At 37.2% G+C, this 63,246-nt stretch overlaps 2 protein-coding genes and 1 non-coding gene across 6 annotated transcripts; 1 reads left to right on the top strand and 2 right to left on the bottom strand.

Annotated features, from left to right (window-relative positions):
- Positions 1–7,844: 7,844 nt before the first annotated feature.
- LOC122149115 lies at positions 7,845–7,960 on the top strand. Its single transcript, XR_006162863.1, has one exon. It is a non-coding gene; the product is annotated as a U5 spliceosomal RNA (small nuclear RNA).
- A 6,437-nt stretch (positions 7,961–14,397) lies between these two features.
- Positions 14,398–26,071, bottom strand: LOC109053950 (transcription initiation factor IIA subunit 1-like). 3 transcript variants are annotated; one of them, XM_042777498.1, is made up of 10 exons: positions 25,830–26,071; positions 23,973–24,074; positions 23,723–23,879; positions 23,569–23,633; positions 21,380–21,455; positions 20,925–21,040; positions 19,604–19,705; positions 19,227–19,499; positions 18,924–19,013; positions 14,398–16,233 (listed from the first exon to the last, which is right to left on the bottom strand). In XM_042777498.1, the coding sequence occupies exons 1-10, from the start codon at positions 25,857–25,859 to the stop codon at positions 16,126–16,128; spliced, it is 1,119 nt and encodes a 372-aa protein (XP_042633432.1). In that variant the 5' UTR covers positions 25,860–26,071; the 3' UTR covers positions 14,398–16,125. The 3 variants fall into 3 exon arrangements, with proteins under 3 accessions (XP_042633432.1, XP_042633433.1, XP_042633431.1); XM_042777499.1 differs by lacking the exon at positions 25,830–26,071 and adding an exon at positions 24,606–25,059; XM_042777497.1 differs by lacking the exon at positions 25,830–26,071 and adding an exon at positions 24,214–24,238.
- A 5,948-nt stretch (positions 26,072–32,019) lies between these two features.
- On the bottom strand, positions 32,020–62,011 carry LOC109053947 (forkhead box protein N3-like). 2 transcript variants are annotated; one of them, XM_042777495.1, is made up of 6 exons: positions 61,631–62,011; positions 46,516–47,066; positions 40,580–40,728; positions 38,254–38,312; positions 35,182–35,290; positions 32,020–34,397 (listed from the first exon to the last, which is right to left on the bottom strand). In XM_042777495.1, exons 2-6 carry the CDS (start codon positions 47,050–47,052, stop codon positions 33,905–33,907), a joined length of 1,347 nt encoding a protein of 448 aa, XP_042633429.1. In that variant the 5' UTR covers positions 47,053–47,066; positions 61,631–62,011; the 3' UTR covers positions 32,020–33,904. The 2 variants fall into 2 exon arrangements, with proteins under 2 accessions (XP_042633429.1, XP_042633430.1); XM_042777496.1 differs by lacking the exon at positions 61,631–62,011 and adding an exon at positions 61,211–61,343.
- Between the last annotated feature and the right edge of the window lie 1,235 nt (positions 62,012–63,246).

Here is a 63,246-nt window from a genome sequence, read left to right as displayed (position 1 = left end):
CATCTTGATGCCACTTACAGACAAAACAAGTCAAGGAACCAGAAAAAAAAGAGTCCCACTACATGCTGTTTTGAACACAAACACTCAAAGATCAGGTTGTGTGTGTCTGTCTAGGCTCTCCTAAGTACCTCAGGCATCTATGTACAGTGATGTCACAAGACTCCATCCCTGACGTAGCAGAAACAGAGGAGGGACAGAGTGTACAGCCACTGACTTTGACCGTCTGGACTGCCTCTGTCTGTGAGGCGAGACAGATGGAGAGAGAGAATGTTGCATTCGAGCTGACACAGGTGCAACAGAAACGTGATATGCACGTCTACAGCATGGAGCCTGTTCTATTATTGTTGTGGGGGAATCTTTGTGTCCTCCTGTATCAACCAACAGGGCAAATCATTATCGAATGAAACTATTCGTCATTTGAAGATCTCAGTCTGTTCCTCCCGGGGTTTTTCACCAACAAGCCTACATGTGAAAATCATGATTCATTTGATTGTGTAACTTTTATTGTGGTGGAGAAACACTTGCCTTTAGCTGTTCAGGCCTCCCACAGGTAAATCGACTCACCAAGTAGAGCCGTTGTTGTGTATGACTGGGGCACGATACTCCATACTGGTTGTGTGGGACTGGAAAAAGTAATAACAAATGAGTTGTACAGTGTGATATGTGCTCAGTGGTTTGAGTTGAATCAAATAATGTTCCACAACAATAAACAAACATGCTCTGATGCTTTAATATGGGTGGATTGTATTTCAGTTCTAGGAATACTCAAATTAACCGGAAAAAAAGCAATGTGATTTTAAGGTTTATAAATCAGATTTATTATAATTCAGACTCAATAGTATGTCCCACAATTGTGACATTATTTTGCATTGTGACTTTATTTGTTGTAATTGTGACTTTACTTGCACTTTAATTGTGATCTTTTAATTGCAACTTTATTTTCATCATTATAATTTTATGTCTAACAAATAAGACTTTATTTGTCATAACAAATAAAGTCCTGTCTGGTGTGCTGCTGAGTGGTTTGTGATTGTAGCTCCATGTAGTCTTTCTGTTGGAATTTCTATCTTACTATCACAGTTGTTTAAATTGCTAAAATGTAACTTAATTTTTACCATATTTCTGATATTATCAAACTAATTTGACATTGTTCGCTTTTTAATCTAAACCGCCAGCACAGCGTGTTAATGGTAAATGCAGGGAAACACGCATCCAAACTTTAATTGAGGAAAGCAAGAATGTGAGGACCTGTAATCTGGCTTTGGATGTGACTAACTTAGCGAATCCCACACATTGTTCAGTTCCGGTTGCAGAGCCCCCACAGCAGGGTGACTGGGGGACTGTGAGGCGGCATAGTTGCAGGACAAAACACCCCTCTTCCTTTTGAACAGAAACTTTGAACAGGTTCTCCCCACTCAGTGACGCACCCACTGAGAAACCTGTTGAAAGAACCCTAGTTATTGGCGATTCTATACGGAACGTGAAAATAGATTGTCCTATTTTCCACCCACAATTGTCCAAAGTTACCAGGAGCCAGAGCGCCTGACATCTTAGCAAATTTAAAAGTGCTGGCTAATGCTAAATGTAAACTCAGTAAGCACTAACGTTGGCACTAATGATGTTCAACTTTGCCAGTCGGAGATCTATAAAAATAACATTAAAGAGGTGTGTGAACTTGCAAGTACACTGTAGTATGTTCAGGTCCACTCCCTGCTTACCATGGCGATGAGATACATAGCAGACTGTCGTCACTCAATGGCTGAATGTCTAAGTGGTCCTTCTGACGTTTTACTGGCTACTGTATACAGGCCACCAGGGCACCATACAGACTTTAGCCCCTTTCACACATACAGACTTTACTGGTAAATAACCGGCATATTTCCGACGGTACATTTGTTCCAGAACTTTTACGGCTATTTATTTGTATTACTGTGTGAAGGGGCTTTTATCAAAGAATTAGCTGATTTTCTATCTGTGCTAGTGTTGGCTGCAGATAAAGTCTCAATTGTTGGCATCCATGTAGATAATGAAAAAGATTCATTGGGATGAGCATTTATAGACATTCTAAACACTATTGGGTTACACAACATTTGTCAGGACCTACTCATTGTCATTATCATACTTTAGATTTAATACTATCGCATGCAATTGATGTCGATGGCATTGAAATTCTGCAACAGAGCAATGATATCTCAGATCATTATCTGGTCTTGTGTATACTCCATATAGCTAAAGCTGCAAATTAAACTCCTTGTTACAAATATGGTAGAACCATCACTTCTACAACAAAAGACTGCTTTGTAAAATATCTTCCCGATTTGTCTCAATTCCTCAGCATATTCAATAGTTCAGAAAAAACTTGATGGTGTAACAGAAACTATTTACTCTCTCCTTTCTAGCACTTTAGATATGGTCGCTCCTTTACACTTAAAGAAGATTAAGGAAAACAGTCTGACACCATGGTATAACATGCACACTGGCACCCTAAAGAGAACAGCCCGGAAAATGGAGCACAGCTGGAAGAAAACAAAACTAAAGGTATTTCATATTGCATGGAGGGAAAGTACTTATACATACAGAAAAGCCTTAAATACTGCTAGATCTGCTTAATTTTAGTCTCTCTTAGAAGAAAACAAATACAAACGGAGGTATTTATTTTAATACAGTTGCAAAATTCACAAAAAATAAAGCATCAGCAGGCGAAGACATTTCCCAACAGCACACCCGTAGCCACCCAAGATCCAGTCTGTATCCAGATCAGATGGTAGATGAGCACCTAGAGATGACCTCTACAGCCCCGAATGTCAGCGGAGACCGTCAACTAGACAAACCCTAGAGACAGATCACCTGTGAAGCCACCAGATCACCTCAGCCATCAGCACAAGACCACAACAACCAGACGGTTCCTCTGCTCAATATGACATGTGTTACAGCCTGGAATTAAACCACGCCATGCTGGTTTTGTCTAGCCAGAGGAGAACAGGCCACCCGAGTCTCCCAAGGTATTTTTCTCCATTTCTGTCACCGATGAAGTTTTGGTTCCTTGCCACTCTTGCCTTTGGTTTGTTTAGTTGGGGACACAATTTACGGCAACATTGTTGACTTGACTGCACCAACACTATTGGAAGAGAACTGAACTGAGCTTGACGATGACCACTGAATCAACAATAAACTGACTTTAACTGATAAACTGATTTCTGTTGTCCTCTTGCATTATCAGCACACTTTTTTTTTCCTGTTTAACACTGTAAAGCTGCTTTGATGCAATCTGTATAGTATAAAGCACCATATAAATAAGGGTGACTTGACTTTTCTAGTAACTGTGACTTTATATCTTGCAGGGCTATATATCATATAACAATTATATATCACAATTTAGACCTCATTACTCAGAAGTGCAATTTTATGTCTCAATTTTGATAAAAAATAAAAATAAAAATGCAACTTAACTTCTTGCAATTGCAACTTATCTTATAATTGCAACTCAAAATTGCAATTTTATATCCAATTGGGACATTATTTGTCACAACAGACTTACAGTGTGACTATATATAGTATTACTATTTAGACTGTATTATTTACATTTGTCTTACAATTACAACTTCATTTTAAGCAAATGTGACTTTATTTGTCGTAATTGTGATTGTATTTCTTACAATTACAATATATTTTATCATAATTGACTATTTGTCATAATTTAACTATACCTAAAGGTTACAATATCTCACGATTAAAATTTGATTTCAAGTAAATGTGACTGTGATTTCATATCTCACAATGTGACTATATATTGCGGCTATTTTAATTGAAACTTTATCGGAATTGTGACTAAATATCTCACACTTTTGACTTTCAGTTCTCATAATTGCAATTTCATATCTCACATTGTGCATTTATTTCTAAAATTTTCTACTTTACTTGTCATTATTGTGATTTTTTTATCTCACAATTGGAACTTTATTTCTTATTTTAACTCTCACAATTATCTGTTGTATTTTTTTACTCTGATTGAAGAGTTCATTACACCAGCTTTTTAGCTGGTTTGTTCATCTGTTCTTCAATAGGCACATATATCTTTGATCTTAAAAGCCAAAAGTGATCGAAAGTCTCTCTCTTGCCCACACCTGAGACACTAAAACCAGCAAGCAGGCTTTCTGGAACCCGTTCAGGCATGAGGAAGCCTTAAGTGAGTCAGACAGATGTGAGGGGATAAAGAGTCGGGTGGTTTTAGTATATAGGGCGGTTGTCGGTGGCTTGATGGTGCCCTGAAAGGTAAACTGGTGTTCTGGGGTAAGTGCCAAAGTAAACCGGACGATTGAGCTCATTAGTGTATCTTTCATCCCTGGATCGTCTCCAGCGTGTCAGTTTGCAGACGACAGAGTGTCAGGTGAAGTTGAGGAGGGAGACTTTGTTACTATTTAATGGGTCTATCATCTATCAGAGGCTCTGATGCATGGCACAGACCGTGGAGAAACTGGGAGATTGAGAACAACATGCCATCAGAAAAAGTGAATGTAGTATATTTTGATTGAGAGCTATCTTTTATAAACACACACATATTCACAACACAAGTCTTGTTCTTTGTCAAGTCAAGTCATCTTTATTTATATAGCGCTTTAAACAAAAAAGATTGCGTCAAAGCAACTGAACAACATTAATTAGGAAAACAGTGTGTCAAAAATGCAAAATGACAGTTAAAGGCAGTTCATCATTGAATTCAGTGATGTCATCATGCAGCTCAGTTCAGTTTAAATGGTATCTGTGCAATAATTTGCAATCAAGTCAACGATATCGCTGTAAATGAAGTGTCCCCAACTAAGCAAGCCAGAGGCTCTTTGCTTCATTTTAAACTCAGATTTTTAAGGATTTCGTGGAATTCATGGTTAAGTCTGTTACATTGTTGAGATCTCTAGAGGCGATTTCTTAAGGGAATAATCTGAGAAGCAGGAGACTAAGCAAAAGTTTCCACGTGCTCTCTGTTTAATCTTATTGCTGTCTAGGAGAAGCAGTTGAGATATTAAAGAGATCTTAAGGGATTTCAAATCGCTGATATAGTTTGATTTTATGTGCCACCTGAGAAAGATAAAATCAAACATTTTCTGTCTTTGTGCTCTTTTCAGTTTGGTTTTAAGCAAAGTCAGCAAACTATGCTGTGTAGCTGTGCATTTGTGCAGCAGATCTCAATTACAGACAGATGCACTCGAACGCACAAACACAGGCGTCTGTGCATACAGTACATGTACATAAAATGGCCTTTCAACACCATATGCAGGTTATTCTGATATACAAATCCAGGTCTCTCAATCAGACACTAAACTGCAAAATCAGTGCAAATAATAAAACAGTTGTATATGTTTATTACTGTATATATGGTAAATCTATTTTGCTCCAAACGGAAAGTACCAAAGTCATGAATTTTTAAGTTTTTATTTCTATTTCTCATCTTTAATTTATTTAGTTACGATGACCTGTGCATATTTGTAGTGGTTATTAAACAACAATAAATACAGACCACATATATTACATTGATGAATAAAGGTTACAATTTAAAATATAGCTGCAAGCAGCAATTACGGGGCCAAGCACCAAGAAAACGGTTTTGTTAATCGAAACGAAATGCATAACATTTTGTCAGCATAGTCTGAAGATGATCTAACTCGATTTTGGTGAAAATTGGACCAACAGTTGAGGTGGAGTTAGAAAAACTAGGTTTTTAACATAAATCAAAATGGCGGACAGGGAGTTCAGATTTCCTAAAAAATTGGTATGTCTGTTGTCGGCACGACGCAAGGAATATTTTGAGACCAGATTTATTACAATAGCCTAATGCAATCAAATGTTGTTAGCATTTTTGGAAATTTCAAAATTAAAGGTTAATGAATGGTTTATTACTATTTGCCAATAGGTGGCGCTGTTACCTAATTGATGTGCTGTGGTCAGTGTGAGGTGACAATGGCACATACAAAGTTTGGTGTAAATATGCCAAACTTTTGCAGAGATACAGCACTCAGATGCAGTTTGGCATCTTTCCAGCAAATTCGTTCATGCACTAAACGAAAACCGTTTCGTGTATCAAACTTTTTGTCAGCTTGGTCTGAAGATGATCTGAGCCAAACTTTTTGCCAGCGTGGTCTGAAGATGATCTGGTTCAAATTTCGTGACAATCGGTTCAATGGCCTAGGAAGAGTTCGAAAAAGTAATTTTTACGAACAATTGAAAATAGCAAAAAAACTAAACCTTACAAATTTTGGTGTTCTTTCGACTAGGCATGAGCCAAGGAATCAGAGGAAAAAATAATTTTAATTTTGTGGTTTACGGTTCTAAAGTTATTAACATAAAATTTTTGAAAGTTTAGACAAGTGGTGGCGCTAGAGAGTTTGAGTTAGAGACTCCAAATTTGCTATGGTAACTTTTCTCACTGTCCTCTATCAGTGTGCCAAATTTCACAACTTTCCTGCAAGCAGTTCTGTGGGCTGCCATAGACTTGCGGCAGAAGAAAAAAAACACGCTAATGGATACAATAGGTGCCTAATCACCTTCGGTGCTTGGCCCCTAAATAATAATAAACTTCACTTTATATTTCTGCTCATCAGTTATATTAAACATTATGTGTGCGTATATGTGTGTGTGTGTGTACAGCACACACAAAAATAGTTTCACTCAGGAATTGCTAAATTTCACAAATAATTACAAAGAAACTGCAAGCAACACCTTAACATGACATTTTGAAGTAGAAAGAATGAAATATATTTTTACTTCAGTAATTTTTTTTTATTTAAAAAAAAAAAAAAAAAAAAAAAAAAACTTTACAGTGTATAGCCTAAACGTTAACAAAGCAACCTAGCTTTATACAAATTAAAACATGGTTAAGATTTGCATATTTGCTTTTGTATATGGGGGGGAAGGGATATTTTTGATAAAATGTGGTGATGATGACCTGTGCATATTTTATAAATTAGTTCAGAGGAGTATGACGCGATGTGAGGTCGCGTGAAAAGTATGACTGAACTGAAATGCTGAACTAATGTCGCTAACTAGACGTATTTTTATTTGTCATGTATTGCCAAGTCACCTTTTAGTGAACGTTAAAAGTGCAAAGCAAGACCATCACCGTTTGGTGTCGCCAACCAGTGACCAACTCAGTCCAGAAAGTCAATCCTTGAGACTGTTGTAAACGTGCTTAAATAAGAATTACAAAGAATTGGGAAACGAGGGCAACACACAACCTGGGGCAGAGATTAGTGCGGCGTGCAGCCGTGATAACCGATTCATAATGTTTCTCTCTCCACGCTCCCCTGAACGTGTGCCTGCGTTCAAACTTATATAAGTCTCCACGCTCCCCTGAACGTGTACAGTCTACGGTTCAAACCTGTTTATTTGCTCCGAGCGCTGCAGGATGTTGATCTGATCTGAGATTGTTCCAGAGTTTTGATAATTTAGCGATAATTACTATGATATCATTTCAAAAACAAACCCAGGTTAATTCCTTCTGAACATCGCGGTGCTGCAGGTCAAAGCCTGCAGTGACGGTCTACGGTCAGAGCTCACCGAGTGAGTCACGGAATGCGGAACCGGAGGGAAACGACATCATTCGTGACGTATCAGGAAGAGCACGATACGGTCTACCCACAATGCAACACGACACGTTATTTCATTCACATTCACTTTTTATTCATTATATTTGATTACACTGGATCGGTAGTAATATGGATGACACTCTTTAGTGATATTGCTAAGGTTTAGTTGAGTTGAGGATGTTTGATAATAATGACCGTGGGTTGCACCGTCGTCCTGAAGCGCGCTGTCATTGGTCTGCCAGCTCCTGGTTTGAGCACAACATCAGTACACTCATGTTTTTTCTCAGATCGTATAAATCTTTCGCCTTTTACTAAAGATTTCCGTGGGGAAGAACAATATGAGTATAAAATAATTTTTTGATGCCCTGCCGATTGGCGGGGCTTCCTTTACAAGTGAAAAAAAGACATAAATTTACAAATAATGTGTTTGATTTCATAGTTTGGGTATATAATTATGAAATCGAAGCATTATCCGTTTAAAAATTGTTAGTTAATTTAATTTCTATAGGTGGATGTTACCATGTTTGCCATGACTATTCACTATTGAAATTATTATGAAATACTGCAGATGTTTCTTTTTAATTTTTTTTTCTGTCTTCCAGTAAATTAAAACTTTCAAACAAAACATCTGTTTAGCTATCTTTGGGAAAACATTTTGTGGATATTATTTTGATTAAGAAAACCTATAAACTGCTTACTTGGGATTCAGTATCACTTTCCATTCTTTTAGTCTTTAATAACCAATTATCTGTCAGTTCCTTGATAAAATGGCAAGTTATCCTGCTGGAAGTTATATTATTTTAACAAGAAACAAACATTATTAACTACACACTCACAAAGTTACAAGCCATAAAACAGAATACAATCCAAAAATTGGTTTTGCTATGTTTTATTTTATTTGATTATCAATCTAGTTTCTGGTGGCTGGTTGCATAAACTGCTTAGAGCAGACTAGTCTTTTCTTCTAGAGACTCATAACTTCTCTCTTTTTTCTTTCTCTTTTTTTTAAAGAAGTAGTAGTGTTTTTTATTTATATTTTTAATGGTGTAGTAAAAGGGAAAGAAAATAATTGTTTCTTCTGTTGCTTATTATTTTGTCCACACAAAGTCAGTGGACTCAGGTCATGTTTAGTTTCAGTCATTTTTCAAAATATCTTCTATGTTCACAAAAGAAAGTAAATCAGGTTCTTTGTAAATTCTTTTATTCCTACATTCTAGTTTTATTCTTTTAACTTTTAGATTTCTTACCTTTGTTAATTTTTAATTTTTTTTGTGTTGGGTGTTGGATGTATTGTGCTTTGTGTTGTATGTATTGTTTTTTGTGACAAATTTTGTTTTGATTGATTTTTTTGGAATGTTATGAGGGTGAGTAAATGATTTGCACTTTTTGGTAAACTTTCTCCTTAAATGTATGTATGCATGGTCAGTTGTTACATATTGCTTCATCGTGTATAAAGTGGTGGAGTCTTTGTTGTAGCGGCAGTGTTGTCATTATACAAGGTTGTGGGTGTGTGCTTTTTTTCATCGCATGTGCACGTTACAGCATATCACCTTGCTCTCCCCTGTCTCAAATGTTTCAGACGAGCCTGGGATGCATGCATACATGCATGTGTGTAAATGTGTATTTTTAACAGTCTGACCACAGGGCCCCTGCCCATATCGTATTGGTAGGACTGTCTGATGTCAGTTTCTCCTCGTCTTGTCTCTCCTGGTCTGAAGTAACGAATCAGTTTCTGCATCAGTTTAGCTTTACTGAACCCTGCACCGTGTCATGGCCTCTAAGGCCATTAAACCCATAAGGTCACTGACCAGCATGTGAGCCAAGTCTGATCTTTCCGTTACACCGCAGATAGAGACGCATCTCCCAGTCCTTTTATTCCACTACCAGTATTGATGTCCTCTCAGAAGAAACAAGAGAGTGTTCAAGAACAGTCAGTGCACTTTAGATGAAATTCAGGACACGGTTTCTGGCCTGCAATACTGCCAGCAGTGCAATCTTCAATCTCTCATCAAACCGTACACTCCATCTCAGCTGTAGCATTCAACTGCTTCTGGTCACTTCATTCCCTCATCACTCTCACAAAGAGGTTTGTCCAAGGCAAGACTTTTTCCATCCTGTACATCAGCTGGATGCTGGTATAATCTGATCAGCCACAACATTAAAACCACTGACAGATGAAGTGAATAACACTTGCCAAGGTGTGGGATCTACTGGACAGTGAGTGAACAGTCAGTTGGAAGCTGGACAATAGGGCAAGAGAAAAGTAACTTTGGCAGAGGCCAAATAGTGATGGCTGGATGACTGGGTCAGAGCATCTCCAAAACGGCAAGTCTTGTGGTTAGTTCCTACCAAAATGGTGCATGAAAGCACAATCGGGTCATGAGCTCCTAAGGCTCATTGATGCATATGGAAAAAGAAAGTTAGTCCGTCTGGTCCAATCACACAGAAGAGCTATTGTAGTTCAAACTGGTGAAAAGTAATGCTGTCCATGATGGAAAGGTGTCAGAACACACAGTGCATCTCAGTTGCTGTGTATGGGTCTGCGTAGCTGCAGAACAGTGTCCACCGCTGAAAGCACGAACAGTGGACACGCGAGCATCAGAACTGGACCACGGAGCAATGGGAGAAGGTTACCTACTCTGATGAATCATGCTCTCTTTTAGATCAGGTGGATGGCTGGATGCAAGTGCATCATTTACCTGGGGAGGAGAATGCAGCATGATGCACTCGGTGAAGAAGGCAGTGGTTTTCTCTGGACAATGTTCTGCTGTGAAACCTTGATTCCTGGGATTCTATGTTACTTTGACACGCATCGCCTACCTAAAGATTGTTGCAGACCACATACCTTCCAAGACAAAAGTGTTCTATGATGGCAGTGGCCTCTTTCAGCATGCTTTGAGGAACACGATAAAGAGTTCAAGGTGTTTCCTTGGCCTCCAAATTCCCCAGATCTCAATCCAATTGAGCATCTGTGGGATGTACTGTGGAATTCAGTATGTGACATCTACTGGCTTCCAGGGCCACTAAATGATTCGGAGAACAATCCTTCTGGTGAATCGATTTAAAAGATTTGAGTCACTGAGAACAATCCAAATCCCCAACATCCTTAAAGGGAAACTCCACCCGAAAATGAAAATTTTGTCATTAATCACTTACCCCCATGTCGTTCCAAATCCATAAAAGCATCGTTCATCTTCAGAACACAATTTAAGATATTATGGATGAAAACCGGGAGGCTTGTGACTGTCCCATAGACCAAGTAAACAACAGTGTCAAGGTCCAGAAAAGTATGAAAAGCATCGTCAGAATACTCCATCTGCCATCAGTGATTCAACCGTAGGGTGACCAAATGTGCCATTTTCCCAGGACACGTCATGGCCAGGATTTCTATATTGCCTAAAATATCCAGGTTTTGGTTTCCTGTATTCATACTTAATGAAGGTAATGATTGTTTGACCAATAACATGCAGACATTGCAGAATGCAGACAAAAGCACTAGAGCACTCACGGTGTACTTTGTCATACAACAACTGGTCTGCGCAGCGCAAAACAAAGCCAAAACGTGTGTATATATTAGGTAAATATAGAAATCCTGGCCAGGACGTGTCCTGGGAAAATGACACATTTGGTCACTCTATTCAATCGTAACGTTATGAAGCGACAAGAAACACTTTTTGTATGCGAAGAAAACAAAAATAACGACTTTATTCAACAGTTTGTCTCCTCTGTGTCTCTCCACATCAGTGTAGCGCCATTTTAGAGAATCGGAGCAGTACGCAGATGGCGTATATTCTTCTGTATCAGCTACGCTGCACAGATGCACTGTTTTCTTTCAAACCAAAGCGTAAATAAATGTAGAAAACGTATTTCTTGTGGCGCGGCTGACACAGTATAGTGTGTACTCCGCCTGTGTACTGCTCAGATTCTGCAAAATGGCACTACGGTGATGTGGAGTGACACAGAAGGACAAATTGTTGAATAAAGTCATTGTTTTACTTGCATATGAAAAGTATTCTCGTCGCTTGGGACAGTCTCAAGCCTCCCGGTTTTCATCCAAAATATCTTAAATTGTGTTCTGAAGACGAACAAAGCTTTTACGGGTTTGGTACGACATCGGGGTAAGTGATTAATGACAAAATTTTCATTTTGGGGTGGAGTATCCCTTTAACTTAAAGGAGACCATGCACCCCTACTAACTGCAACTATTTTAGCACCCTTTTTTGGTCAAATGTAAAAATCTGTAAAGCTCCCAGACTGAATCAAAACATTAACATTGAAGTATAGAATAATGTTTCTTGACTATTGTCTTTCTACTGCTTGAATCATCTGCTTCCTCCATTACATAACTATTGTGATTTGTGAGTATTTCAATAAGGTGGACTAGGTTTGAACTGTCAGGACGTCCACGTGGAAAAACACACAGCACTCGATCCACGTGAACAACCTGCCGGGGAGTCAGAGGACACTGAAGAGCTGTGAAGTGGGTGTAGATAGTGATAAATATAAAAGCTCAGAGCTACTGCTGTACTTTCCTCAATCACACCATAACATAGAGTAGGAGACATTATAATCTGCTGATGTTGTTGTAGGTGTAAAATTCATATGAAAGCGAGGCAGCAACACAGCTGTCCTCTCCATTACAAGCCTAATGGAGTGTATGTGAAGACTGATGAAGCATATAAACCCAGATGGGGAATAGACGTACACTTTCGTGGCATTGTGACCTCAGATGAAAGGAATGGATGGGATGAAGGAAGTAATAGGTATTAGGACATGGACTAAAAATGGAGGAAATAGGACCCATGGGAGAGTGAGAGACATATGCTCATATGGTGCTCAATCAACTTCAGTGGGCAATGTTATCGACCTGCAAAAGAGCTGATTCAGGAGATGGGATATTGTGTTATGGAAATGGAATGGGTTTTTTTTGGGGGTTGAGGATTTATGTATTGACTGTTTTTGATGTTGATGTAGGTTTTATGTCATGACTGAGGAAGAAGTTAATGTAGGTATGACAATTTTAGTGTTACTTCCTAAATGTTTTGTTATTTGTGGATTTTAATCCATAACACACACAAAGCTGCAGTCTTACAAGCAATTCCAATACATTTATGATTTCATACATGGTCAAACAATTACTTCTACAGGGAATATCGCCACCTAGTGGATCATGGTAGTAAGGAACAACACCTTCTCAGGCAGATCATCTGCTGCAGAAAAGCAAGCTCAGCTGAGACCAACTGCAGTCAACGGGGAAAAAAAGTTTAGCTCCTTGATATATTATGACAATAGTTTTGGTATTTTAAAACCCAACTGATTCATATACAAACAAACAAAACACTTTTGCATTTTCAAGGGTGGAAAAGGTAAGCAGTATCACATGACAAGAGCAGGTAATATTACTGCTTCACTGTACTTTTGACCAAATAAATGGCACCTTGCTGAGCATAAGAGACTTCTTTATAATATATACATTTATTAAAATATCTTACTGTACACTGGGTAGTGTATACATTTTTACTTTTTTGGTATGACTTTTAGTTGAGCAGCATAGAGAAATCCATACCAGGATGAAGGCCAAACTTAAAAAGTTTAGCAAAAAAATAATAAACGTCTCTTTTTAAGACACTGATCATTTTGTAAAATTTAAATTAGCTTTACAGATCTTTATTGGAACGGGTTTAAACAATATTTTCATATTTGTTCAGTGAACCATAAACAATTATTGCCCTGGAACAGTCCTTAAGACACTTATGGTTTACAGGAGGCAGGCAATTAAGGTCACCGTTATAACAACTGGAGACTGAAGAGCCATTTCTACTCAGAAAAACACCAGGAGAAAGATGTCCAGCATTCCTGAGCTGGACTGCAGCTGTGGCCAGAGCAATAAACTGCAATGTCTGTAATATAAGACAGTGCTACAGGGAGGACAGCTAATCATCCTTGCAGTGGCAAACCACATTACCAGTTTCCCCTCAGACGAGCTCAAGAACTCGCAAGTGCCTTGGTGAAAGATCAAAGCAAGGACTGGGAAATCTGCTGCAGTCAATGAGGATGAGATCCACGGTCATATTTTAAGGGATAGTTCACCCAAAAATGAAAATTAGCCCATGATTTACTCGGCCCCATATGACTTTCTTCCATCAGACGAACAAAATCGGAGATATATGGCTCTTCCAAGCTTTATAATAGCAGTGAAGGGATTTTGAAGCAAATTCAAAAATGCATCAAACATAAAAATTGTCTCACATGGCTTCTTCAGCGATGCATTTGAGAAAAATACCCATATTTAAAACTTTATAAACCATAACTTCTAGCTTCCACTAACTGTTTTGAACATGTGTTCACGAAAGAGTGGCGTCCAGCGGATGACGTAGGATGTAGACGTAGCGTAAGATCCAGTAAGAATATGCTAGTCTCTGGAGAACCAAGTTTTGTTTACAGCAAAGGAAAACCAGTCTCCTCTTGGCTTTTATCGAAACCCTCCGATATTTTTCTTTAAAATCGTCATATACACCTAGGATGGCTTGAGGCTGAGTAAATCATTTTATTTTTCATTTTTGGGTGAACTGTCCCTTTAAAACAAGATACTCACCGTGACTTTTGACAACGATCTCCTTCTTTGTTCAGGAACTCTTTATTCCCTCTGTTCTGTTCAACTTGTTCAGTTTATGTCGCAGTTATTGAACTTATGTTAAAACATTTACACGTTACACTTGCTGAAACCATAAGGATATTTTTGCTGAGCTTAGTTTGCTAAAACATGTCTAAAGCTATTCAACTTATTTTTAATAACCCACAATGTATGACAATAATAAAGTAGTTTCATAGGCAGAACAATTTATGAGATTTGTACGAAAAACATACAAGACATTCAGCGTGCAGCAATGAATCATTAACAATAGATCTTTAGTAAGGTCAATTTCAAAATTTGTTGACTAAGCATCCACCCCTGCATAAAAATAAAAAAAAAAAAAAAAAAAAAAAAAAATCTACATATGAATACATTAATTTCACTGAAATTTAAGACAGCACTGATCAGAAGACAAATTGCAAAGGCCAAATGTAGCTCAAGAGTAAGAGTCCATTTTAATAGTGCTTTAATAAAGTTCAGCAAAGAAAAAAAAAAAAAAAAAAACAATGTTTCAACAAATTCCTAAACATCTCTACTTACATAACACAACCTTCATAGAGATGAGAATCAGAGACAGAGCAGTTTGATTGATAATCACATAACCCAGACAGTAGTTCTGAAGTATTCTTTACTTACCATTAGAAAAGCAAAGCGAAATGTACAGTTTGTAGGATTTGTTAAAAGCTCTCCCCTTTAGACAAAAGACCTGATATCTAAACTAAATCTGAAAGGCACAAACAAGGAGCGTAATGCACTAATAAAAAAAATAAATAAAAAAAATAAAATAAAAAAGGCCCCACCGCTAGTCTTAGCCATTTCATCAAACAATCTTAGAATGAACAAAATAAAACGGCATGTCAATACTTTCAACTGCTGGACATACAGACACAGAACAACAACCTGTCATTTCCCAGACTGTATGAGGGCCTGCTTAAAAAGCCAGACTAATTAATATAAAAAATAAAATAAAATAAAGCTCCACAATGCACAGAATCAGGTGTTGAAATCCTCCTCTGAAAGGAGCACTTCTATCATTAAGAGCACAGTTCGGTTTCTTCCCCCCGAAATTCGACGCTGCCTGATCTTCAGGAATAAATACGAACTACTAGAAATGTGTAAAAGAAGCCTGACAGCAAGTATGAAGGGTGGCCTGACAGAGCACTTCATTGATACCTAATGCAATAATTGCACAAACACACGCAGGACGACGCAAGCTCCATGATGCACTGCTCAAAACATGCATCAAACTGACAAAGCAGATCTTAAGCTAGAGTACAGTTAGAAAAATCCACGTTAACAATTTAGTGAGATGGACAACGATACACTTAACTTGCCTGTTTTCATTGGTATCTCTGCTGTTGAACATAAAAGGTTCTAAAAACATAGCAAATATGAAAGGAATTTATTGGAACAGTTCTTGGTTGCTTGTTTTAGTGTTTGTATAAGGTGGCAAATGGTCGTGAAAGTCCTCGTGTCGGACGATTCGCATTACACAGGATTCAGATGGCTGACCTAGCTACGGAAATCACCAACAAACACACACACGGTTGCAGTAAAAAGGCCATCTCAACACACCAGAGTCAACTTAAGTTAGCGCCAGGCACTAAAATTGGCTCCCTGCGCCTAATATATTTTTTTCATACATCTGAGGGGCAAGAATATTGTTCTAAAAGAGCAGTTACGGACTCCTGTGGAACTCTACAGGTAAAAGGGCCATCTTAAAAGGAGGGGGAAATGGAAAGAAACAAATCTCTTGGATGGCACACATTATTTTTGTGCCGATATCACTCAAACAGCACAGTAGCACTGGGACGTTACTCTTCAGCCCCAAATTGGGAATCTCCTGAAATGTACAGTTACAGGTCTTGATGTGTCTTGCTTTAAGAGTGGACAGTTTTGGGTTTTGTTCACCATTTACCACTCTGCATCTCCAATGGCTTTGGAGAACACGTAATCCCGCCCGTTCAGATTCATTATCCCATCTTTCAGGTGAAATTTCCATTTGTTCTTACTTCTGTGAATCTAAAGCAAAAGATACGGTCTGAATTTTATTTCAAGGACCATTCATTTAATAAAAATAAATAAAAAAAGATTGGTAACACTTTATACAAGAACGAAGAATGAATACTTCTCCAGCATTTATTAATCTTAGTTCATGTTAATTTCAACATTCAATATTAAAATCAAAAGTTGTGATTGTTAACATTAGTTAATGCACTGTCAATTAACATGCACTAACAATTTCATTTTCATTAAAGATTAATAAAGTACTGTAAAAATGTATTGTTCATTCATGTTAGTTAATACATGAACTATCACTGACTAATTGAACTTTGTTGTAAAGCGTTACCAAAAACATTTTTGCATTAGATTTCCAAGCATTTAATGTTAGTGACAATACCATCATAATACCATTTTAATGCCATTTTTATATATTGGTGATTTTATGTATTTTCTAAAGTTCTAATTCATTTTTCCCATTGTCAAATTTCACTTGTAAAATTCATGTTAAACAGAACTTTAAATATTTTGCATTAAATTTTTAGCTATGTAGTATGTCAAACTAAATTATCAAATAAACTATTATGATAATGTTCATGCAATATATCCATGCAACCATCATAAAACTGTTTATTTATTGGTATTGGTTATTAAAATAAATGCACTTTTCTCTAATCAAATGTCCAATTCCATTTGTAAAAACATGTTAAAAACATTTTTGCATTTAATTTCTAGGTATGAAAACTGCAACAATATGCAGAAAACGGAGGGTTAGGCATCTTATGACAGACTGTCTTGCTCTTTAGTATAGTTTAATCCATATTGCAATATAGTTTGCGTGCGAGTACCTTCCCTACTATTAAAAACTAAGCCCATATGGCTTTTCTGACTTTCCCAGCACGGTATATAGACTGTTTCTTTGCTTTTTATTGTACATATTTTAAATCAGCCAAATAATTTATAGATTGTTTCTTTTGTTTTTTTTGTATTTATTTTAAATGTGTATAGTAAATGCATCCCTATTTATTTTTGGAGCCTTTATTTAAATGTTAAATAAGTGAAGTTAGTTTTTGCATAGCTTTGTCTCTCTCTCAGATATCGTAATAAAATCACGATTTGAGCGTGCGCGATTTCCAAATCGCTTTATAGCACGATTTTCCACGGTCCCGACCTCCCGCAGTATGCTATCCAATCCAATCAGAATGCAGCGCACCTAAATGGATCGCGAGAACAGAACAGACTGGGCATATGCCTAACACCAGGTTTCACACACTCTGTCTGTGATGCGTATTTTTTCCGAGCCCATGTTAATGGATCAGAACGTTCAAAATGCACGCGGTAAAAGATGCGAACAGAAAAGGTTAGAAATCGAAAGTTGCGAAAAGAATGAATATCTAGCGCATGAGCACAGAGAGAGTTGTGAGTGAGTGAGTGAATGAGAGGAGATGTTTTAATTGCGCGCACTCTCTCCGGATGAGAGCAGCGTGTATCTGAGCACGCGTGTCTCGTTTTGTGACAAAAAAGTAAATCTGCGTGCGAGCGGAGAGATTCGCGCTCGCGCATTATTTTAATGTGTGCTTTCGCGTTACAATAATGCGCTCTCGCTGCTGCTTCTGCACCACATACACATACTGTATACGCACTGCTGACGGAGTACGTGTGAATCTCGGGCAATAAATATATTTTAGCACCTGAGGCACCGCTACAATGAGCTCTATGACCAATGCATGGCAAAAAAAAAGCCCTGGACATGGGTCTTATTTTATTTTTTTGCCATGTCTATTGACATTTTGTTTGAAATCTTTACTTAGTGATAGGCTGACCATATGCGCCGGCCAGGATGTTAATATTGCCTAAAATATCCAGGTTATCCAGGTCGATCGTTGTGCGACATTCATGAGAGCTAGAGAGCAGAGCAGACGGCTCCTTATGCTTTCGGATCGCTTTCGCACCTACTTTGCTGTCTTTTTTTTTTTTTTTTTTTTTTTTAGCAGCGACGCTTCAAGTCAAACGAACGAACAAACACATGCGCATATTTGCATCGCTTTGATTTTTCCCTGTAGATCTCACCTTCTCATGCGCAGCCCCACGATTGGTCGATTATGTATAATACCTGCATGTAATTGGTCAAACTGCTTTGGATGTCTTAGGCAATATTAAAATCCTGGGCGGGACGTGTCCCGTATGAACGGCGCATTTGGTCACCCTACTAGTGATTATTTTGACTTATGTCTGTTCTAGAGGCATGTTACAACATGTTAAAGCTCTCATTGGTTTTCTTTTGGAAATATGTTTCAAATTTATATTGAATGTATTTATGACTGTAAAGCATGTGTCAAAATCGAAATCGCAAAATTGATCAAAAAACGTGATAGGTTTTTTTTGTCCATATCGCACAGCCCTAGTTGTGATTAAAATCGAAATCGCAAAATTGATCAAAAAACGTTTATAATATTGTTTATCATATCTTTGCATAACATTTATATATAAAACTGTGGAAATCGACTGACATTCTATGTTGACCCAGTTATCATCGATCAAAAAAAAAAAAGAGAAACGGTGTAGTTTTTTTGTTCATATTTTTAATTTTTAAATTATTTTATTGTATGTATCCAATTCAGAAGAGAAAACTTACTGATGTACCATGTAAACTATATTTATTTATAAAAAAAAAAAAAAAGAGGCAACAGAAGTTAACTACAAACACTCACCTTGTCATACTGGCAAACCACCACGTTCTCAGTGTCAAACAGCTCCTGATCTTCCTCATCACTGACGTCATCGCCACTGTTTAACGGCTCCTGAAATAAAGTTTTAAAGACTTAAACACTTGCCCAATAGACAAACTATGACTGGATCAAACCAGACTGGCTTCTGTCCAGCACCAGCAGTATCACTTATATATTAGTTTTAAATGTTGAATTAGCTTTTATTTTAATAAACTCCATTTGTCTTTCTTCATACGTCATGTGTTTAATGGCTTTTAGTTAACAATAACTCTGTCCAGAACGTACCTCCTCCACCTGGCCATCCTCTCCACCGTCTTTCTCTTTGTCTTCATCCTCGTCCTCATCATACTCGTCCTCCTCTTCATCCTCCTCTGAGGACGTGTCTCCTGCACCGTCCACCTGGAGCACCATGGGAGGTTGCTGCGAGGCCTGTTGCTGCTGTGGCTGTTGTTGTGGCTGTTGTTGTGGTGCCTGTGCTTGAGGCTGAGGCTGTGGTTGAGCCTGCACATGCGCAGCTCCCTGTTCTGGCTGCACAGTCATCGCTGTTGCCTGCATGACCTAAAGACACACAACTCCTCTCAATACACACAGGCACCTCACATTTATCAAGATCACCTCAGAGACGTGTAAACTTTATGTTTGAGGTCAGAGGTTGTGCTGACCTGAGTGTTCTGCGGTACTTTATTTCCTGTGAGGACAATCTGCTGCGGCTGGATGATGACTCCTGTCTGCTGGGAAAGGCCTCCCTGAAGTGGAGTCAACACCTACATGAAGAGAGACACATTCACTGCACACTTGCTCTAATACACAGATCAATGTGACCCTCCACCAAACTTTGAAAAATACCTGTCTTTTTAACAGTAAAAGACTGTAAAAACTCTACATTCTACCATGAATTTACATTAACAGAATTCCCTGTGACACTTCAAATTTGATGATTTTTCCATTTAAAAGGTTTATTCTACGTTAAGGTTGTTATACCTACCGTGGATAAATTTATGTTTATTGCATTATTTTAGTGTCATGTTACTATTTGTATTTATTTTTTTATTAATGCATGACATCATCCTCCTAAATATTAGCATTAACCTCAGTTTGTGGAAAAAGCTACTTGTGGCAAACTCTTATTATGTGGCTCTCTTTACCATGCAAGTAAATAAAAGTAGTAAATAAAACAAAAATGTATAATACGTTACATACAATTAAGCAAATAAAGCATTATACATTATCACTTTACCACACAAGTAGATAATGACGTAAATAAAAATACTTAAAATCAAAAGTATTATATGCATCTTTTTTTTAAATCTAATTGCATGGTAAGTTTATGTAAAATAATAAAGCCAAAAAATATATATTTTAGTAAAAATACATTTAAAAAATAAAATAAAATAAAAATACAAGTTAAATACCTTCAAGTATTACACTGTTCACTTAAAACAAAACAAGTAAAAGGTAGCATTTCTCATTAAGTTGCATGATAAATAATAATAATAAAGGGAAAAAAAATGTATAATACTTAAAGTAACTATACCCAAGTTAAAGTTAAATATTACAAAAGGAACAAAATATTTTTGCACTTGGGTACATTAAGATTACATGAGCAAGTTCAATCCATAAACTTTGTGCTGCTGCCTTTTTTTTTTATTATTTACCATAAATTTCATAGATTATTTTTTAGTGTGCATCTATAAACCAAAGTAGTAACACTGTAATAGTATAACCTGCTCTACTTCTCTTTCTGTAAACTGTCCTCTATCAGTTCTCATATTTGCCTTTTATACAAACAAGAGATCTGACAGACATCTTGCATTAGCTAGCCATGATGAGGACCTCTGCGGACCCGGGGAAACAAATCACACTTAAGTGTGTAGATGCCATCACAACACACCCAGCAGCATCCAGTGACTGAACTAGAACAACCTTGTCACTATTGGTGCACAGAAAGAGTTCGCAGTGTTCTGTGAAGTATGAAGCACAGACCTGCACGCCTCCAGGCTGCATGTGTGGCAGGACCTGCTGCTGCAACACCATTTGCTGCTGTGGCTGAATGAAGTATTGAGCTCCATTGGCAGCTCTGACCACCTGCAGGATCTGACCTGAACACACAAGAGAGAGAGAGAGATGGGCTTTTTTAAAAGCATTCACACTTGTGTTAACATGCACAAAGTAGTCATGAAACTGAAACCGTGAACAAGATGAAAAAAAATTATAATAATAAGGGGGGAGGACAGGACGTGATGTGGAACCGTGAATAAGATGAAAAAAAATTATAATAATAAGGGGGGAGGACAGGACGTGATGTGTTAAAAGTGGAATTATGGCAGTGAAAATGATAATGTGATATGCAAGTTATTTTATATTTACTTTAAGTCATCTTGAGGCTCCCTGGTCGAGAACCACTGTGCTATGGAACATGTCAGAGTGTAATGTCTTACCTTGAGGGGTGATAAGTTGCTGAAATGGTGCTACACCGGCGGGTAAAGCCAAAGTTGCTGCTGTGGCTGCTGCACTCTAGTGGAACAAGAGAATGAAACAAGAATTAGATCCACAGAGGACACGCATACATTAAAGATCAGGTACAGAGAGAGTGAGAACAATATCCTTTTTGGAATCTGCTGTGTAATCTCATTTGAAGTGCCCAGCTATGTCTAAACTGTTTTCCAGGAAGACTCTGCCCATCTGTTCTCCTGCTGGCATTAATGCTGATCCTACAGGGTGCTCACACAGACAGGGAACTACAGTGACCAAAACTCTGAAGTCATTCACTGTCAGTAGGAGTTTTCTGGATTATGAGTAACGGTGAGGTGGGCATGTTCAGACTGCATTAAAGTTGTAAAAAGTTTGCCAATGTTCAGTGATGCAGCTAACTCTAAAGGACTGTTCACACCGAGAATGATAACGACAAAGACATAGTTCTTCAAAACTGTTCTAAATTTAAAAGAACAGCAGAATCCAAAACAACTATAATGGCACAGAGGAACAACACCATCTCATCGGAATCACTTTTTAGAACAAATTTAAGCTCATTAATGATGAAAACATTTAAAAGTGGTGGACAACAATGGGCCTTAACCCAAGCCAATAGAAACACTAGAGCTGGATTAATTTGCTGTTTGTGTGAACTCTGAACTACAAAACTTAAAAGGCAGGGTAGGTGATCTGATTTTTTTTTCTAAAACATTTAGTTTTGCTGGCTGAAAGTCTCTTCACACCCCGACAGCAATCACTAAGTTAAAGGGATAGTTCACCCAGAAATGAAAATTTGATGTTTATCTGCTTACCCCCAGGGCATCCAAGATGTAGGTGACTTTGTTTCTTCAGTAGAACACATAAGAAGATTAACTCAAACTGTTGCAGTCTGTCAGTCATATTGGAAGTGGATGGGAATCACAGTTTTGAGAGTCAAAAAAAACCAAACAAACAAAACCAAATTAAACCCTGCGGCTCGTGATGATACATTGATGTGTAAAGACACAAAACCATCAGTCTGTGCAAGAAACTGAACAGTATTTATATAGTTTTTTACCTCTGATGTCCGAACTGTCCTGAGCGTGTCCTCAACAGCCTGCGCGTGACGCCACCTGTATCTCAAATGGACCATTGACACTCCTAATTGAGATTGTAGATAGAGTGTCAATGGTCCATTTGAGAGAGAGGTGGCGGTAATCCACTTACAAGTCTGCGATCCGCCGTAAAGCAAGACAACGCGTCACGTGCCGGCTGCTGAGAACGCGCTCAGTACAGTTCGGACATTTTGGTGAATTAGAGGTAAAAAACTATAAATGCTGTTCAGTTTCTTGCACAGACCGATCGTTTTGTGTGTTTACACATCAGTGTATCATCAAGAGCCGTAGGGTTTCATTTGGTTTTGTTAGTGTATGTTTTTTGACTCTCAAAGCCGTGATTCCCATCCACTTACATTATATGACTGACAGACTGCAACAGTTTGAGTTAAAAATCTTCATTTGTGTTCTTCAAAGTCACCAACATCTTGGATGCCCAGGGGGTAAGCAGATGAACATCAATTTTTCATTTTGGGGTGAACTATCCCTTTAAGTGGACTAAAATTTATTTATATTGTCTGTGGAAAGTGTAGGTCCATAAAATATTTGTGTGATCATATCCCTCCGTCTGTAGGTTACGATAGGCTGTTCACGCAGACATGATACATCATCAGCGTGTTTCCAGTACGCTATTGCAGACAGTAAGAATCACAGGCATTATTATTGTAATATTATGCGCTTTATACTGTAATGTTTTCTAACCAGTGAATGAGACATTAAATAATCTGACAGCTTTGCATTCAACCTTCACCAAAGCCATCTCTCATCATGCCACTGATTAGCCTCTGGTCGTGTTCATGTGTTTCAAAGGCTCTCGTCGGCTTTGGAGAGTGATTTGCGGGGAGGGAGGGAGGGCGGGATCTTATTTTAAAGCTAGCCTCTCCGAAATCACCTACCCTACCTTTAAACAACAGTACAATCCACTAAACACACTGTACTTCTATCCCTCACAGCCTTGTTTTCATTGCTGTCAAATATGGCGCTACACTACGGTCTATATTTCATTTTTCCAAACAGGAACATGTGAATGAGAAGAGCTCAAATGTGGTGCGCACGCTCACCATGCCAGTAGCGCTCATGTGGTGGAGAATCTTAGAATCCTGAACAATGACCTGCTGCTGAGTAGCTGAGAAGAAACACACAAACAACTTATTAAATAAACACCGGATCTTATTTCATTTCTAAAAACATGTGCATGTTCAGATCGGGCCTCACGCTGCTGGGCTGAAGGCAGGAGGATTTGCTGCGGTTGGGTCTGTGTTTGCGTCTGCTGAACTTGTTGGGCTTGCTGCTGTTGAGCTTGCAGAGCCTTCTGCTCATCCGTATGAAAACCCTCCACCGCCTTGGACTGCATCAGCTTATTCTCCCACAGCTGCTCAATAACAGAAGGACAGCGGGACACAGGTTTAATAAACCATCTATCCGTGCAGTACTTTAATATTCATCCTAACAAGAAGCATCTTACCGTTTTCAGCTCCATCAGCACCTGTTCATCCACTCCCTCGTCCAGGAAAAGCTCTCGGACTTCACCGATGACATCCTCAATCACTGATCGATACAGGTTAGGCTGCAATGCAACAGATTAAATCACTTCTTACTACTGAATTACAAAATATTCTGAACAAATCAATAGCATCAATGCGTCCTTTTATTTAATGAGCTGGCTGAATCGGTTCACAAACTGAACTGAAATGATTGACACTGACACAATGAACCAAGAATCTCTCGTCAACGTGATTCATGATGAGCCAAGAACCGATGATTTGGAGTGAAATGAGGATTTGACCGACGAGGAAAAAGGTACTTTAATAGTCTAATAACAGAAATGTTAAAAAATATAAAGGCATTAGTTATAGGTTTACAATTTGGCTTTATGACATCAAAAACATCGGTTTATTTTAATAATTTATTGAATGGTTTGTTTTAATAAACATTTTTCAGTCAAACAATATTTTTTTGTAATTTTTTTTTTTTTTTTTTTTTATCTATATTTTGATATATGCTTTCTAAAATACTTTTTCGAGTTCTTGTCTGCAACAAACTGAACTGGGACAAAGGACAAAAAAGTAACAAAGCAATAAATATGAGAAACACGTGCCTAGATGTAGCTTTATTGTAAAGCTTTATGGTTTGAAGGAACAACGGGGATGACGTAATTACGTAACATACGTAACACCAGTTCTTCGAAATTAATTGTTCAAAAGAAACGAACCGATCCGCGGATTTTAGCCCAACTCCCCAATCACCATTTGGCAATCGGAGTCGAGGCACTATAAATACACGCATAGCGTTCATGTAACGCGTCCGTTACTGCCTCTCGTGATCAGAACGCGATGCATCCGCGCCACAGTTAACTGCACACGACGAAACTGAAAAACGAAAACCTTCAAAATGCATGCGATTCCGGATGCAGGGCTAATCCGGAATGAGAAAGCAAAGGTCTTTCTCTAACATGACCCAGAAACCACTACCGCTATGGCGCCACTAATACATTTTTTTGCTCAAACGGAAAATCAGCAGCAGGCTCGCGGTCCGAGGCGCGCGTCCCGTCGGCTCACTATTTAAAGCGCGGTCTGGTGTTTATATGCGGAGCCGGTGACGTAGCGCCGAGTAGCACCTTCCCATCCCGGGCAGACTATATTAGAGCGCCGGTATGGCTGTATAAAACCAGGCGTGTGAAAGAAGGAGGGTCAGAGGCGGAGAGAGACGCAGACAGAGAAGGCGACGGTAGCCATGATGAAACCGCATTCGCTCGCACTGTAGGACAGGCGTTTGTTAACCCGGTTTATTGTGAAAACCGGCTCATATTTGGGTTTATATGCATGGGATTCGGTAATACAGGGGGGCATGTTCACCTCGTTAAAATAAGATTGTGGTGATTTTCGTTTTAACACGCAGGACACCAAACAACACCCTTGAGATACACGCACACGTATTGAATTGGTTTTGGTACATTTTCAGACTCAAAAGGGTGCTTCAGTAACAAACTGTAATATCGAGTTACACGAAGAATGCGAGCCAACAGGTTTTATTTTGCGCAGCTCTTTAAATGCAACAAAGCCCGTGCTAGTTTAACAGAAATGCGTTTTCTAAGACACCGTAAAGCTGTACTGCAATGAGCCTCTGTTTTCTCTGTCAGCAAACACTCACACACTGCCCTACAAAGAGCTCAAATGGACCAGATCGGATGTGTACGTGTGACTAATATGTTTTATTATTGAAAATGCCAAGTGTGGGTTTGGTTATAAATGCACTGCGTCTAACTACAGTGCTTGGACACGTGTGTGATTTGGAGCATGAGTGCCGTTTGTCTGATCCTTACCACTTGGTTCGAGTTAGCCGAGCTCGCCATTACGAGCGGGAAAACACACCGCGAATATCAAGCGAGAAGCCCAGGAAGCATTTAAAAAAAGCACGGAAACATCTAAAACGTTTAAAAAGTCGCCGGTTAAAGTTTCTGGAAATAAAAACACAGCTGTTTACGGTCTTATTCACAGTCCCAGGGCTGCTGCTCCCCAGCCGTCCGTCTTCTCCGGTCCTCCGCCTTTATATACGGAGCTGCGCGAGACACAGGGCAGGGTCAAGCGGGCGCTGGGCGAAGCATCGCGAGATTTCAACGCGGTCTCGCCGCAGACGTAACACGGTTAGTCAGCAGATCCTGGATCAGCCCTTCGCTAAAAAAAAAACACCCGATATATTCATGTTTTTTATAAGCATGAAAAAAGACCAGTTGTTACGCTTGCTAAGTTTTTTTTTTTTTTTTTTTTTTTTTGCGTGCGTGCGTGCGTGCGTGTGTATCATCATCATCATCATCATTATTATTATTATTATTATTGCGTGCGTGTGTATCATCATTATTATTATTATTATTATTATTATTATTGAAATCAAATGTATTCATAAGCCTGCCCATCTGTATGCCTAATGATATGAAAACGTCAACCTTTATGCTTTTAAAACAGTTTTAAACTTTAAGGAAATGCTTTAATCAAAACATTAAAATTTGCATAACATTTTCTAGTTATGCTTAAATTGCACAATATAAGCATAGGTAAATTAATAAAACTGGTTATGGAGAAATTTATACTCCAAAAGCCCAAATTTTTCATTTTCACCACACGAGGGCAATGTGTACCACTCCATGAGCAACTGGTTTGTATCCTAAAATTATTTTTAATCATTCTTATGCATGTGTTTTAGATTTAGGTTTATTTCTCAGCACTTTTAAATAAGTAGGAGTAAGTAACAATGTTAACGTTTTTGGAGGTAAATATTTGGAGAGTATTTTTTACTGCCTTACTAGGAAGAGGATTGTCCACATTCAGATTGAAGGTGTCTCTACAAAGAGCTGGAAGTTCATTGTAAAGATGCAATGCTGCATACAATCCAGACTAAATTATGCCGGTTTGGACCCACCTCAGCCAGTATCAAAGGCATTTTATTCATGCTACATAAATGCATTTATGCCTCCTCTGAGAAGCATTGAACACCTAAATTAAATGCCATATCAGGTGCAGCTTCTGTGCCATGAAGTGTATTAAAGGAATTGTTCACCCAAAAACGAAAACTTGCTGAAAATGTAGTTTCATTTTAAATTAAGTGAAATTAAAGTTAATGAAATTTATATAAACAGATGACACCCAAACCATATATACAGTACCCTCCATAAGTATTAGAACAGTAAAGACAAAATTGCTTTCTCTGCTGTGGAGTCAAGACATTTGCAAATATGATTAAAAGATGTATATGCGACAAAACTACAGAATGTCACATTTTATTATTAGGTCTGTCGACACACACATGTTTTACCAAATAAAAAGGACAGCACTTTTAAAGTTAATCCTGCTATTTGACGTGAGCATAAGTATTGGATCAGTTGAATTTAAGGCAGATGTAAAAGATTAAAAGCTAATATTTAGTTGCAGATCCCTTGCATGTAATCAGAGCAGTGAGTCTGTGACCCATAGACATCACCAGACTCTTGGTCTTATGCTTTGAAATGCTTTTCTCCAGCCTTTAATGCAGCTAATTCCAACTGTTGCTTGTTTTGGGGAGTTTCTGTCTTTAGTCTCCTCTTCAGCTGGTGTAATTAATGTTCAATCGGTTTTAAATCTGGAGATTGATTTGGGCAATCTAAGACTTTACATTTCTTTGCCCTGATAAAGGCCTTGACTGAACTGGCAAGGTGTTTCGGGTCATTGTCCCGATCCAATATGAAGTGCTTTCTAATGAGTTTGGTGGCATTTTCTTGAATATTGGTAGCCAAGATGATTATGTACCCTTCCAAATTCATTCTGCTTCTGCCATCATACATTAAGTCATCATTAAAATTAAGAGGTCCTGTTCTAGAGACAGCCATGCATGCTCATGCCATGACTCCACCTCCACCAAGCTTTACAGATGAGGTTGTATGCTTAGGATCATTTGCAGTTCCCTCTTTTTCTCCACACTTTTGCTTTCCAATCACATAGATAAAGGTTAATCTTTGTCTCATCAGTCCATCAACTCAATTCCAAAACTCTACTGGCTCACATTTGTGTAGAATCTTGCCTTTCTATTTTTGGTGCTGATCAGAGGTTTGCATCTGCTGTGTAGCTTCTGTAATTCTGTGTCAAATTCTCCTGCGGACTGTAGATTGACGGAGCATCACCCCAGCTTTCTGGAAGTTGTTGGTGATTTTACAGACATGTATTTTAGGGTACATTTTCACAGCTTTTATGATTTGTCTGTCATCAACTACTGTTGTTTTTCTCAGTCGATCAGGTCATCGTTGGTTGCTGATGTCGTCGGTAGTTTCCAAACTCTTGATTTCTCCATGCCCTTTGTTTTTCCTTTAGTTCTAATTGACTTCCTCTTTTCTTTTAGCATCCAAATTGCTTGCTTTTCCTTCAGAGTCAGCTTCCTCGTCTTCATCCTGGTTTGTGTGTGTCATCATCGAATGCAAGACTTAGAATTCAGAAGCAATGGATATTAATCTGCTTTTAATATCTGCAGAATTAATGCAACAGAACTGAGCTGAACACATTCATCATTCATCATTCATGTCATATTCATCTTTTAATCATATTTACAGATTTCTTGACTCCACAGAAAACAGAACAATTTTGTCTTTACTGTTCCAATACTTATGGAGGGCACTGTATATGTATTTATGTATAAATAACTGATATTGAATTATTGCAGATTAAAAAAAGTGTGTGTGTGTGTATATATATATATATATATATATATATATATATATATATATATATATATATATATATATATATATATATATATTACTGTTTTTGCTTCTATACAGTGCTTGATCAATGCATATTTCTCTCCTGATTCAGACAAGACTATTTTTCACTGGTGAAAGCAATACGGATAGAGGACTCATATTTTTGATGGAATCAGCAGTCTAAGTTTGTTTCTTACACAGATTTGCACTTCACAAGACATTAATTGATGGACTGGAGTCGTGTGGATGACTGTGATGTTTTTATCAGCTGTTTGGACTCTCATTCTGACGGCACCCATTCACTGCAGAGGATTCAATTGTGAGCAAGTGATGAAATGCTGAATTCTCTTTAAATGAATTTCACTCACTTTCATTTTACTTAATCTAAAATGAAACTCTCTCTCTATGCATTTGCATTTCATCCTGTACTATGGTATTTTTGGCTTGTCTTTCTAGCAAGAAAAGGTATAAAAAATACCTGTAGTGTTTTACTCATAAAGACTCAACATAAAGACTAATAAAATGTATCAAGCACAGATTGCTTGCTTATGGCTCCTGGAGTTGCATAGCAACAGAGATGGGCTCATGTGAGCACAGGGAGCTGGCGGCTGCTGATTAAGCCTGTATTGCCTTTAATTATGAATAAAGCGCCAGTTGCATACAGCTATCATTGAGTCCCATTAGCCACACCCAAACTCAGAGCAATCAAGTCACCTTAATTGTGGGATAAATCAGTCAAGACTGCAGTTAAAGCAGAAATAATCACACACACACACACACACACACACACACACACACACATAAAGGGCATCTCATGAACAAAATGGTTTCTCTAAAGGTGGTGATAAAAAATCTCAGCTCACAAAACATGTTATTAAAACGTTTTGCCAATGTTCCCATTAGGTTAAAAATATTATTTTTGAATCTTCTCATTTTAAAAACATTTACTGCATTTCGTTTACATTTACTTTATCATTTTGCAAATATTATGGGAATGTTATTATGCATAATAATGTTTTGAGAACATTATTAATGACCAGACAACTTTGAACAAACATTTGTTCATAACTTGGACATAACCTTGCCAGTACATTGGCCAAAAAAAAAAAAAAAAAAACATGGAATTACTACAGAAAATAAATAAATGAAAACAACTTATTTAAAACTCTGATATTTTTTTATTATTGCAACTGGAAGACAATACATTACATAAACATTATTTGAAGTTTCAAGAGAAATATGTGGAAAAGTAACAATGTGATGTGACATTTATTGTCATATAGACAATGTGGCTATTTACATGTATTGATGAAATAGTTTGATCGTGTTCTTTGGCAATATGATTGCACACCAAGGAAATAGACAGCTTTATACTCGTACAGCATTGGCATCTGAGTGTATTGAAAATAGACCTGGTCAAATACATATTCATCATGATTTCATTGTGCTCTAAAAATCATACTAGACCACTAGTGGCTTACATAAGTACAAGGACAAAAACATATTTGACAAAAACAAACAACATCAACAACATTGACAAAACCTTTATATTATTTCACACATAATTTCAGAGGCAGTGAGAGTTTTCCAATAAATAATTCATGCATATTTTTCTCCCCCTTTTGTCTTACATGGATTTGTATGAATCTTAGCCATTAAGTCAGTTAAAAACAAATCATAAAACAAATGGCATATTATGGGACTGGCATAAATTGAAAGCAAAACAGTATAGCAGCAGCTTATTGCCTATATGCAGATCAAATAAAGTAGGGCCTTCCCACCATATGTCTCTTATTTTACACCGTACTCACACTTACAGTGCTGCTCCATCACTAGACCAAATAGTCCTATTTTACTGTTTTAAAAAGTGCTGAAATATCGAGCTGAGGTGTTTTAAAATGTTTGATATATCTGTGCTATGCTCCCCTGGGGACACACAACATTCAGAAAGTGATTCATATATAAAGCGGAAGTGGAGTGTAAACATAGTGATCGATTTTGTGTAGCAAATATATGCATGTCCACCCTAGCAGCCAGCAAAACACTTCAGAACATTAAAGGAATAGTTCACCCCAAAATGACAATTTTTAGACAATTTGCTCACCCTCAAGCCATCTAAGATGTAGATGAGTTTGTTTGTTCGTCAGAAAAGATTTGTAGAAATATCACTTGCTCACCAATGGATCCTCAGCAGTGAATGGGTGCCGTCAGAATGAGAGTCCAAACAGCTGATAAAAACACAATAATTCACAAGTAATGCACATGACTCCAGTCCATCTGTTTGTTTGTAAGAAATAAATCCTTCATTAGGGCATTTTTTTTTTATATCTCTATAAATATTGCTTTCACCAGTGAAAAAGTCGTCTCATCTGAATCAGGAGAGAAATATACACATCAACCACTGTTTACAAAATGGTTTAAAGTTAATATGCCTTAAAGGGATACTCTACCCCAAAATGAAAATTTTGTTATTAATAACTTACCCCTATGTATCATCCGTGCCACAAGGATGTGCTGTTTTATTTCAAATCAAAGCTAAATAGACGTAGAAACAGTGCATCCTTGTGGTGCGGATGATACAGAAGAGCATACACAGCATACGGTGATATGGAGAGACACAGAGGAGACTGTTGACAAAGGAATTATTGAATAAACTCCTTATTTTTGTTTTCTTCGCTTACAAAAAGTGTTTCCGTCACTTCATATAACCCAGATTGCTCGTCTGATGGCAGATGGAGTATTCTGACGACGACTTTCATACCTTTTATGGATCTTGACACTGTTATTTACTTGGCAGTCTATGGGACAGTCACAGGCCCTCCCGGTTTTCATCCAAAATATCTTAAATTGTGTTCCGAAGACGAACGGAGCTTTTACGGGTTTGGAACGACATGGGGGTAAGTGATTAATGACAAAATTTTCATTTTGGGGTGGAGTATCCCTTTAATGATGAATTAGTTTCTTCCAAACAAGCAGCTTTTCGCATCACCATACATTAATTGATGGACTGGAGTCATGTGGATTACTTGTGCAAGTGATGTAATGCTAAATTTCTCCAGGAAACAAGCTCATCTACATTTTATTTTTGGGCAAACTATTGCTTTTAAGACTACTGTAGGACACCCTCGCACACTTGGACATTCAGATTCACAGATGAAGTTCAAGTTCATTAGGGCTGGAATCAAAATATAAAGGAAACAGACAAGCCAAGGTCGATTGCTAATAAGGGATTATCCTAAAGCCAATTCTAATTCCTTGTCAAACTATTTCAGTACAATTTATGATATCAATGCTCAGATTGCACAATGAAAATGACGGAGTATCGAACCATTACAAAAGAACAGAACAGACATCCAAGCACACAAACTAAAGGCAGGCACAACCTTAAAGGGTGTACAGATTGATAGGTCATCCAACACTGATTATTAACAACATTTGAACACTTACATCAATGAATTGGAAAAAGGACCACGAAACCGAACCGAGGACCACAAAAAAGGCAAAATCAGTTTCACCTGATATTCAATACAAGGCAGATCTGTTCATTAATGGGTTTTCGTGAAGTCTCCTCCTTTGGAAGAGTTGTCTGCCACAGAAGAGAGATACAATTTTAAAAAAGGAGTAAAGAAAGAAACCTACGCTTTAAGAGACGCCTCTCTCTGTTTTTCTCGTAAGAAAATAAGCCATGCCTCATGCTAAATATCTTACATGATCTTTCATTTAGAAAAGGAAATACTTCTTTCTTATGTACAAGCACCCATGCAATATAACTGAAAACCAGGCAAAAACTGCCTTTTGTGGAAAAAAGGGAGTATCTTTTTACAGTGTTATCCTGACAGGACAAATTGCTTGGATTGTGATGAAGATTAAAATAATAATAATACAAATGAGCATAAAAAAAAACACCAATATTTTGGCAACACAATAGGCATTTGTGACGCATTGCTTCATACAAGATTAGTTTTAGTGTGCTTCAAATAAGACATGTTTTAAACACCAGGCATCTAAGAGAGAACTGGCATGTTGCATTCGACCTTTACGTTTGTTATCCACTGGACACAGGCCATTTTAAACGAAGCATTTGCTGCTTAATAAATAAATGGGTCGATGACATATAAAAAAAACGTGCTAAGTACTTTTTGTATTTGTTTACACCATTTCAATTTAATGACTCTAAAAGGTTATGTGGTGTAACCAATAATTACTAAAAAGAATATATTTTCTTTACACCTTAAATACATGTGGTGTGCACGCATCTTAATCATAAAAATTAAATACATTTTTCAAGTTAAAAAGTGTTCCTAATGTCATATAGTTTCAAATGATCTGATATTTTAAGAGACTTACCGACACACATAAAGGTCTACAGGGATCCTCTCAATGATAGATTTTTTTGAAATGTTATTTATTGGCAATTTGATTTAGCAGTTTTGTTAAAATATTATATCAAATAATGAAAAGTTATTACTTTTTAAAAGACATAATAAAATTACAACTGCAATGAGGACAGTTGTATCAATGACATTTTCAATTTTTTTATCGAAATGAATTCAGAAATTAAAAACATGCCCATCCTAGAAGAGGTGCATTCAACTCAGTGTATATATGAATTGCATTTTTAATTTATTTTTGAATAAATCCAGACCAAGACAACAGAGCATCATGTCACTGACCCAGATCCTCATCTGATGTTTTTGTAATATAGGTTGGTATCACTATTTTTATAACTATTATTGGTGTTACTAAGTGTGCATGGATTAGCTGCACTTTCATCAACAGGTATCATATCTTTGGCACACTTGAGAGCAGCATATAAAATCTCTCCGTTCAGCTTTCTGATGTGAACTAGAAGGATTGCTACAACATAATTCTTTTAAATTGTTCGGTAGGCTTGATGAATTAAAAGAAAGAAACATTAATACATTTTTACATGCTCAAATGACCCAAATTTTACTATGGCTTTTTTCCCTCTTCACACACACATACACGCACACTTTCGCGCACGCACGCACACACACACAAAACAACATGAACATGAGAATCTTTCACCCGGGAAATCAAATTTAACAAGGGACAACAGTGATTTTATTGATATTGCAACAACTGACTAGAATTCACCTGATATCCTGGAACAGAAGTATTTAGATCTGTGTTAACGGGATTTTCGTTCATTGCTAATCATTGGCTTCCTCTTTCACCTCTTTTTTACACGTACGCTGAGCGTTTTTATTCACACTGGTGCGCATGCCAGCCAGGTGAAGCAACGACCCCGCCGCCTCCTTCATCTCCTCGTCTTCCTCCTCTTTAACCAGGAGCTTTTCGGCCCGTCTCTTCTTCAGGGGAAGCGTGTCGGCGGGGGTCCGCAGGTGACCTTTGGTCCACAGCAGTCTTCTGTGCTGGAGCAGCTGGGAAGGAGGTGGTGTGGCGTCCAGCGGAAAGTCTTTTTGCTCCTCCTTGACCTCAGTGTGCGTCACCTCCTGACCGGGGCTGAAGGCAGAGAGGGAACCCTGAGTGGAGCAGGAGGAGAGGGAGGAAGAAATGTCCCCCTTTGTATTTAGGGACTGCGAGCTGCTGTATGTGTGGTCCTCCTGTTGATCATCGCTGGGTGGAGGAGAGTCACTGCGCAGGCTGTTTTTACCCCGTGTCAGATAATCGCCCAGGGCTGATCTGGTAATTATTAAAAATACATAGACGCTATTATCCAATATGACTTGTAGTGTATTCACACACAGTGTTATGTCATGGCCGATAACCAATAAATGGCAAAACTAAATACTAGAAACTACAATCAAATATATATGAATAATATACATTATTAATCATTTTGATATTTGCTAAAGGTTACATTTAACAGTGCTATTCAATTAGTAGTGTTTTTAAAGATTAATTTTAAGTGAGCGTTATGTCTAAAATATATATATATATATATTTTAATGGCATAAAAACAAGACAAAATGCAGTGTATACAAACTCTTTTACAACAGCTTTGGATTTTAGCTTTTTATCATAAGCAAGTAGAAAAAGGAGTCAGTTTATCATTTTTCCTCTTTCAGCTCAATTTATATGAATTAAAGGAGTTTGACATTAGTTATATACTATAGTAGTATTTATTAACATTTTGAATTAGCTGTTATTTTTATATTTCTATTTTACTTTTAGTTTAAGTTTCAAGTGCTTTGGCATATGTATTATTTCTTTACATCTCTATTTATCTTTAATTCGTATTTGAGTTTTAGTTTTCTTTAGTTTATTTATTTTTTACTTCAGCTTAAATCTGTTCACTTCAGTTAGTTGCCAACACAACATTTCAAATTTTCATTTATTTTTATTTTTATTTATTTTTTTATCCAATATTTATATTTTATTTTATTTCAGCTTTATTTCAATTACCAAAAACGATTTCAGTAGTTGAATTAACAATAACAACACTGATGGAGAAGGACAAACTAACCTCACGGCTGTAGTCCTCTTGCTCACAGGACTCAAAGGAAGGGGTCTGATAACTGGAAAGAGCCCCTGAGCGGCAACACGTGAGCCATGCTGTATCACTCTCTGTGGAACTGTGAAAAACAAACCCCCAATTACAATTCATGGCATAAAATACACAAAGAAATTACTTCCACTGCTTCTATTCGACTGCAGAACAGGCAGTTTATGCTCCTCTCTGAACATTTGTTTTGCTCATACAATATCTATATTAAATCTCCTACTGTAATGTATAGAAAAACATCTCTTAAAGAAATGTTTAAAGGGGTAGTTCGCCCCTAATGATGTCCTTACTAACTTTCTGGGCCTTGAAGGTGGTAGTTCCCTTGCTGTCTATGCAGGGTCAGAAAGCTCTCGGATTTCATCAAAAATATCTTCATTTGTCTTTCAAAGATGAACGAAGATCTTAGGGGTTTGGAACAACATGAGGGGGAGTAATTAATGACAGAATTCTCATTTTTGGGTGAACTATCCCTTTAAAGGAGAACAAAAGACAACAAGCCCTTAAACAGTCGTGCTCAACCTTTTTGATTCCAGTCCTCCCCACTGTCCAAGACAATACCCTACCCATGTGGGCTAAGACATTTCTGCTGTAATGACAAAGCTGCTTGGTTTCTTTTTTTTAATAGAGTGGTAATATTAAAATAATTTATATAATTTATATATTAATAATTCGATTCCTTAATTGTAACTATTATTAAAATAATAAATAATAATCCAGTAGTTTGGGGGTGTTTTTACAGGGTTTTTATTATTATTATTTTTATTATTATTATTATTATTATTATTATTTATAATTACATATGAGAATGCAATTCCTCAGCAATTTCTGTCTAAAGCTTGAAAAATATATTAATAATAATTCATCATAAAATGTCCAAGACTACTTAGTTTCCATGATTTTCTGAGGTCTAGAAATCACATTTTTCTCTATTTTCCCAAAACTCCACGAAAACATGGCTAAATGAGGAAATATGATGTCATATGATTTTTAGCTTAAAATGAGCTTTTAGCATATTCTAAGTATTTTTTCATCTTGTGGCTGCCTTGGAATTGTGCTAAGGCCCCCTGGATCGTGGCTCCAAAAGGGTGTTTTTACCGTGATGCTGATGAAGAACCATTTTTGGTTCCCCAAAGAACCTTTCACTGAAAAGTTCTTAAAATCACTTTTTATTCTTAGTGTAAAGAACATTTTAATAAAGAACCACTGCCCTAAAAGATCTGAAGAACATCACCCTGAAGAACATCTTTCACCCCTTGTGTTCTTCAAACTTAGCTATGGTTCAGAATTACTTTTATGGGGCCTGGCAGCCCCTTTCTGCATGGAAAAGAGCAGCGTGGACATTCTGCTAAACATCTCATCGGAAGAAAGCCATTTGGGTCTGGAGCAACATGAAGGTGGGCAGGACTGAAAGTGGGATGGACACATTCTAAACCAACTAGGTGACATTATGTTCGCTTAACTGATTTGCTAAAAAAGGTCAATAATAGTATTCAATCCACTGTTGAAGCTACCGGTTTCACAGCAGGCAAAAAGTGATTCTCCAGTTAACCCCCTCAGTGTGAGCAATTTTTTTTTGCATGAATTATCGCTTTAAGGGACATGGCAAAAGGACACAAGACAGCCACTCACAAACTGTAAGCACTACGACACTGGCTAGTAGCAAGCTTAAGTGAAGCGGCCTAGAGCCAAGACTGTCCAATCGAGCACTTGACACACATACACTCCGAGCTCTTTGCTTTTATGTAGACAGCCATCAAGACATTCACATCACTCAAACGTCAATAGCCCTGCTCAGACACTTTTCACAAGCAGCTCTGCCTCCATTATTCCATTATCAAGAGCAGACGAGAAGGAGAGAGGAGCCACTAGACAGATAATGTATCCATTTCCTTCCATTTAACTGCTCGCGGCGGAGTGGAAGGAGAGCACCCTGATTGGAATCGAATGGACATTTAAACGGCCGGGACACCAACAGGGAGTGAAACAGAGAGAGAGACAAACAGATGGACTGAAAGAGAGAGATGAAAGAGCAGTTGTGGGAAATGAGAGAATCAGTGATAGAAAAAATGAGTAATTCCCAAGAGATTACAAAGGTAATCCGTAGACGCAAAGCAGCTATTTGTGCGATAAAGAGGGTGTTTTATAAATCAAAATCAAGGATCTCTTGCAAGGCGCTTTTAAAAGGCACATGAAATCACTTGACAGGCACAGTTTTTACATATTTCCTATTAAAACTGGAAGTTTGGGTGGGAAATATGGAAGGACTCATCACATCTTTTAAAAAATACTTTTACATGGGTAATAGGTTAATAAGCTAAAAGGTTACGTCACAGCCATAAACATGATTTGCTATTTGCTGGATGGTGGCAGGTGGTTTTAGGAGGGGGGTTATTTTATTCTAAAGAGCATTTTATTGGACGAAAATCTTTGTAGTACAGGATGAGTCATCCACATTTTTGTTATGTTTTCCTGTAAGATATAGACTGTATTATAGATTGTATTTTTTGTGTTTATTATTTTTGTCTCTTATTTTTATTTTTTTTGAAAGAAATTAACATTTATTCAGCAAGGATGCATACATTGATCAAAAAATTACAGTAAAGACATGTACATATATTTTTTTAATTTCTATTTCAAATAAATGTTGTTCTTTTGAACTTTCTATTCATTAAAGAATCCTGAAAGAAAATCATCATGGTTTCCCCAAAAATACAAATGTTTAGCATAAATGTTTTCCAAACTGATAATAAGAAATGTTTCTTGAGCAGCAAATTATTATATTAGAATGATTTCTGAAGGATCATGTGACATTGAAGACTGGAGCAATGTGCTGAAAATTCAGTTTTAAAATTACAGGAATAAATTGCATTTTAAAATCGAAAACTTATGTAACAAAAAAAAATATTAGAGGAAAACATTAGCATATAGATGGTTTTAAAGCCAATAAATGCACTAAAACCCACAAAACATTTGATGCTATGGAGTTTTTAAGAAACAGAATAGAAGAAATGACAAAAAACATAGGGCTTTTACCTTGTAAGAGCACTCCACCGTTCTTTCTGAAGAGTGGACTTCCTGGCCATAGTGGAGGACTGAAGAACACATACACAGAGCGAGAATGTTAGAGCGAAAATCCAGATATACTGTGGAAAGCACTGAGTGATAAAATCACATAATGAAAAACACTTTTGTATCATCAACTTCTGAAATCCTATTCAAAGTCAGATAAAAGCAGGGGAGGGAACTCTAAATATATATGAGATATGATGGTGTGGAATGCAAACTGGAGACTGAGAGGTAGAGCAAGAATCTAATTGAACTAGTACAGACTTTCTGGCGAGGCTTGGAAATCCCATTATTTACCATGATTACTCGTTATAGACAGCACAAAGCAATGGATCCAAATGGCTTGTACTTCCAATAACAGTCGATATTATCCTTTAACTCAGATCGACTCACTCCTTTTGTCCTGAAATCAGATCCTGGCTCAAACTCACCATGGGCATCACTTTTTTAAGTGATAGGAACAGTTGAGTGTGTCGGGGTTCATAGACTGACATCACATATATATTATCTCATTATCCCACGGTCGATCCTGGGGTTTTGTAGGTCTGATATGCATAGATTAGCAAATTAATAATAAGTGCAAATTAGACTAGTGGTAACATTTTTGTGTTGAGTGTGAGTGGTTCTAATTGCATAATAAATGCATTAGTCTGCCAATGGATAGATTCAAGAAATAGGTATCAAATATCAGTTACAACAACCATACAGTAATAAAAAAAACAAATGATTTCTTTAAAGTATTGCCACTCATTAAAACACACATTAAAGTCAGCACAAAATGGAAATTCACCCAGTCTGTTTTCTAAATGCATGTTATTCATCTTATTTTGAAAAATCCATGCATGGGTTTAATATATATAAAATTAACCTTGTAGTTTTTAATCAAAATGGAAATAAAACATTTTTTTTTTTTATGTAAGTGTTATAGTTGTGGATTTGTGCTTATGTTATACTTTTATTTTGTTTTTTTAAGCTTAGACTTGTTCTTACAATTGACTGCAAGCTTGCGATGAGATCTGCCTCCATCCAATTCGCAACCAATCAAAAACGGTTTTACACAGATATAGGCCACAATATGGAAGAAAGGATCTGTCACTATGTTACAATGCAACTTTTATTAAATCAACCATCTAAACTAGTCTGGACCATCCAAATGCCACCTAAAACCATTTAAGCTATCATATGAAGTAAGTAACAAAACTTACTGATAATTTTTTTTTTTTACAGCAACAGAGAATACGTTTGGAGTATAAGGTTTGATCAATTTCCACTTGTTTGGCTCTAAGACTCTGCAATTGATTAAAAAAAAAAACTTTTTATAAACAAAAGACAAAAAAACTTTCTAAAAAGCTTTGGGTTTGTAAACAGAACAGCTGTATAATTGACTGTACGACTGTTTACACAGTAACTGACCTTCATTTCCTAAAAGAGAACTAGAGACCACAAACTACTGAGAGGAGTTCCTTCATCCCACAAGAGGAAGTGGGGGGGGGGCATCAAGGAAAAAGCAAGAAAACAGGCACCCGACATCTTCTGTTGCTACGGAGTTCAGTGTTTCTAAGCCTATAATGTATTTCTTAGCACTAACTGTCTCTCCTACCTCGGTTTTTTTCTTATTTTGCCAGACAAATAGCTTTGTGCTACTGTTCCACCTGTCTTATGCATGTGTTGCCATGGAGGTACTCTGGTTGTCACAGCAACAGCAGAGGAGAAGAAACAACTCAGGCAGGGCAAGCGTGAGCCATTTCTTTACATCCCACAGATTCCCCAGAGGACCATGTCCAGTTGCTGACAGAGTGTTTAGGAAGAGGTGAGATACTGACCCAAAACCTTAACACACCAGATCAATGTGTTCTTCAAAGAAAAGTCATAAGGGAGGCCACCAAAGAAAGGCTTATATATGATCTTTGCTCCGTTTGGTCTTCCTATCTTTCTCTTTCTTAAAATGTAAAGAGAAGATTTGTTTAATCCAAGACTCTTTTACTGGCAAAATTATTCACAGCATGGTAAAGTTAACATCCTCTCAGTCACATTTTGTTATTCCACACTAAGACTGGGTTTTGTGCTCATGCTCTTTCTTTAGAAATGGAAAAGTCTGGACTATGATTTTCAGGGCCACACAAAATGGAAAGTGTGAATCAAAGTACCAGAAGAAAACAACCCGATGAAGAGGAAAAAAGCAATAACTGGTAGGTGCAGAAGAAAAGAAAAGAGAGGAACAAGAAAAAGAAATGCACGGCCAAAAAAAAAAAAAAAAAAAAAAAAACAACTGCTTGAGAAATTCAGGCATTACCTGTGGTATTGCTGAGGAGAGGCAGATGGGGAGGTAGAAGGTTTTGGAAGCCGAGGGGAATACGGATGATATGGAGTCTTCTTTAGCGCCTGAATCAGATTGTGTCTGTAGTCAGGATCAATAGACCAGAGTGAACCCTTTCCTATACTCTAAAATACAAAAAAAAAAAAGAGACAAATTACTGTCATGTTACATCTTCAATCTTTCAGCATCTTTATTAAGATTAATAATATTGCGAGATACTGTGAAGCAAAGGTGAGCGACTCAAACCCTCCAGATTCAATTTCCAGCAGAGTTTAGTTCCAACCCTAATCAAACACAACTAAGCAAGCCAATCAAGGTCTTCAGGATTACTAGAAAGCCATAGGCAGGTGAGTTTGATCTGGATTGGAGCTAAGGACCACCCAATAGTGTGACGTGGACCTCAAGGGCCAGAGTTGCCGAGCCCTATTGTAAGAACAGGATAGGAACCAGGGACCTCACAGAGCCCAAGAAAGAATCATACCTCTAAACCAGGGGTGTCAAATTCAGTTCCTGGAGGGCTACTGTCCTGCAGAGTTTAGCTACAACCCTAATCAAACACACCTGAACCAAGATCTTCAGGATTATTAGAAACTTCCAGGCAGGTGTTTTGGAGCTGGTTGGAGCTACATTCTACAGGACACTGGCCTTCCAGGACCGGAGTCTTACAAATGTGCTCTAAACCAGTGGATCCTAACCAAGTTCCTTGAGCCCCCCAAACAAAGCACATTGAATACCTCTCCTTTGACTGGTCTTGCAGCCGCTACTAATGAGCTGATGTGCTGAATCAGGTGTGTTTGATTAAGGAAACATGTAAAATGTGCAGTGTTGGGGATCCAAGAACGTGGTAGAAAACCACTGCTCTAAACCAAGGGTATCCAACCCCTGCTCCTCGAGGGCTACCATGCTGCTGAGTTTAGCTCCAACCCTAATCAAACACACCTGAACCAGCTAATCAAGGGGTTCAGGCCAGGGTCACCTCAAAACAACAGGTTGGACCTGAAGTCTGTAGAAAGCTATCCCTTCAGGATCAGAATTGGCAACCCCTGCTCTAAACCACTCTAAAGTGTTAACCTGACATATAAAACCCCTCCTGGCTGGCTCGCTCTGTTTTGGGGGCAGTCGTGGCCTAATGGTTAAAGAGCTGGACTCGTAACCCAAACCCAAAGTTCACAGGTTCCAGTCTCGGTACCGGCAGGGATTGTAGGTGGGGGGAGTGAATGTACAGCACTCTCTTCCACCCTCAATACCATGACTGTGGTGAGACCCTTGAGCAAGGCACCGAACCCTCAAACGTCGGTGCCCACTGCTCCGGCTGCGTGTTCACGGTGTGTGTTTGTTCATTACTCACTGCTGTGTGTGTGTGTGTGTGTGTGTGTGGAGTTGGATGGGTTAAATGCAGAGCACAAATTCTGAGCATGAGACACCATACTTGGCTACACTTTCACTTAATCCAGGACCTGGGAACCCACAGCACTGGACATTTTGCATGTCTCTCTTTTCTGACACACTCACTTCAGTTCACGAAGCTCTTTCCTATCTGAAACAGTTGTGTTTAATAAGACAGACATACAAAATTGAAAACAACCACTCTAAATGCAGACTAACTGGGGGCTCGTCCAGGATAGGAACACGAGACCTCATGCAGCCCTAAATAGAATCATACCTCTAAATCAGAGCTTTTCAAATCCAGTCCGGATGCATGGTGGACTAAAGTCTGCAGGACACTGGCCCTCCAGCACTGGTGTTAAACGAAGATTTAAAATAGAACTCAGATTAGCCTGATGTTCTCAAGAACCTTCAAAGTAATGTCACGTATTTTTAAATAAATTGTACATTATCTAAGAGTACATATTTGCAAAGTATTAAGGAAACCGAAAAGCGGGGTGGAGGATTAGACCTAGCACTCGAGACCCTTGTTGTCAAGTGAGCACAGAGACACCTTTAAAACTGCCTCAACAGGCAGCACTGACATATATTGTTAGATCAAAGAAGCCGTTCTCCACCTAATTAAGCTGTCTGCCCTCCATCAGGGGCTTCCAGAGCCATGTTTCACTTTACCAAAAAACACAACTCACACAAGACATGAAATTCAACCTTTGATCTCGGCACTCGTATTAAGCACAAAAATAAGTGAGACGGGATGATGAAAGCACTCTGATATTATCGTAGTTACAGAACAGTCGCTATAGCAATGATCAACAGTGTTTACTGACACACCACACAAGGCAATTAAGGGAAAGGTTTGATTAGACGGGCCGACAAACTAGCAATTGCCAAATGGTTGGGGGAAGCAACTTTATTTCAAATTTCTGTGCGTGTTTGTATTTATATTTCTGTGTGTGTGTGTGTGTTTCATACTGCTGGAGGAGCCATTGGCCCAGTGTGCCGTTTCCACCCGGTGTGCAGGGTAATTCAAATACACTCCCCATGACTTCATTCATAACTTCCCCCACCAGTCTTCCATCTGTCCTCAATTAGCTATCAACACGCCTGCAAGACAACATCACAGACTGACGTACATCATTCACCAGCTCCGGCACGGCGTCCGGGTACAGCTCCGGCTCACCTCCCTGCCAGAACCGCATGACCCTTCTCTACAGGAGTCAGAGGAGGAGCAGACATGCACCTGTGGTTTCGCTGGTCTCCAAGGCAACAAGTAGAAGAGAGGGATGGCTGGTTGTCTGGTTGGAGGGTTTGGCATGAGTATCTCAGTCTACATGGAGACTATGATGGCGTTTAAACCCAGCCCAGACCTATGTGCTAATCTTTCCCAACCTTGGTAAATGAGGAAAGCAGATTTCTGCCACAGACTCTACCCTGAGAGAGCCAGAACACATGATTGTCTACGTTTAAAAGAGAAGGTTTCTACTAATGTTAAAGGGGTCATATCATGGAAAACTGGATTTGCCACTCATTTTTGGAAACTAAGCTGCAATAATTGCTTATTTGGAAATCTTCATGGTTCCACTGACACAACCTCATTTAAATATGACACCTCACATATCATATTAATGCTTATTCAGTATTTATTTAGGTTGTTTCAGATTACTGCTAGTGTGAAGTACACCTGCACAAAGAGAGGGGTCAAGGTTTGTCTGGTTAGAAAATTCAAGTTAGTCCCTCCTACAAAAAAACTACAACATCTGGACCTGGAAAGCATCTCCATCTACAGTGATTCAAAATTTGCCACGCATTGTTACAAAATAGAAAACAGCAAATGATTCATTATATGATAGCAGATGTTTTTGCCAAGATCTGTAAAAGTATATAATAGACAGTCTCCACTTCAAGGGTTTGGGACTGTGTGCATTATTTTTGTGCCATCAGCCAAACAGTGTTCTCACGACACAATTTTGCAGCTTCGGAGTGTTTAGCCACATGGCTTTTTACGGCTCACGTGATTGGCTCAAAAAATCCTGGATGAAGAATGAGTTTCCATGAGCCTGTTTTTGGAGGGTCATGTGCCAACTAAACTAAGACGACTGGGAATGTTAACAAAATGTTTTCTCCATGTATTATGGACACCCTTGGGTTAGTAGCCTAATTATAACATTTACATACAGAATACTTAAAGGTACAGAAACAAAAAACAGGATGCTTAATTAAAAGTGTCAAACAGAGGGTAAAAACGGTCATGTAAAATTAGATTTTGGCTTAAGCAACTTTGACTAACATTATAAGTGGACTTAAAATAGTGTTAAGACACACACAGTACACTGAAAATTGCATTTGCTTAGTTCTCAAGCACAGTTTTATTGGAGTGGAGTGCAGACACATTTGATATCTTTAACTTGTGGGGTTTGGCTGGATCTTTGAAGACTGAGGCTTGTAAGAAAGCTGGGACTGATCTACCACAGCATTTAGTGTCTAAACATCTGCTATTGAGTAACACACTGTGAATCATTATACTTAGTCTGCTGTTTACTCACTAGTTTGCCCTTCTCCTTCAAACACCCTTCTGAGTTGTGTGTGAGATTGAATTCCATTTTTAAACAAATCAAAAGAGGCTTTTAATGATTTAAGTATATTCAGAAGCAAACATATCTTTTAAGTAGAAAATATTTAAGAATTGTAAAAAAAAAAAAAAAAAAAAAAAAAAAAAAGTTCCCTGTTCCAATCAAAGTGGAAAATGAAACTAAATTAAATACATATACATTAAAATGTAATTCAGTTAATTCTCTACATAGCACAACCTATATATATCCCAGCCTATATTGCCTTTATATCACAGTCTATATTAGAAGGGTTGTATAAACATGTATAAACAATTTCAGCAGATTAGTTTGGTCTTCTTCCAGAGATTTACTTGATTTTGTACTCAGTGAAATGCAATATAACTGGTCAAGTAATCTGATCTTTACCCACCGAAACAGATCACTGTGCTTCATACCACTTCCTTGAAATGCTCCCACATTTTACCCACACACACATATACAGATCTTCTCACACACATAGCAACGCAGCCAATCAGTTTTGCTGTTGCTACAGAAACAGCATGCTTTTCATGTCAACTACAGCTCAGTTGCTATGGGAATACATATACACGGAAAACTCTTTTGGTCGTTGTTAAGAACCAAATGACAGGATGATGGCTTAGACAGGTACAAACACACTCTTATGCGCACACATGCATAATAATGCAAACACACTCTGCCAGAGCAAACGGTGAGATCTGTTAATATTTTCATCTGTTTTGATGTCAGTGGATGATTTTAGCAATTATTTGTCATATCTAAACAAAAAGCATGATTGCATTTTGATTATAATCATGCATTGATTACCGCTGTTTTATATTGTGATTCCAATCATGGACTTGTTTACATGTCCACAGCCCACATTCATAAAATCTCTTAATAATAAACCATAATAATAGGTCTTTGTTGACTAAGCTGGCATTTAGAACTAATCTGTCATAAACTCAATTTGGACTTTGATTTAAGGTTAATACTGCTATAACAGGTCTATGACAAGTTGCTCATTTGTTCGGTCCTATTTATTAATTTATTTTAAAAATGCTAAAATGCAATTCATATGTACAGAGACTTTTATTTATTTATTTTTTTAGTGGGGGACAATGTAAAAAAAATGTAAAAATCTAATGTAAAAAAATTGTCAAGAAAACAATTAATAAGTAGTAGTAGAAAGTAGTAGAAAAAAAAAAATTTGAACAAAACTGCTTTACTGCTATTAATATTTGAAAAACCTTTGTCTGTGAAATGCATGTGATGCGACCTACAAAATTCATCAGGTTCAACCAACATGCAGAAAAAAAGCACATGAAACCGGATATGATATTATAGCAAGGACCACTGCAGACTCTTACGACTGTCCATCAAAGTCAATATATCTCTTGAAATATCATATCACAAAGACTTTTTATGACCAGTTTAGTTCAGGTTGTAAAAATGTTCTGTGGTAATGGTAATTATAAATTAATAATTCATTAATTTGTTATTATTCACAAATTTGAAAATAAATTTTTAATGTTGTAAAACTATTCTTGGAATTCATTTAGATTATGTATTCAATGTGCAAAGTGTTATTACCATCATAAAACTTGACATTTTCAAAATAATTAAATTGAAACATTTACTGAAATTGGTAGAAAAGTTTGTCAAACCCATACAAAACAACATTAGTACGAATAGTACATTTCTAAGTTGTCTAATGTGTTTTAAAATACTAAATAATAATATATTTTTCTTCATTATGAGCCCAATAGACTGCAGCTGAAAAGGAAAAGCATTCAAGAACATGTGAACGCCTCTGGGTAAAAAGTTTTTAAAAGCCATCAGGATGATAAACTATTGATGGAAAATCACTCAGGAAGAAGAAAGTGTGCGTTCCAATAAAACAACTGGATCTGTTACATCTCAAGCCTCAGTTAACCTCAGTGAAACACAAGCCCTCACCTGACTGCGATCCTTATCCACCTTTTTGAAGCATTTGTTTAGCGACAGATTATGACGCACTGAATTCTTCCAGCCAGTGGGGGCGCTAGCGAAGTAGGGGAAGTGCTCCAGTATCCAGCCGTAGATGTCTTTGACAGGAAGTCGCTTGGAGGGAGCGTCCTCTATTGCCATGAAGATGAGGCAGCTGAAGGAGTAGGGAGGTTTGCGGCTGGGCCCCGTGGACAGGTGGTAGGGTGGCTCGCTGGGCTCAGGGGAGGACGACGGCGAGGAGGAGGGCTCACGGCTACCGTTAGCATCCTGCAGGGGGCTGACGCTTCGCAGACCTGAGTGGCCCAGGCTGGTCAGAAGATCCGTGCTCTCGTGCAGCCAGCTGAGGCTGGTCAGCTCCTCGTCCTCGGCCCGGCTGAGGGAGGCAGACAGGGCCAGAGAGAGGTCAGCTGCCTCGGTGTCCTGGTAGAGCTGACTCAGACCCCGCGCCACGCTCCCACTGCTGGGGCCCTCGGCCTTCTTCCCTGGGGGCATGACCACTGGACCCATGCAGCCCTCGGCTCCTGCAGAGACACAAGACAACACTCTGTAAAGTGGTTGCTAGTTTTCATGGGGAAAAAATTGAAAACGCTTATTTGGGGCTCTTATATAAGTTGAATCTGTTTGCATCTGTGGACAAGCAGTTCACACACAACTGTGATTTAAAATGGCATTTAAAAATGCTTGTTTGTGCTTGTCTGTAGGGCTGCATAATTTGGGATTATATACCAATATGATTTATTATGATTAAGTTTATTAAATAAAAACTATTAAACTATATAAAGAAATCACAACTGCAATATTTCACTATTAAATAAAGAGATATTTAAGAAAATAATATAATTATAATAATTTAAATGATTTAAAACGATTGAAAACTGCATTTAAAAAGGCACCCAGGTTTCATACTATCAAGTTTCATAAATAAATAATATGTTAAAAATAGTAAAAAAAAAAATTAAAAAATTACAATTGTACTTTCATTGTACACAAATAAACTAAAATATAATCATTTAAAATTAAGTATTTAAGAAAAATAAAATTATAATACTTATTCTTATTAAATAAAATATTAAATGAAATATGAAATTATAATTGTAATATTTCCCTCTGAAACTTTGATTCCACTAATTTCACTCTAAAATGTAATAATAATATAAATATAATAATTTAAATTATATTTAATAATAAATAAAATATTAAATGAAATAATAATAATAATAATAATTATTATTATTATTATTGTTGTTATTATTAACTAAAATAATATTAAACAATATATGTATGATTGGAATTTCACTCTAAAATAAAAAAATAGTATTTAATAATAATAATAATAATATTTTTACAGTATAAATGTAAAATTACAATACTTAATTACTTTCTTTTCGATTAAATCATCAAGCTATTTTCTGGCATGAACCTGCAAGGAGCCCTTTAATCTCTCTCTCTCTTTTTTTTTTTTTAAACAATAGTTCATAAGGAGCTTCTCATTACAAGTTTGTGAAGCATTTACTGTGAATCAAGTCTCTCTTAGACACAGAAAACACCTGACCATGAGCTGCTTGTGTTTAAAGGAACACAGTGCACTGAAAAATGCAGCACGTTTATTTATTTAATCAAAACACAGCCTTTGCAGTTTGTTGATTTATTAAATTATCCGCACAGCACACAGATTTATAAAAATAAAACTCCAGTACTCCAGTAAACATACGCTTAGTAAAAGTTTGTCTGGTTTGTGTATTTTGTAGGATCAACAAATACACAAGGCTTAAATCACTGCATGCTCAGTTAATCTCTTATATTTGTAGATATTTGTTCCCATGAAACAAATGCATACTCCGTGAACTCCTAGAGAGAAATGAGAATGAAAAATCAGCATGAGAACGGGAACCCACTTCCATATTTCAGAGGTGATGTCAGCAAACAGACAAAATGCAGTTAATTCAAGCTTAATCTAGTCCAATTCCAAATACAGTGTAAATGTTGTTTTCCAAAGAAGAAAGAAATGATATGGGGTCGGAATGAAATGAAGGTGAGTAAACAATAATAAAGTTTAAGGGTTATAAATTATGTGTTATAAAGGTTATAATAAATAAGGTGTTATATATATTCTATGAATACAGTGACCAACACTGTTTAAATAGAAATGTATATATAAATGACTCCCATACAACATTTCTACCAAAGTCTAATCGCTGGGTTAGCATTACAAGCCAAAAGTAAATCGTGGAAAATCAAAAGATTAATTGCGACGAGTTAAATGGAAACAAAGATGTTTCAGATTAAAAAATAAAACAGATAATTATGAGATAAAAGAAATAAGGCCACAAATGTGCAGTTTAAAGCCACATTATGAGCTATAAAGTCATTATGAGAAATAGGAATTGCACTTATGAAATATAAAGTCGCAATTATGAGAAACAAAGTTATGGGAAATAAAGTCACATCTGTGGGATACAAAGTCACAATTGCGACTTAATTTCCCATAATTATGAGAAGTTGTGAGATGTAAAGCCACAATCACCTTTCTTTCCAGGCTTCCATAGAAAAATGATGTTATAAATGATGCAACCTTTTTTACAAGGGAAAATCTGATGAACAATTCACTCACAGCAGCAGCAGCAGTGTGTGTGTGTGTGTGTGTGTGTGTTTGAAGTTTCTTGGTGGTAAGGTTAGCAGGAGGTTGGATTTTAAAGGAAGTAATCCTGACGCTATCTGAAGATGCATAAAATCTAAATACGAACTTATCACACACTGCCCAAGTCACAGTAGGAAATCCAGTTAATCTCTCCCTACAGCATTACCCATCACTTTTAACTCTCTCTCTCTGACACCCATGCCAACATGTATTCACACACAATTATACATATGCCATACATGCATGCCGCGCGACGTGCCGGGGGCAGCACCCCCCTGATAACACGATTCAATCAGTCAATAACAGCACACGCAGCTGAGCACTCCTTGGAAAATGCACAGTCACGCCTCAGGGCTGCTTCTGACACTCGCGCTCACATGCCAAAGCAGCAACTCTCTTCACTTGCATTGATTGACAGCTGACAGCTTGCTCTGCATGGCTAATCCAGCATCTGTATCCACAGCAACGGAGCGAGAATATTATCCAGCCTCACAATCTGGAGCAGAGATTCCCTGGGGTCAGTCGAGGCATGGCTGCGTTTATAAGGCAGATGATACAAATGTGGACGACATCACATCCACATCACAAGCGAGGAAAACAAACTCGCGGCTTTCCAGCTGGAAACAACAACAACATATAAACAATGACTGTGGGTTTTCTAAAACTAGAATACAGTAGAAAACTGTTATAGTGCACTATTTGATCCTGGTCTATGAATGTGTACAATAATGAGATAATAATACCAATAAAAAAGTATTTTAGTCGTATAATGATGGTAATATTAATTATTACCACAGTATAAGGGGGAAAAACATACATTATGATCAATCTGTTCTGAGGAATATAATATTTTCTAACTGCATATTAAATGAAAAAATATATCTCTGCAAAAAAAAAAAAAAAAAAAAAAAAAAAAATTGCTGAAACCAGCCTAAGATTGTTGTCTGGTTTTAGCTGGTCTTCCAGCCTGGTTAATGCTGGTTTGAAAAGGTTTTGTCCACTTCTTTAGCTGGTCAGGCCGGTCTTAGCTGGACAGGCAGGGAGACCAGCTAAAACCATCTACATTCAGCTTAAACTAGTTAAGACTAGCTTAGGCTGGTTTTAGCTGTAGGTGGGGGGGGGGGGGAGGGGGGGGTTCAGCAGGGATATAAACAAAACATACATTTGTAAATGTAATGGACTGACACTTCAAAGGGTTACAATGTGACGCTGTTTTCTAGGAACATATCATTCAGGGGTTTAAAATGTGAATATGTTTTCTAGGAACATATTATATATATATATAATATATATATATATATATATATATATATATATATATATATATATATATAATTATATATGTATATATATATATACATACATACATACACACACACACAAACACAAGCACACACTGATACGCAGTTTTGCTTTTTGTGTATCGATGGTGGCGCTGCCACAAAACATTACATCTGACAGAAAAGGGCCAGCTAATTTTACTGTTGCTATGACAACAAACTACTCGAACAGGGTTCCGTTGGGGCCGCCAGTGAACTTCCCTTACGCTTAAGTATCAACTACATTTTACATTTAGAAAGTTTGAAACCAGTTTTGTTTAAGCCTTTGAGGAGCGCTCTGAAATAAGGGGAATTCAGCGAGATCTTTCAGGTGAGAGTTGTGACAAATGACCAAAGAGTTCTGAAAACTGGAAACAACAGCTCGCCCGACTGTCCATTAGTGCCTCAAATCTAACACACGTATCAGCTCAGAACAAAAGAAACTTCAAAACTCAGTGTCTGCTTTGTAGATACTGCAAGCTTGCTGCATTTGACAGCTTTAGTTACAACAAATGTATAAAACGTACCATGGTATTATTATGATGTTCTTTGATGTACCTTGGATAACTATGTATATACTATGGCATATAGATATTATTTATTTATGTTATTATTTGATTATATTTTTTATGTTTAGGTTTTCCCTATAAAAGCTTATGTAATTATATTGGGGAAACTGCAAATAAAACAAGGCAATTTGCCTTTTGTTTTTATATTTTATTTTTTATTTAGATTTATTTTACTTCACAAATGGAACAAGGGCTATAAAAAGACGGAAGGTTGTAAGATGATGCAACTACCATTTAAAAAAAAAAAAAAATCATCACTGACCAGATTAAAATCAATATAACTAAAATGATTATATTATTAATTAAATTTGTATATAATTAGTTTTGTTTGGCTTTCTTGTACACCTGTTAGACTTTGCACAAATTTTTAAAAAAGAAACAAAACAAAAAGCAAAGCAAAAAATTAAAAATAAATAAATAGGGGTGGTAAACATGACCAAATTCTAACATCATATTTTATTTCATGATAACAGTATATATCATGATATAGTTATTTTTGTTTTAAGTAAGGTTATGATATCAAAATGCTTGATACTGTTGAAATTTCATAATTCATCAATTTTGATATCACAAAAAAATACAAATACAAAAAGAAACATGGAATAGACCTACATGAAAACATTAGTAGTAAGAAATACTACTTACATTATATGATATGTATGTTATATATTTAAAAAACACTGTATAGTCTTCACTGTGTAAATTAAAGCGGTCATATGATGTGATTTCAATTTGTCCTTTCTTTTTGGAGTGTTACAAGCTCTTGGTGCATAAAGAAGATCTGTAAAGTTACAAAGACTAAAGTCTCAAATCCAAAAATATATTCTTTATAAAAGTTAAGTCAACCACGCCCTCCTAAAACGGCTCATTCTAACACACCCCCACGTCTACATCACGATGTGGGAAGATTTGCACAACACCGCCCAAATATTCACGCAAAGAAAGAAGGTGTAACTTTTATTCCCTCTGCTGCCGCCGGCACCATGTTATGGAGTCGCTGTGTGTTTGTTGTGAAAGCGAAACTACTTTGTTTGGTCTTCCAAAAGAGGACACAACTAGAAATCAGTGGTTAAGTTGTATCTACAACACTGTTCCAGAACAGTTCAACACAAATATTCAGATGTGTGCAGCACATTTTGTGGATGATGAGGACTGTTTCCTGTCAGAGTAGCCTACAATGCCGGTGTCTGTTTTTATAAAGTGGGGCAATTCCAACTTTGCAAGGACAGTCTGGTGCTTCTGACTCACAGTCTGTAAGTATGTTTTCATATGTAAAGGATTTGCCACTGATGATTCGAACGCGAGTTTTGAGCAGTGCAGAGTAGTGCTTGTTGTTTGTCGTTTCTCTGATCACAAATGCAGACATGGTTTTATGTTTACGTGGCGCAATACGCAACATGTAAAAAAGACAGTATAAGTTATTATAATCAGTAATTATGTCTCCACTGGATACAACAAATGCCTTGTTTGTAATGGGTTTTATTGTTTTTGTCTCGTCGCGCCGGGGCACACGGCATCACAGTATGTTAAAGGGCATAACATTTCTGTCACACGCTTGAGGCATTCGGCCAATCACAACGCACTGGACAGCTGGCCAATCAGAACACTCCTCGCTTTTCAGAACGATGAGCTTTGTAAAAATCGAGGCGTTTCAGAAAGGCGGGGCATAGAGGAGAAACAATAATATACAGTGTGGAAAATAATGTGTTTTTTGAACCTTAAACCACAAACACATTGCAATACACCAAATACACAAAATAATGTTCTTTTTAGCAACGTCATATAATCCCTTTATATGTAGATTTATTCTTATTTACAAGAAATATTTACAAAAGTGATTCAGTCAAAAGAAGTGAGATATATACCAAAATATTAATATGAACGAGCGCTGTGTGAACAAAAGCCAGAACTAAAGCCGTGACGCAGTGATGACGCGCGTTATCACGCGACTCTTTTACCACGTGTTTTGAAGGCAGATCAGCGTTCGCGACAAAAAGAAATATGTGCAAACTGTAATGAAGTAGAGATCAGTTAGTTCCTCACTTTCCGCGCTGATGCTGAGATCGTTCGCCAGCTTAAGTGAAAGTTAACGTGCCTAGGGTTTTTGAGTCGTACATTACACATCACACCCTGATATCACGTGTCTTCACTGGACCTTTACAGGTTGTGTGTGAACGCAGGCACATATTCTGGGTAATCACTGGCAGTGTGAAAGGGCAAAATCTAGCGACCCGGGTACAAATGCCGGGACACATTACCCGTGTATTTGCCGGAATCGCAGTGTGAGTCCAAAATCAGTTTATCCTGTTTACTGGTATATAAACAAACATACAAATAAACCAAACCCAAAATAAAACGAAAGGCAAAACAAAACAATAAAAGCAAAGGAAAATAAATAAATAAAACATCAAAGAAGATATTTACCAGACGAAGGGGACAAGAGACTTTTCTTATAAATGAAAGCACCATGAGACATAAAAATTCTTTGTTTAATGCATTGCAAATGGCAACCACAAATAATATGCAATTAAGCACAACAGTTATTGCCAGGTTTTCTCACGAGTTAAGTCAAAACAAGCAAACATCTCAATGGACTTGAGTTCATTCAAAATATTTAAAACCTGCTAAACAAATCCTTCACAAAGACCAACAATAAAGTGAATTCGCATAACTCTGGGTTTGCATCTCGCTTATGAGATTTCAGTTCTGGTACGTAGAGTACAAATAATAGACCTTTGTCTCGATGTCAACACCAGCATTGAAAGGGATGGGAGATTCCCCCTCCTTTACAGCACTGAAAAAAACAGACTTGTTTAGTTTCCATTTCCTCAGTTCCCATGACAACAGTGTTAGGGCACACCAGGGCATGTACATACGGCCAACCAATCAGCCAAGCCATGTGCAGATCAAAGTATACAGTCCATCCTTTCAGCCAGCAACATCAGAAAAGTCCATAAGCAGTGGCGTCAAGGTGAAGGTTCACTGCCCAAAGGGGCCGGAGCGCACAGTGCTCCCTGCGGGGCTCGCAATGCAATAGACTCGGGGCAAGAACTTTCTCCGTTCCGTATGAACCGCTGCTACCCACAGGCTCTTACCGTTACAGCGCTCATTTGCTTTATTCCCCTGCTCCTGTTTCCTCGCTCCCTTGTCTGATCTGAGCTTAGTGAAGGTGACCTGACTGCTCTCAAGCCCGAGGGTCCGCAAGTGAAGTTTGGTGCAGAGAGTAGACCTCTACTCTCAGAAGTCAGGCTTAAAACAGCGCTGGCCCCGGGCCCCTGCATTCACAGCATGCACTGGCAGCATGCTAAGAGACGCTTACGCAGAGGGTCCCCTCTCTTTCTCACTCTGTTTTTCTCTCGATTACACAGTCTTTGCTTTTGACCTGAAAGGTATTTGATGGCAGTAATCGGGAAAGAGCACGGAGCCAAAAAGTCTCCCCTCTTTGCTTTTATATCCAGCATGACAGTATCTGCACAACACATAATTTCATCATAATATCAAAGCTTGTGTAGATCCTTTCTATGGACATACTGCACTGTATTGGAAAAGGGGTGAGACATTCCTGGTTGTGTATTAACCAAATACATGAGGTATATTACTTGGTCTAAGTACAGTCATATACAGAGTAGTACATAATATACAGGTTTCCTAGATGTTTTCTTTTTATGAAGTCTATTATGCTTGCTAAGGCTGCATTTATTGGATCAAAATATAGCAAAAAATAACTGTAATATTATGAAATATTACTACAATTAGAAATAATTGTTTTCTATTTTAATATATTGTAAAATGCAATTTATTCCGGTGATGCAAAGCTAAATTTTCAGCATCATTACTCCAGTCTTCAATGTCACATGATCCTTTAAAAATCATTTGAATATGCTGCTCAATAAACAATTATTATTGTTTTCAATTTTGAAACTGTTTTAGTGCTTAATGTTTTTGTGGAAACTGTGATACTTTTTTTCTGGATTCTTTGATGAATAGAAAGTTTAAAAATTAAATTAAATTAAATTAAATTTAAACAATTATTATTGTTAAAAATTCTAAATTGTATATCCTCTTTGATGAATAGAAAGTTTAAAAATTAAATTAAATTTAATTATATTCTCTGTATATGTTAAAATATTATTTTGATTTATTATTTTTAAATATATTAGTATTTATAAATATATTTTTACTTTAAAATTTAGTATCTTATTTAGTATAAATTTAAAATCTATAGACCAATAATGCTAGTGTTTAAAAGCTAAATTGTGTAGCTTTTATTTTGGTTAAAGCAACATTAATTATTCAGCAAAAACAGCAAATGGTCTAATCTGTCATTTTGATTTGTGTACTTTTTTAGGTGGTCAGACTTCTGACTGTGCTGAAACTGTACTTTACAGATAGTCCTATAATTTACTAGATTTGCATGATTATGACAAGAATTGAAAGACTGTATGCTGTGCACAAATACGCAACTGCTTTAAACTAGTCTCGGGCTAACACATAATAAACTCCACTTTGGAAAGAGTGTGATAACTGTATATTTTTATTGTTTATTTCCAGTGCTCTACAACTGCTGCATACTTCACTCGTAAGTTCATTACAGTTTATTTTTAGAAACCGAGGCACATGTGGAAATGATTTTCAGCAGTAAACATCAGTAGGCCACAGTTGCTGTCGATAGAGTTGTTATTAAACCTGAAATAGTCCCTTAAAGATTCACCACACCCAAAGGTCAATGACAGGACACTCAAAGTGTCCATTTATTCAGCAAACAGGAGCACAGCCTGAAGTTCGTCCCGCAGCAACCTAGCATTGCTACCAAACTCTTTCCTGGCCCTTGACCATCAGGAGAGAGAAGAAAAAAAGAACATCCTCTAGTCATTAGCAGCATTTCAAAGTCAACGCGTCCTCCAGCGTATGCTGCTTGACAGGTCCTGCCAGGGTAACGTGACTGAGGGATGATGGTACCATGATTAGACAGAAGCTCTAGGGAGAAGCCATGCATCCACGGATCTGAGCACAAAGGACAGGAGGAGGAGTGGAAGAGGAAGATGAGACGGTCCAGCGGCAGATACATATTCATCAAACGTGCCCTTTGTGATCTGTCAAACTCAAGACACCACACACTTCTGCTGTTCATCAAACTCGGCCGCTTCAGCAAGACCACCGCAGTCCTCAGCATCCTTGTGATGTCTGTTTGTTCAAACAATCCCGTTCACATCCTCCAGCAGTTTCAGTCCACTTCTTAGTCCACTACCTACACTGGCCAGGGAGTGGACTTTTTAAACGAAGGTGAATCATAAATGAAATAGATGGTGCCAAAACAGACATGGTGTGCTAAACAGCGATGTTGATGTTGATACACAACCTTGTAATCATGTCACACGTGGGTCGTGACGTGATGCTCATTTTTTGTCCCGTCTATTAATTTATTAAAAAAATACAATACTTGCCCTAAAAGCAAGTTATTTTTCATTGGCTCAAGTTAAAAAAAAACATAGTTGTGAATCATTACCCTAATTTTTTGTAATTGGATGAATTAAAAAGAAAAATTCAGTGTTGGTTACACTACATATTTTTAGAGCTATTAAATTTAAACTTTTTTTTAGAAAACCATATAAAACACTACAGTTCTAAGAAATCCAAATAATTTTTTTTAAACTGGATTTTTGAAGCATTTTCCTATTTTTTTTTTAAATCACAGACACTAAGTGGATCAAGGGCCTTGCTAATGCCTGTAAAACAATAAGCATAAGATATAACATAATATTTTTGATTTTGTGCCAGCTAAGAAACAAGCAAGAATGTAGACAAATTCATTATTCGTTGCTTATGTACTGCATGTGTGTGTGGACCTTTCCATACAAGTGTTAGTAACATATCAGACAGGAGAAACTAGACCAGCAATGCACTCATGACTGTCACAGCTGTTCATTCAAGCCCGTTCTCAGATGACCAACGCTATGAATGGAGCGGCCACAGTTTCAGCCGAAAGGACTATTAAGGTATAAACGCTGCGCTGCTCTTAAGCGAAGCGGCAGCGTTGAAAACAGATGATCCTCATTCCTGCTGTTGTTGGTAGGGAGTGAGTTCAGAGCCTCTCTCAGACTGTGTTCTGCTTTGCTCTGGTGTTTAAGCCCTGACATCATACAGGAAGGTATTTTTCCCCTTTGCATTGCCAAAGAACAGGCCCACGCATGGTCCAGACAGAGCAAAGGGAGACGCTCAGGAGCAGAGGGACAAGCTCATGAACATGTGACTGGAGAGATGGAACTGAGTCCACAAAAAAGAGAACTGAAACACAGTCCTTGTTGCTTGAGATACGAAATCCTAGTGAACCTGGATACACTGTGCACCTAGCCAGTGATGTAATCAATGCACCAGTAATGATAGAAAAAAAAAAAGTCATTTAGATCCACATGTGTGATTTTATTTGTGATGTTTTGCTCGGAAAGCAGATGATTGTTCTTCCTGCTGGAAATGATCAGAGCGCACTTGAGATTTGCCTTTAAAATACCTCAAAACAAACACTTTTTCCTGATCACTGTACCCTGACCAATACGACACCGAAGTGAAAAAAACATATCAACAAGGATGCAATAATAATAATAATAATAATAATAATAATAATAATAATAATAATAATAATAATATCAAAACATTCATAATATCACAAAATATATTAAAAAAACTATTTGCTGTTCGTTTTTTTTTTCTTTCTTCAAAGGATCATGAAGTAGTATCATGTTTTCACAAAAAAAAAAAACTGCTTTCAACATTGATAATAAGAACCATTATAAATTATTGAGAGTTTATAATAAATGTTCTAAGTATCAGAATATATGTTTTGATAATATAGATTATTGTAATAATAATAATAATAGCTTTATGACCGAACCTCATCCACTCACTGTTGTCACTTTGACATCAACTATAAGCCATATATACATAATGAATGCAATACATTTATGATGGATAAAATGAAGATATTGGTTCACATTAAATATCATGCTTCACTCAGAAATTACAAAACAACTTTTGAATAGCTTTTCAGAAAATCCAGCCTATGAATGTCTTACTTCTAGATGATTTTGAACATCAGGATTTTATTTATTATTATGTTGTCATTTATGTTGTTATATGTATATGTTAATGCTTTGGCAACATTGTGTTACACAGTCATGCTAATAAAGCTTAATTGAATTGGGGTGGGGGGCAGGGAGAGGAGACGAGATAAAAAAAAAAAAAAAAACAAGGATGGGAGAAAGAATGCAGTAAAGGATTTTTTCAGCTTTCTAGGACAACAATATAGCACATAAATCCAAATTATGAAATATGAATTATTGTGTTGGTATAGGACATATGAGTTCTGTTTCAAGGTCACACATAAACCAATTATTGAGATATAGTATGTATTAATAGTAATTTGTTTTTATTTTTATATTATAAAGCTTTAGTAATTAGTGTATTTTTGTAATTTTTATTAGTAGCCTATATTTTATATTTTATTAGCATTTTTATTAATACATTCTTGTTAGAATTTTTAATGTCAGTTTTAGTTTAAATTATTTCAGTTTTAGTTATTTTAGTATATCAGTTTAAAAAAATATATATATATATATATTATATATATTAATTATATATATAAAAGTTTAAGTTTTTTTATTATTATTATTTAATTTATTTCAATTAACAAAAATGTTTTTTATGGTTTTAGGAAACTATAATGACCCTGATTAAAACTCGTTAAAAATAATCGTCATGAATTGAAATTTTTATTTTTTTTGTTATTTTTTTTGACCCTGATTAAGACTTTTTAATAATTTTAGTTATGTATTTATAAAATGACTAATAAAAATGAAAAAACTACAAACTTACTCAAGGTTAAACTAAAATGAATCCTGAAATTATAAAAAATAAAAGCTAATTAAAAATGAACAAACACTTTTATATAACACTGAAATAATAAGCAATGACAGTGATGACCTAATTAAGCACCACTAATAACTTTCAGGTATAACAGATCCTGTTTAAACTATTTTAGAAAATGACAACAGCCCGGTGGTGAAGATGATCAATCACTTCTGAGTCACAAAGGCATGACATCATCATCACATGAAATGGGCTTTTATAGCTGCATATACTTCAGTCGTAAAGATAACCACAGTTAATCATTACTCCCGCTGACTGAGGGTTAGTTGGAAGAGAAGACATACTTATACAGAGCTCTATATGCTTCACATATACAGCTGCCCTAACACACACACACAGTACAGTTCCAACCACTTTCACCAGAAACCAGCCAGTAAATATTTATGAAAAATAAAAATAAAATCAGTCACTGACTCACATGAAGCGGCCGTCAACCAATCAGAAGCAGAGCTGCAGAGCAATCAGTCAGACTACAGCATGACATCATGAGTCATGACATCAGCCCCCGAAACTAAACACCCTCTCGCTCCTCGCTCTGCTCTTCCCTCTCAAATAAGTTCAAGGACACAGAGGAAACATATTGTTCAGGCTGTTTTCGCATCAGTCTGGCTGGTTTTGTGGCCTGAAACTCATTATCTTGGAGCATTACATCATATCGCTGAAAATGAGGGCGAATCGTTACAATTACGCACTTGTTTTCACAGTGCTCGACACATTTTGCTTCTTTAGATGAACTGGATTCACATTCCAGGACTGATCCTCACCAACTTTACACACTGTTGTATATTTATAGTGTTGTACACTGCATCGTACAGTACATTATATTGAATTGTGTGATATATTTTGAATACTGCTACATAGAGGGAAAAAAATCATTCCATGTATTTTGTCTTGTTCTCCAATAAAACTTAAATGAAATTAAATAAAATAACTACAGAAAGCAAGCTTTTGTATCAACTTCACTAAATTAAATTTTAAATCTGATTAAAAAAAATACTAATTTGCTTAAAGATATTTTACTTCAAGTAAATGCATCGTTTAAACAATTTTAAGATATTTTGACTTAAACAAGACAAAAATACTGAAAAGTGATAATATATCATTGATGTACTATAATAGATTTTGAATTTGATTTTAATTTCATAGTTTGATTTCAATCTAATTTTAGTTTTAGTAATTTAGCAATCTAAAAGTTTTAGTAATTTTTTATTTTTTTTTAATCGTTTTCTGAGATTTTTCTATAAATCTATATAGATGTTACACAGTGAAGATGATTTTATTTCAGTTAATATTTTGTTTCAAGTAACATTTTTTTTTTTCAGTTTAAGGTAGTATACACTGATACTGATTAAGAAAATTATTTTTATAGTCTGTCTATTATTTTTGTCAGACATAAAATTGAAATGAAAAAAAAATGTAAGTGTATATCATAATTTTATTGGTGGATTACCGCACTGAAACCGTTTCACTGTTGACCAGAGTATGCGAGCGGTAAAAAGTGAAGGCGAGATTTCACTTGAAATGAAAAAATCTGAACATCTGTGTTTTCTCACACATCAAGTTCGCTCAGAGCGGGGTTTCTCTTCTTTCCCGGGTTTTTTTCATTCTTACAATTGAAGTCAATGGTAACCAAAACTATTTGATTACCAACAATCTTCCAAATATCTTTGTGTTGTGCAAAACAAAGAAACGTGACAGATTTTTTAAACATTCCTCATGGGACCCACTGGTCCTCACATTGTAGCTGATTTCAGGTTTTACAGTCCTGTGGGGACATTTGACCCAAACACTCACACAAACTCATTCATAAAAACCAGCAAATACACATAAGTCTATATTTCAAACTGAGCACCACATAACAGCCTTAATACCACAAATGGAAAAACAATCTGGCTGATATCACTGTGATACAGTCACCCAAGAATCCAAATCAGCATCCCAGAAGTGTAAACAGACTCCACACACCTGCACACAGATTAATACACTCAAACACACACACACACACAAAAAAAAAAAAAAAAAAAAAGTGGCAGATAGTTAATGTGTAGTGTCAGCTTGTTTATGTTTTTGATGTGGTTCTAATCAGATCTGCCTCTCTTAACTAGTTTTCCGCCTGACAGACAACACACACACACACACACACACACACACACACACACACGCCTCCCACCATCTGTCCAGGCTATCACAGAGATCACAAGCAGTCTGTGGTAAACCTGTCTTCCCCACAGCAACGCTCCTGAGCTTCCTCAGACGAGAAGTTAATGACAAAACTGCGGTGTTTCCTTCCAAATCCACTGCAAACTTTTGCCTCACGTAATTCTCTCCTGATTTTGCACGGAACAAACAAGCCTTGAGCTCTTCTCCCTATAAAAACATTGAAGTATTTCCTTATTTACTGGAAGAGAGGAAGAGCAAAACAAGCGCGCGCGCACACAAGTATTTATTTCGTTCGTAGCGATGACTCATTTCCACAATCCTCTTGAAGACGTATGTGAAGACCGTCCCTACACTCCCAAACACACTCCAGCCTCCTTTTGTTGAAGCCTCTATAACAAACACCCTCATAACAGCGCGCACGCTTGCATTCGCACAATCGCGCGCGCGTGTGCCCTAAAGCGCAACAATCGGGTCACCTTTTAATCCCGATCCACTCTGAAGAAGCCCTTCCACATGTATTCCTGTCCTCCCGATGGCAGCGGGTCAGTTCCTGCACTTCAGTCCCTCCATTTCTGCGCCGCGCAGGGTTCTTGGAGTGACCACAACAACAGAGCTGCGTTCCTCTAGTCTCTCCCTCTCTCTTTTCCTCTCTCAGTTTGCCTGAGCAGGGGTGTGCGCTCAGGCTTAGGCAACCCCTGGAAGAAAATGCACCGCTCTCTGGGTCCTAGTGCTCATCTTGTGCACTCAAAAGATGCCATTGTCTGTGTCTGTGGGGGAAGCCCTGCTCACCAGAGGCTCTGTGGAGGCTGCAGGTGCCATAACCCAGTGGTTCTCAACCACATTCCTGGAGGACCTCACACTGCACATTTTGCAGTCTCCTTTGTCTGACACACCCATTTCAAGTGTGAATCAGGTGTGCTTGATTAAGGAGACATGCAAAATGTGCAGTGATGGGGTTGAGAACCACTGCCATAACCGTTAACGTGTCAGCACCGGGCGATTCGAGGACAATCGGTTATGCCCATAAATTTAATGCTGCCATGGAGAATGTGTTAAAGTATCAATTACAGAGTGATAAATAAAAGAAATAGTCTGATTTATGATTATGGCTGCTGCAGTTAACTGTATATATATATATAAAAAAGTGTCAACTACAGGATTTAAATTTACAAAAATTGGTGTAGAAATAATTTTCACTCAGAAACTGCTAGTAAATTTCACAATTATGTATCACAAAGAAATGTAACGCGTTGAAGTAAACATGAAATTTTAAAGTATGTATGACTGAAGTGGTATTTTCTGGTAAAACATAGGTTACTCCAAAACTATATTAAGATAAAAATCATTCTGTACTGTATACTGCTACTGTGTCATTTATAGATGCATTTAAATGTGCTTTATGTTTATGGCTAAAGGTCTTGATTTCCTGATTTATAACACAATAAAGTCGTTCAGCAACACTCAGATTCTTGGGTCGTTCTGGATGTGCAGCCTACAAAAAAATATGGAATGCAGTGGTCATGTATTTTAAACGTTATTTTTATTCACTGAAAATATTGTGATTGCATTATCAAGGGAAATAATCAACATAGTTTTTGTCATAATCGTGCAGCCCTGACCAAATAATGCAACTCCAACACTGACATTTGAGATGAAATCATTAAAGCTGAAAATATAATGAAAACCACCAGCTGTAATCTGATTGGCCTCGTCATGTACATGTTCTTATAAGTTTGCTCAGAAATAATAGCATACTATGTACCAGGTTTTCTTTCTGTTTTATAGGTTAATGGCATAATTTATTTATTTTTTCCTTATCTGAGCTATATACATATTTTTTTGTTCTAATCATCATATTAGAATGATTTCTGAAGGATCATGTGATGCTGAAGACTGGAGTAATGATGCTTAAAATTCAAATGGTCAATTTTGAATTGCAGTATGATACAATATTACAATTGTACGATATTGTTTATTTTATTTATTTTTTACTGTCTATATGATAAAATTAATGTAGCCCTGGTGATCATAAAAGAGAAAATCTAACCAACCCAAATTTTTGATTGGTAGTGTACATATCCACGAGCAGAAG

The sequence above is a fragment of the Cyprinus carpio genome, chromosome A20 (assembly GCF_018340385.1).
Source record: "Cyprinus carpio isolate SPL01 chromosome A20, ASM1834038v1, whole genome shotgun sequence".
Classification (NCBI taxonomy): domain Eukaryota; kingdom Metazoa; phylum Chordata; class Actinopteri; order Cypriniformes; family Cyprinidae; genus Cyprinus; species Cyprinus carpio.
The sequence above is the reverse complement of the archived record's forward strand: the minus strand, read 5'-3'. Positions and strand labels throughout refer to the sequence as shown.

Coding starts and splice junctions, on each gene's coding strand:
- LOC109053950 (XM_042777498.1), bottom strand. CDS start 25,859: ATGGCGAGCTCGGCTAACTCGAACCAAGTG. Junction 21,456..23,568: donor ACATGAGCGCTACTGGCATG/GTGAGCGTGCGC, acceptor TTGTTCCACTAG/AGTGCAGCAGCCACAGCAGC. Junction 21,041..21,379: donor GCAACTTATCACCCCTCAAG/GTAAGACATTAC, acceptor TTGTGTGTTCAG/GTCAGATCCTGCAGGTGGTC.
- LOC109053947 (XM_042777495.1), bottom strand. CDS start 47,052: ATGGGTCCAGTGGTCATGCCCCCAGGGAAGAAGGCCGAGGGCCCCAGC. Junction 40,729..46,515: donor TGGATAAGGATCGCAGTCAG/GTGAGGGCTTGT, acceptor TTTGTATTTTAG/AGTATAGGAAAGGGTTCACT. Junction 35,291..38,253: donor CGGTGGAGTGCTCTTACAAG/GTAAAAGCCCTA, acceptor TGTTTTTCACAG/TTCCACAGAGAGTGATACAG.